Source organism: Micromesistius poutassou (genome assembly GCF_964030765.1).
Source record: "Micromesistius poutassou genome assembly, chromosome: 3".
Taxonomy (NCBI): Eukaryota; Metazoa; Chordata; class Actinopteri; order Gadiformes; family Gadidae; genus Micromesistius; species Micromesistius poutassou.
The window spans coordinates 9344003-9416091 of record NC_140273.1 but is presented as its reverse complement, the minus strand read 5'-3'; the positions used below and the strand labels follow the sequence as shown (position 1 = coordinate 9416091).

At 44.8% G+C, this 72089-nt stretch overlaps 2 protein-coding genes across 2 annotated transcripts; both read right to left on the bottom strand.

Annotated features, from left to right (window-relative positions):
• Positions 1-14163: 14163 nt before the first annotated feature.
• myh10 (myosin, heavy chain 10, non-muscle) lies at positions 14164-65240 on the bottom strand. Its single transcript, XM_084465273.1, has 45 exons — positions 65115-65240; positions 63426-63807; positions 59332-59488; positions 48919-48946; positions 47419-47521; positions 46776-46805; positions 46554-46568; positions 46001-46018; positions 43096-43188; positions 42292-42355; positions 41889-41987; positions 41074-41217; positions 40640-40735; positions 39350-39468; positions 38920-39072; positions 36875-37048; positions 36126-36299; positions 35336-35450; positions 32227-32420; positions 31670-31791; positions 31489-31558; positions 31064-31224; positions 30689-30797; positions 29821-29952; positions 29220-29426; positions 28652-28789; positions 28219-28342; positions 27208-27379; positions 24631-24843; positions 23600-23744; positions 22998-23204; positions 22508-22612; positions 22024-22176; positions 21398-21646; positions 20851-21063; positions 20301-20513; positions 20051-20212; positions 19645-19773; positions 19307-19395; positions 18921-19044; positions 18410-18499; positions 18009-18127; positions 17421-17529; positions 16743-16915; positions 14164-16293 (listed from the first exon to the last, which is right to left on the bottom strand). The coding sequence occupies exons 2-45, from the start codon at positions 63768-63770 to the stop codon at positions 16146-16148; spliced, it is 5997 nt and encodes a 1998-aa protein (XP_084321399.1). The 5' UTR covers positions 63771-63807; positions 65115-65240; the 3' UTR covers positions 14164-16145.
• A 3042-nt stretch (positions 65241-68282) lies between these two features.
• On the bottom strand, positions 68283-70913 carry LOC311340563 (TOG array regulator of axonemal microtubules protein 1-like; the record flags this gene model as incomplete). The annotated part of the gene is made up of 5 exons (XM_084465426.1): positions 68283-68509; positions 68728-68814; positions 68912-69131; positions 70393-70519; positions 70756-70913. 5 exons carry the CDS (start codon positions 70911-70913, stop codon positions 68283-68285), a joined length of 819 nt encoding a protein of 272 aa, XP_084321552.1.
• Positions 70914-72089: the final 1176 nt, after the last annotated feature.

Below are 72089 nucleotides of genomic sequence, written 5' to 3'. Positions count from 1 at the left end.
CCCGTCTGAAACAGTCGCGCGGCGCAGCGTTCCAAACGCAAAGTACTTCCAGACGCGACTCTTGTTATTCTTTTTATCGAGTCGAGACGGAGCCGTCGCACTCGCTGCAGCTGCCGTCTTCCATGTTCCCGTGTAGGTGTATATGCTGCCCACGTGACGTCCAGAGGAATTGCGTCCTCGGTACCTACGGTACCTACGGTACTAAGAAAAACGAGTACCGTCACGTTTTCTGAATTTTGGCATCGACTTGGTACCGAAGTATCGGTTCTCGTGACATCCCTAGGCCGTACCACAAACGGATTCTGCTTGTAACCTGCAGGAACATTTCAGAAGAAGAGTACAGAATATGTTACTCTCATTGCAGCACCTGTAGGATTTTCATTCATGTCACTCAAAACATATTTTGGATGTTGACAAATTCTGGTTCTGGATGTAGTTCACACCAGTGGCGGCTGGTGGTTTTTTAAGTGAGGAAGGAAGGACTGCGCGCTTGGTTGCCATTGGCCTGCTTGCACTGTTTGTGGCGTATGGTGGCATAAGAATGTGTGACTCAAATTGTTTCAGGGTGTTTTGGTGAACTACAAAATAGCAGGGAGGGATAATTATGTGAATAAAATTGATACAAAGCCACTAGTGGCAGCATTGTAATTTGAAAGCTGGTGGGCAGCATGTCTTGGACTACAAGGGCAGAAGGAAAGGATGCAAAGCCAATTAGTCAAATCAGGCCTACTCTTGATTTGTAAAACTAAATAAAAAAAATCTGCCCTCAATGACTGAAGCTATTGGTTGTAATTTGGTTCATCAAATGTTTATTTTCAGTTACAATTGTTGCACGAACATCCTTTCTACTAGGGCTGAACGATTAATTGCATTTGCGATAATATCACAATATGACAAAACGAGATTTTCTAACCGCAAAGGCTGCGATTTGATTGGTCACGTGACTTGCGAGTGAGCAGAGCGGAGCAAAGCAGTGCAGGCAGGGAGAGACGCTGCGGCGCTTTAACCTGCTGCACAATGGCCTCAGGCTCGTCAGAAGAGCGCACAGCTGAAAGTTTGGTACCAAAGAGGGGCGGCACATCAGTTGTGTGGAATTATTTTGGCTATAAAAAAAGACGATGCTGCGCAACTGTCCCGCATTTCGATCACAGCCTCGTCGGAATGAAAAAAAACCCACCTCAGCGCACCAAATCAGCCGGCCAAGACCTCGCTAAAGAGGTGGTCTCAGTTCGCTTGAGATGTGAAAGCGAACGCACCTTGGTCCGATCCAGTTCCAAAAAGCATACGCCTCTTTGGACGTAACAGGCACCCGCTCAGCCGCACGCATTATGGGAATTATTGTTTGATTAGCGGTAACAGCCAGGGACGTGCACAGGAGTTTTGAGGGGCAGGTGCCGAATTGTTGACGGGGGGGGGGGGGGGAATCGCGGACGAGCGCTATTGTTGACGTGGGGGTTGGATCGCGGACGAGCGCTGTTGCGGGCGCGATTGTTAACGGGGGGGGGGGGGGGGGGGTTGGATCGCGGACGAGCGCGATTGTTGAAGAACACTCAGAGGGCACTTTTTAATATCAGGCAAAAAGGGCTGGGGCTCAAGCACCCCTAGGGCCCTATGTATGCACGTGCCTGGTAACAGCACATTGTCGGACCGTCGGGTGAAAGAGTCGTGGCTCAACATGGAGCAAAGCGGAGACGGAATGTCTATTGGATATTTGGGCAGACGCCCACATAGAACGTATGCTGGCAAACACACATAAAAATGCCGATGCATTTAACACATTGAGCACCAGGATGAGGGAGAAGGAGTTCGAAAATAAATCTGATATTGTTTATTATGAAACAGATTTATTGCTTGTGTTCGTTGAAAAATACATGATATGAGGACCTTGAAAAAATAATCGCATATTAAATCGCAATCGCAATATTGAGGGGAAAAAAATCGCAATTAGATTATTTTCCAAAATCGTTCAGCCCTACTTTCTACAATATCACACAAAACGGTCAGAGTAACAAACTAGTAAAAGAACAACAATAACATTATTTAACAACTATTTACATGGGCTGTAAGCCTAACATTGTTTGAGGTAAATGTGGATGTTGGTCATGGTTGAGGGACTTAATTTGTATATCAAGTCAATCCTCCTTGAGGTTTGTGTTGCGAAGATATCAGTGACCTGGTCATACCAAACTGGATCTTTTGTTTAGTGATTTCAGCATTTTCTTTTCAATCAAAATAATGGACAAATTTGTTAACCTCTCCTGCCCCTGAACAGTCCACGTTGGAGATTTGACATTATTCATGAGCAAACAGGGCCAGCAATACAGTCGATTGTTAGTAATGCTACCAGTGAGCCATGAGTACTTAGCAAACCATGTAGCACTCACACTGTTAGCAGAGTTGTTTCAATTCCTACATAATTCAGCAGACCAGGGAGACGGAGAAGAAAGCGACCACACAGGTAAGTTGCGTTTGCCAATCCCAAGATTCAGGACACCTGGGTTTATTAAATACATCCGCTTCAACAAACAACAATAGTGACTTCCGGTGTCCTTCAAAATAAGAGCGCTACTCAATTAGAGAGCATAGACCAACACCCCCACTTGCTCTCAAATAGAAGAAATAGAATCTTTACAGTATTACAGATCTTCATGAAACATAAACATTTCTTTTCATGCTGCTAAACAGAATTTTTTTTTTTTTTTCCTTCATGTTGCCCTTTGCATACATTACATAAACATAAACATCCATAAACATATTACTCTCCAAACATAAAAGTCATAAACTTCTTTAACTGTTGGTGGTTTTGTCAGGATGTCTGCCACCATTTGCTCTGTTGGGCAATAGTCAAGCATGACTTTACCATTACTTACAGTTGACCTTACAAAATGATATTTTATGTCAACATGTTTGCATCTTTGCCTTTGTACAGGATTTTTAGCTAGGGCTATGGCACCTTGATTGTCCTCATAGACCCTTGGCTGCCTGTACTGAGAGTTGTCAATACCTTGTAGCAGTTGAAGCAAATACATACATTCTTGTATAGTTGCAGCTAACGCCATGTATTCCGCTTCACAAGTTGAAAGAGCTACAGTAGCTTGTCTTTTGGTTTTCCATGAAATCAAAGGACCAAATTGGCTCAAGCTGATACAATAACCTGTGGTACTACGTCTGTCAGTTTCATGTTCAGCCCAATTTGCATCACTGAATGCTTCCAACCCAAGTAACACACTGTCACTCCTTTTATAACACAACAATTTTTCCTTTGTGCCCTTTAAGTATCTGAGTACATGTTTCACAGTAACCCATTGCTGTACAGTTGGCTTAGAAAGGTACTGTGAAAGTTTACTTACTACATAGCTCAGATCTGGTCTGGTACATGTTGACAAGTAGATCAAGCTGCCCACAGCCTCTCTGTACTTTCTGACATCACTCATTACCTCTGCATTGTCAGTATAGTTAAGCTTTGGCTCACAAGGTGTTGCTCGTGTCTTACAATCTTGCATATCAAATCTGTCAAGTATTTTCTCCACATATCTTTTCTGTGACATTTTTACACAGTGATCACTTTGCTGAAAATCAATACCCAGAAAGTTGTTTAATTTACCCAAGTCTTTCATTTTAAACTTAGCAGTAAGCATTTCTTTGATATTCATCATCACATTATCATCACTGGCTGCAATAACCAGGTCATCAACCCATATCACAATGATCACTTTCTGATCTTCTGCTTCTTTGGTGTATACACAGTGATCAGCAGGATTCTGAGTAAAGAGATTGTCACTCAAGTAATCATGCAACATTTTGTTCCAGTTTCTACCTGATTGTTTTAAACCATACAGTGACTTTTCCAGTTTACACATCAACATTTCACCTTTGTCAGATGTTACTTCATAACCTTCTGGTTGTGTCATATATATCTCAAAATCTATTGGAGCATGTAGATAAGCGGTTTTGACATCCATCTGATGTAAAATCAGGTTCTCTTGTGCCGCTTTTTGCATTAACACTCGTACACTTGTCAGGTTAGCAGTGGGTGAAAAAGTCTCATCATAATCCACTCCCTGCTTCTGACTGTATCCTTTGGCTACATAACGTGCCTTGTATTTGGTGGACCCATCAGCATTGGTTTTGAGAGCATATACCCATCTACCCCCCACTACTTTCTTACCCTCTGGGAGTGTGGTCAAGGTAAATGTGTTGTTGTCATTAAGTGATTCCATCTCCTCATCCATTGCACTGGACCATTCTTTTGAGTTAGGTGAGGTCACAGCTTCACTAAATGAGAGGGGTACATTAGACACCAACCTGTAACAGTAATCTATGGTCATCTGTACCTGGTCATCACTTGCCTCAGTTACATTATCACCATAGTAATCTGGTCTCCTCCTCACTCTAGAGGGGTAACGCCCGGTCTCCTGTTTGATTGGTTGTACCTGGCTCTCCTGAGGCCCAATTGTAGGGACCAGCTTCTGCTCCTGTGTCTGTCCCGTTGGTAGGAGAGGGAGAGTTCGTCTGGCCCTATCAACCCGCCTCAGTACCTCAAAATCATCATCGGCAGGCATTTCTGTCTGTGTCTGGTGCTCTGCAACGGTTGGGGTCACACACTTCACTAGCCTGTGTTTTTGAACTTTACCACTGCTAGGATAGTATACTAAATAGGCTGGGCTATTCCTGTCATACCCAACAAAAATCCCCTTGTCACATCTCGGGTCAAGTTTTCGTTTGTCTTGTCTGTAGGCGTAACACACCGACCCAAACTTCTGCATCTTCGCCAGGTTTGGTTGCTTTCCTGTTAGCATGAAATAAGGTGTCTGCTTTGTGCGGTTGTTAAAGCACCTGTTTCTCACCATAAATGCAGTCTGCACGGCATAGGTCCACAGCTCTTTTGGTAAGTGGCTTTCTATTATCATGCATCTCGCCATGTCAAATAAAGTGCGCCAGTTACGCCCTGCGGTGCCGTTCTGATGTGGTGAGTATGGAGCAGACCTTTCATGTTTGATGCTATTTTTGCTGAGCAATGCCTGATAGTTTTTACCCATGAACTCTAAGGCATTGTCAGATCTAATTCGTTTAACCTTCCCATAATGGGATGTATCTGCAAGGAATTTCTCAGTAGCTTGTACAACATCACTCTTGTATTTTAGAAAATACACAAAAACAGCACTGGTATAATCATCAGTGAAAGATACAGCATACTTATGACCATTTATGGACTCTGGGTCTATTGGCCCTGCTAGATCTGTATGAATCAATTCTAAGGCTGATCTGGCTCTAGTATCTGGCTCCCTGTTCCTGGTTTGAACAAATTTACCTTCAGTACATACATCACAGTGCATCACAGATCTGTCAGTTTTCCCTTTGATTTTCATTCCTTCAACCACATTTGGTAATCTCAGAATATCATCATAATTGCAGTGGCCAAGGATTTCATGCCATGTTTTTATATCGTAACACACATTGCACTGGTCATCCACACAATCATCTACAGTGTTCAAGTAATAAAGTCTGTTGTACACATATATGTTAAAGTTTGTACCGTCTTTGCACTTGAGAAGGTTTTTACCTCTCCTGAAGATGACCGTGGCTCCTCCGGTGGTCGCAGCCTGCACGGAAAAGATGTCCTGTGGGTAGGTGGGAATGTACAACGCCTGTGTCAAGGTAGTTTTGTGGCGTTGCCCCCTGCTGTCAATCAGCACCACCTCCGCATCTCCCCTGCGGTCTGCAACCCCGCTGCATTTCGTCCCATCAGCCAGCTCCATGAAGTGAGTCTCTGGCCGGAATCCCTCGTCGAACCTCTTGAAACTCGTGATGTCCGTGATGATGTGAGAAGTCGCGCCTGTGTCGACCATCAGGCCCGTCTGCCTGACGTGGGGTCTTTGCTGGGCCTCCGAGTCGCAGTCACTCACCCCGAACGTGAACTCGTTGCTGCAATGCGCCTCCGACGCTCTCCTCACGTCGTCCCGCCGCTGCGGTCTCCTTCTGCAGTTTGTAAAACGATGTGAAGAACTTTGGCAGTGATTGCACCACTGCTTGTGGTGGCACATTCTGGCTACGTGCCCCCTCACACCGCATCTGTAACACACCACATCCGCGTTGCTCCCATTCCCCCGTCGGTCACCGGCACCTGCTGGAGCGCGCCTCACTGTCGGCCGCACTTGTGCCCGCATGACGTTGTCCTCCGAGGCCGTTGCCCCGCGCATCCTCTCGGTGTCCTCGAAACTCCTGAGCTTGGTTTTAAAGTCTGCAAAAGTCACTTGATCCTCTCTCTGTGAGATATGAATTGCGAATGGTCTGAATGTTTCTGGTAGTCCTTTTAAAACCATCGCCACTAACAGGCCATCACTCAGTGTCTCTCCAGCATTTCTCAAAGCTGTAATTGCAGTTGCTGCACGTATGACGTATTCTGTCACACTTTCTCCGCTGGCCTTCTGTAATGATGTCAGCTCAGTGTACAGGCAAATGATACGAGGCTTACCTTTGCCTGCATAATAGTCCCGCAAAATCTGCAGCGCCCGGCGGCCATCATCAGCCGCTTCCCGCATAACGAGGGACAAACTTTTGTCATCCAGGAACTGGATCAGCTCCGCATAAGCCTGGGCGTTTTTAGTCTCATCGTCTTTTTCCCCCTCATCGTGGAGGATAGTTTCTTTCAATCCCTGCAGCAACAGGTGTCCCAAGAATTTCGCCTCCCACAGTTCATATTTTTTCTCGTCGCCGTCGAAAACCAGCCGGGACCAGCTGCGGCTCGACTCAGCTCGCGTGGTCATGCTCGCACGCCAACACTCGCTCTCACACACATTGCCTCGCCACAATGTCTTTCGCTCTGCAGGCGGTCACCTCATAGACTGGGCCCATAACCTGTTAGCAGAGTTGTTTCAATTCCTACATAATTCAGCAGACCAGGGAGACGGAGAAGAAAGCGACCACACAGGTAAGTTGCGTTTGCCAATCCCAAGATTCAGGACACCTGGGTTTATTAAATACATCCGCTTCAACAAACAACAATAGTGACTTCCGGTGTCCTTCAAAATAAGAGCGCTACTCAATTAGAGAGCATAGACCAACACACACCATTGACTCTGCCATTGCTTTTGGTGATCTCGATTTTGGGAATTGGTCTACCTTTCACTTGCTTTGTGTCTTTTAGACTGAGCTGCACTGCAGCACGGGTTTGATCTCGTAACCGAGACAGCGTTGCCACATTGGGCACATTTTCCGCCCAATGATTATTTTTCCAATCTAACGTGGTTAAAAGTAGACCTGTAAATCTGACCAATCTGGCAACACTGAGCCTAGCCAGGGCTCCTGCTTATTGGTTCATAGCGCAGTGCGTATGAACCAACCACCGCGTAGTTGGCGCGATTCGATCCCTTAGCTAGTCCCACCCATATATATAGTGGGTGGGACCATAGATATATAGAACATAATATATGTTCTATATATCTATGGTCCCACCCACTCGGAGGAGGACTTTCCTCCTCTCGCCCATTGACTCCCATGTAACTCACCGGCCGCCAGTACTATGAAGGTATTATTGTAGCAAAAGTCTTGAGCATGTGTACACTAAAGTCACAAATGTGTAACAGTAAAGTTGAAGTCGTAAATATTTATGTTGCATGTGTACACTAAAGTCACAAATGTGTAACAGTAAATTTGAAGTCATAAATCTTTTTTCTACCATTGTAAACACAAAATAGGGGCTACGAGTTCACAAGTCCTTTGTTACAGGTGCACAAATCCTATCCTGTGCATCACAACTTCAAAGAGTCATGCACTTGACACTTTTGCTACAATCATTGCAGCGCAGTTGGAGCAAAACACATTTGCACACCCGTGTTTCATAATCTGAGAACGTGCACAACATTTGTGCATTCGTAAACCCAAATGTGAACTAATGCATCAGAAGTTGCACATCTGTGAAATATTTCCTCACAAATAAAATGATATAGATCACTATGTTCATTGAGCATTTTAATGAGCGAGCACAAGTCCATCGATACAACTGCTTGAATCTGCTGCTACGAGTCTCAGCTGTTTTTCCTGCGGGTACTGTTGCAACACGTCTAGGTGGTACATGTGTAGCAAAAGTGATTCGTATCCGTATGACACAGAGCGTCCGTGGGCGGGACAAAATTGCAGCATAAACCAATGAAAGTTGCCGGCAGGGGGTGCAGGGAGTGCAAATGAGCTCATTAAAATGAACATAGCGATCTATATCATTTTATTTGTGAGGAACGGTGAGGAACGGTTTACGAATGCACAAATGTGCACATTCTCAGATTATGAAACACGGGTGTGTGAATGTGTTTTGCACCAACTGCGCTGCAATGATTGTAGCAAAAGTGTGTGACTCTTTGAAGTTGTGATGCACAGGATAGGATTTGTGCACCTGTAACAAAGGACTTGTGAACTCGTAGCCCCTATTTTGTGTTTACAATGGTAGAAAAAAGATTTCCGACTTAAAATTTACTGTTTTAGTGTACACATGCAAAATAAATATTTCCGACTTAAAATTTACTGTTACACATTTGTGACTTTAGTGTACACATGCAACATAAATATTTCCGACTTAAAATTTACTGTTACACATTTGTGACTTTAGTGTACACATGCAACATAAATATTTCCGACTTCAACTTTACTGTTACACATTTGTGACTTTAGTGTACACATGCTCAAGACTTTTGCTCCCTTGCGTCTTTTAGTTGCGCATGAAATGTTTATTTTGAGTGAAAGACGTGCGTTTGGGAAGAAGAAAATAAAGTCTTGGTTAACCTTGGTTAAGCTGTAAACAATGTCTCAGAGTCATGGTTTACATGAATAACTGCAGTGAATATACAAAGAATAGACACAGAAACTGTGTGTGCGTGCGGTGGTGATGGTGGACCACAGGTGTTACAAAGTTGACTAAACCACTCAAAATTCAATGAAAGTGGTGATCAGCAATTGTATATGTTCAAATGCCTAGTGTGGAGGATATCATAAGGCCTTGAGACAATAAAATGTAAAACACAATATGTATGATTGATGAAAGTAGGAAATCGGTCAGATTTGACCCGAACACGACAGAAAGGTTAAGGTCTGAGAGCGCAAATAAATGCCTCAAACTAGTGCTGTCATTTTAAAATAACGTTACGTTTCTTTTATTACTGTTATTTTTTAAGGCAATTAATGTGGATACTCTATTTGGTTTCATTTACTTACTCAATACTTAACCTAAAATTACAGCCAGGGCATCAAAATGAACAAGAACATTTTTATGTGATTCCAAACATTTGAACAAGAGAGAAAGATGGCAAAAAGATACCTCAAAGAGCTTTTCAGAGAACTTCTCTTAAATGGCATGTGTAGCGGACGGAACCTACGTCCGCTTAGTAGGGGTAAATCACTCTTCCCTGAATGGCTGGAAATCAGAGGATCTAGGTCCCTAACCCCCAGGCCTATTAGTCTCGTGTCTACTCTGCCTGCTCAGTTAAAGTACAATAGCTTAGGCTTCAGAATTTAGACCTGTCACAGTGAAGACCTAAAGAATAGAATACCAGTAAGTAGCTGTGTGTGTGAGACTTACCTTGTATTCCCCCTAACTACTACACTTTAAGGACAGAGGGTGAGACGCCCCTACTTCAGAGAAGAAAAACTCCACAATAAAAGCAATAGTGTAAAAGTTGAAAAATGAGTGGTTATTTATTATACTCGTTTTCTTATGCTAAGTAAAATAGAAAAGTAAATGAAAAATATAAATAAACACACATATATATATATATATATATATATATAAAATGTAAAGCATAGAGGAATAGCTTCCCTATCAACCTGTAACCACCATATAATGTTCAAAACCTTACATCAACATCCACTTCACCAGAGTGGCTCAATAACACTTTCACGGTTTGGCTTAACAACACTATCACTATTACACAACAGTAACAAGTATGTCAATTGTAACTTCAGAAACGGTTTTGCACCATACACATAATAACACTCAATAACAATATGTCCACGTTACGTGTGTGCCGACCGTTCACCAATTAGACATGTCCATCACGAGTGCGTTGCTGTCCGTTGAGAATGGTAGCCATGTGTGGCAGCAGGGTAGCCTATTTACTCACCCACCGCACCGTGCATCAATGGCGGGAGAGGGAGAGAGCAGGAGCCACAGACACGTCCCGGTCTGTAGCAGTGAACTGGCTGGCTCTTCGTTCTTTGGCGTGACAAGCTTCCAACGTTGGCGACGGGCTAGTAATATAACTGAATAGTCAACACTTTGCACTACCTAGCGAGGACGGTCGCCTCGCACTAAGCGAACTATGCTTGTTAATAATACGACCCCGGATGAATCTTCAGCGCTGATGGCGTGGAGTCTTCCGCTCCTCCACACGCCACTCCAGCCGTAACTGTTCCGTAGCTCAGATTAAAACATGTCGCACACGCAATAACTAAGAGCTAAACTGTTATTCAACTGATCTATCATACCGAAATCTCCGTCAGCATGGGACCTCGCCGAGCGCCGCCATCTTCTTCGTTCTTCCTCTCCAACTCTCTCTAGTCCCGCTCTCTCCTCTCATTCGCCAGTGCACTGCATGCGAGTACCGATTGGCCGAGCCTATGGCGAAGTTCATGGGTGAAGCTATTTTGAGGGAAAGGTTGCAGGGGGCGCGATTACGGGCTGGCGGAATTGTTGACGGAGGGAGGGGGGCGCGATTACGTGCTGGCGGAATTGTTGACGGGGGGCGCCAATATACCATATTATGGAGCCAGTATCCTAGCCTGATGCATCAGCCGCTTACTTCATTACATTTCATATAGCGTCTGAACACGAGCCGTAGAGATTCGTTTGGTTCCGGGAGGCGGTTGCTTCCGTTTGCTTCGACTAATCGCTGCTGCTTGGCGGTGACGTATGCTATGCGTTTATTTATTTCCGTTTATTATGTCCTGGTCATCACTAACGCCAAGCTGGCCTGCTGTTACACCCAGTATCCCTGCCTCCTTAATCTGGTCTTCTATCAGGGCAAGCAGGGGGGACACAACGATGACAATAGGGTTAGCATTAGCGTTTGGCTTGCATAATGTCTTCGCCACTAACGGGGCCAGCTGGTAAATTAAACTTTTCCCAAACCCGGTAGGAAGAAGTCCAAAAACGTCTTTGCCCTCCAAAAAATTCGTCAAACATGCTTCTTGTTCTGGCTTTAAGTCTTCAATATCCGGAATAGTTTCAAGCACAGAGCGTATAGCTTCGCCGACATCCATCTCGTCAACTGTTATCGCCCGTCATCGCCACATCTGCTCGCTGATTGGTCCGTCCGCTCTGGCGGACGGAGCAAACCGAAACGCATTGCTAGTTCCCTGACTATATGGTTGAGGCAAATTAAATTTGCCGGAACCAGTAGGCGGCGCTAGCCTGGCTACCAGTATCCTGTCATAATTCAAACCTGAAAAAAAAAGTTTCAAAGGCTTGTAGGCCTAAGTGTGTTTGAAAACTCAACACCTTGTAAAAAAGGTTTTGCAACACTGAAAAAAGAGATTATAGCCTGAAAAAAAATGTCAAACATCTGCAAACATGATTTTGTGTTCTATTTTACCTTGTAAAATTTTACAAGGTAAAATTTATTTTACCTTGTATTTTACCTTGTAAAATCCCATTTACAAGGTTTCGAAACCGGGAAACAAAGTAATACACTGTTAGAACAGTGTCAGATTTGAAACTCTGCAAATGCGCTGGTGAAAATTTTTAAACTTTGAAAATGTGTTTGTGAAAAAATTTTAGCTTTGAAAATGTGTTGGTGAAAATGATGAAGAAGATAAAATAGAATACAAAATCATGTTTGCAGATGTTTGACATTTTTTTTCAGGCTATAATCTCCTTTTTCAGTGTTGCAAAACCTTTTTTACAAGGTGTTGAGTTTTCAAACACAGACTTACAAGCCTTTGAAACTTTTTTTTTCAGGTTTGAATTATGACAGGATACTGGCTCCATACCAATTCCCCACACAGTGATATGATCGATAATAGAAAACCGCTTCGCGGCTCGGATGATTTTTTTTTCCGCCAGCTGTTTACGGACGTGTCTGCCGGATTTGCTCATATGTAATAACACTTCAAGGGCCACTACAAAATATCTCGGGGGCCGGATCCGGCCCACCAATTGAAGAGACCTGTACTAGGGGGTTCCAGGGTTATATAAAAAATAATAATAATAATATTTTAAAAAAATGATATATAAAAATATATATATATAAAAAAAATATCCAAAAAAAAATTATATAAAAAAAACCTGCGAGCGCATCTTTGACCTGCGAGCGCATCTTTTTTTGGACCTGCGTGCGCAGGTAAAAAAATAAACATTTGTGCGCAGGTCAAATTTTTTAATATATATTTTTAATATATATTTTTATATATATATATATATTTTTTTAACTCCCCGGAGTATAACCCTGGATCCCCCTAGTGGGTCTGTGTTTTCCTTGGCTCACGCATCATTCTCACCTTTTTCACCCCAAACAGTTTGCATGCCTGATTTTAGGAAGTGGGTTCCGTTATTTTTATATATTGTGGCGACGCACAGAAACAATGAGACAGGAGCCCAGGGTTAAACGGTTAAACAACTCCCGTGCCCCATACACCGCACGACTCTGGTAGTTACCTTTATTTTGAACACTCACGATAACACAGAACACGGCACACCTGACCAACACAACTAACACTCTCACTCACGGTCATGAACACACTGACTCACACGGTAAGATAACACACACAATGAACAACCCCCCAACCACCAACCCCAATGTGATCCAGGGGGCGCCGAGAAGGTCCAAACCCCTACCAGAGGTGCACCCCCCAGCATCCCTTGCGCAGGACCCCCATAGGTGTCCATGGCAGTGGTCGCCACAATATATATGGCCTTGCTTTTTCTTTGCAGAAAAATAAAAAAATAAAAAAACACCAATGATGATTCATAATGTTTGTCAATCAGATGCTTAATAGTTTTCTGGGGAACAGTCAGCCTCCTATCAACTGTATCAATCATTAAAACAAAGTCCTCATCTTCAATCATTGGGACTGCTAATCCTGTGTGTACAATGCATTTTGCGCTGGCGTCCTCCTTGGTCTGTTGTTGTTCTGGGATGCATTGCTTTATTTGCACTCAGTGGCCCATCCTTGTCGGAGGCCTTCTGTACCTGTGAGGTAGAATGGATGGAGAGGGGTCTGATTTTTCTGTCTCTCATCCACTCCCGTCTCTCACTCAAACACGCACACACAGCTCCAAGTTGTCTCTATACTATATTTCTGCTCCTTTCTCCCATCATAAGAACATTACTGTATGTAACCGTGGCTATCTGTTGCGTGGCTTTCCCACTAAGATAGCTTTCTTTATAAAACATTAGTATTCATTTTTAGTTTCTCATGTCACAGAAACCACAGTGAATTCTGTGTTTCTGTGTCCCGCTGTGGTGTCGACAGCACAGAGATCCTAAATTGATTTTTATTTAGTTATCGTCTCGTTTTCGTCAGACTGTAGACCCCCCCCCCCCAATGTTTTCTCAATGGATCTCCACGAATCACGCCAATTTTGTTTAAAAAACGGCGAATTTCGCCGAAAGATGACTAGTTTGCATGCCTGTTAAATTCCATTTTCCAGATCTGTTTGAAAACGGAATGAAATGAGTTGACAATGCTGTCTTGATATCAGGCGATAGCTTCACTCAACCGATTCACAATGATTCTTGGTCCTTTTAAATCAATTCAGGGGCCCACATATTGATGTAGTCGCATCTGTGTTAATCCAACCGGTTATCGATTCGTATCAGTGAATCATTACATTCCTGCCCGGCCCTCATATGATCTACGGCAGGAGATCTTTTGATAAAACTAAAGTTATGAACAGTTGTAGATGTAAATTTATGAATTAAGTTCTAAACTAGGGTATGGTCTTCCTATAAGTTTCTCCTGAGCCAGTAGGGAATTGGATTCAGTCGAAGGCAGATGAAGTCATCACAACAAAGCATGTATGTTTTGACGATTAGTAAGAATCAGACAACCATCAACCACCAACAGCAACCATTTGGCCAATGAAATCCTTAATCAAATGACAACAAAACACTGGCTACAATGAATATGCTTTATTTTCCTTAAAAAACGCCATCTAGAAATACAGGAATACAAGAAATAATACAGGGTACGGGGTGCTGTCAAATATATTTGTAGTGAATTGTAAATCAAAGAAAAAAATTAAATCAAAACAAGAAGTTAACTACTTACTGGATGTTAAAGCTTGAAACCAACGCATGCAGGGTCCATTTCCCCAACGCAAGTAAAAACTCCCCCTGCCTCAGTGAGTTAACGGGGAGGAATATTTAGGTGTTAAGTGCCAACATAGAGAAAATGAACCCATCAGGCCCACAGTGGCGTTGATATAATACTGAGTTTTCTGAGAGCTCACCCTGCCCAGCATAGGTAGCACTGGCTATGATATGGCCGACCACTAACACGCAATAAAAACAGCAACAACAGGGTAGTAGTATACATAGTTTCAATAGTTAGTTGGTACATCCCGTTTGGGGACCGTGACGACCACAGGTCCCTTCCTCTGCTCGCTGATACCCTCGCTTAGTGTCTGAAGGCACTTCATGAGGCCACCTACCGTCATCCCAGTGTTGTTGCAGTGCCAATGCTCCAGAGACACCCCCCCGTCCCATTTCTCCCACAGGACACCAGGGAGAACACAATCAAATAATACTGATGTACTGATGCTTTTCACATTGTAGGACCACCACAGTAGCAACACCTTATGCCAACGTCCTTCCAAACCGGCTTCAAAGCTGCGTCCTCACTCGCTTTCTCAGAGTTCCCTATACAAAAGCTAGTTCCCTGAAGGAGATCCTTCGTGCAGGTCAACGGGAGTGTGTTCTGTGTGACCAGAGAACCCAAACGCTTGGGTATGGGATTAGTGTTGGAATTAGTGGTTGACACTCAAATCATGACAAGCACTTAAATGATGACGAGTCAAGTCCCTTTATGTTACAGTACTTAAGTTGTATCGGACATGTATCGGTTTGGCGTTGGACGCAGTGTGGAGGATCATGGGTGTTGTGATTCCACTGGATTCCAGTTGCCCAGAAAATGTGCAGTTTTCTTCTTTTATTTCTCCTTCCAGAAATTCTCTTTGCAGAGCGGGTGCCTCTCAGGCTGACCCCATTGGTGAAACAAGTTCAATTGATAAAACATTGGTAGAAAGCGTGTCACATCTGATTCCTACAACAACCCTGCACACTTTAGCCCTGAAGAGTTATATTGTCGTGAGATGAACTAAGAACACAAAATGACAAAACAAAAAACATGATTCACATTCTATTTTCACGTTTGTTTCCAGTTTTTTTTTGTATGCGTGTGCAGATGTTAAGTTTCCAGCTGTGTTGAGATGGATGAGATGAACACCTAGGACCAAGTCTGTACATCGGAAGTGGACTTGCACAGGCAGTGGGCTTCATAGTCCTCATGGTCCTCATGGTATCATTTGGGGGGGGGGCAGTGTTTGTGTGCTCGGGTCCAATGAGAGATTTCCTTTCATACTAGCTGATAAGTGCTTTTCTTGTAGTCCTGCGTTTCCAGACGGGAGTACGTACCTTCTGCGCACCCTCACAGACAAACACAACCTCTGCCTACATCACACCCACACACACAATCACACACACACACACACACACACATACATACATATATAAAAGCACTTTACCTAAAGATAAGTTGCGGTTCTGCTGATCACACCACTCCAAGTGTAAGGGGGCTGGGAGTGAGGAGCAGGCTATTCTAATGACGAGAAGCAGGGAGCAGGGCCCTCTGAGCCACAGAAAGTAGTTAGGAGTAGGTTAGAGTAAAACACCACAGAGAACATTAGAATAGAGTAAAGTAGAATAAGGCAGAACTGTCTGTTTCTCACCGGGGGGTCGTTGGGGAGGAGGGGTTGGGCAAGGGGGTCTCGCATGCTGCCCAGTGGGCCGGCGCTAGGCCTGCTCGAACCGCACACACGGTCCACACACACAATCAAGCTGCTTGTGTCCACAAAGTAACTGTCGCGTGTAGGCAACGGGGAACGGGGAACGGTGGGGGGGGGGGGGGCGTGGCTTGGAGTGGGCAGAGGCGGTGCCTTCTTACTCGACGTTGGAGGCCTGCGTGTCGTTGAGGTCGCTGGTGCGGCTGTCTGCGTCGTCGTCCGACAGGTCCACCGACGCCCCGTCCAGGTTCAGGTTACGCCGGCCGGACCGCCCAGAGGAGAAGCTGCTGACCGGACCACCACGCCTGGTACACAGACGCACACACACAGACGGACAGACGGACACACACACACACACACACACACACACACACACACACACACACAGAGGGGTGAGAGGTTGAGATGGGTTCAGCATGGGCCGATGTTTTGGGATGTTCCTCTAACCATCAGAATGAGATCCAATTATTAAAGAGGGGTAAAATGTGCCCTTTCTCAAAAGACTAGCGTTAGAATCTGAAAGGCAGATTCATCACCATTGAAACGGTGGAGGGCTTCTTCAGTGTCTAACAGACCCACCATCACAGAGGGGTCCCTCAAAGCACCCATTGCGGGGTCTGCCCCTTTTTATAAACCAGTGCACAGCTCGTGGAATTCTCTCCACTCGGTTAGTCTGCGAGTGACGTTTGGCCGACATCCAGTCTACCACAGAGCCCGCCCTGGTACAGAACAGCCCCAGACCCCCCGCCCTCACCTGAGGCGGTTCTTCAGGGAGTTGAGCTCGCGGGTCAGCCCCTCGCTGGCCTCGCTGGCGTCGTCCAGCTCCCGCTGCAGCTTCCTGCGCGAGGCGTTGGCCCGCGTGGCCTCCTCCTCCGCCTCCTCCAGCTGCCGCTTCAGCTGCTTCATGCGGGAGGTGGCCTTCTCCCCCTGGGGAGCGGGAGGAGAGGGAGAGGAGAGGAGGGTCCGCGGGGGGAGGGGGAGGTGGGACACAACGGAGTGAGTGAGGGACGCCGTGGCGTTTTGAAATGGGTTGTAGGAAAATGCATTTTGCATTTTTATGCTTTATTATAGAGTGAGATAGACAGGAAGGTATGGGATGAAGAGGACATGCAGCAAAGGACCACGGGCAGGAATCTAACCCGGGTCGCTGCGCTAAGGACTGAGCCTTAATGGTACGTGCTCTACCTAGTGAGCCACCGGGGAGTCCCGTGTCATTCAACTTTATGCCGATTTCAAGCATGAAGAAGTATGTTTATGTGTATAATTATATCAGAACCAACGTTTACCTAGAGATGACATATTCTCAGCTTTTGTTGGAATCCCTCTTTTAATGAACTACAAATGTCTCAATATGATAATATTGCCACTGAAAGGCCCTGGTGAGGACAACTCTGCAAGACCCTGATTGGCTGAAAGAGGTGGAGCCCCTTACCTGCTCCTTGTACTGGTCGGCATGACGACGCTCGTCCTCCACCTGCAGGGCCACCTCCTTCAGCTTCTTCTCTGTGCGGCGGACAATCTTATTGGCTGCGGCTCTCTCCCTGTGGGGGAGAGGTGGGAGTTGAGTGGCAGTGGCTAAACCTGCCATTAGTTGTGTCTGAAAAACCTTTGAAGAGGTCATCCGTACACTGAAGGTCATCCGATTATTTAAGAATAAACCAAATATTCTTATATGGCATTAAAAACTAGATGCTTAAAAAAACCTGCAGTTCAGCAATATCCATCTATCTAGTGCTTGCCTTCTTTCTTTGTGAAAACCACTCCTGATTCAATCAAATTGATTGCTAACTTACAACTTCTAGTTGCTTTGCCAAACGAAGCAACCCTCACTGCATGTCTCACTACTTCTCTGCAGTGAGACATGCAGTGGATGGTTGAAGAGTTTGAAGCAGCCACTGCAAGTCTCACTGCAAGTCTCACTGCATGTCTCACTGCATGTCTCACTGCATGTCTCACTGCATCTCTGCAGTGAGACGTGCAGTGGCTGGTTGAAGAGCCCCATCACCGGGTTTGGACATACTTGGCCTCCTGCTCCATCTGCTCCTCCAGCTGCAGGATCTTGGCTTCCAAGGTGGTGATGGAGGCCTTGAACTTGGACTTGATGGTTCCCTCCAGCTCCCCCAGCTTGGCCTTCAGCTCCTGCACACACACACACACACACACACACACACACACACACACAAATCAGCATAGAGACACACAGAGCAACGTTGCCCTAAGCACATGAATAGGTAGCTTATTTAGGTAGTGCTGAATCCAAGGAACGACATAAGACAAACACACACACACACACACACACACACACACACACACACACACACACACACACACACACACACACACACACACACAATCGACATGGAGTAGATTACACAGAGCAGCGTGAGTGAGTGTCTGAGGGCTGGTCTACCGGAGCGCTACCTTGTTCTGGCGCTCCATCTGCTGCCGGGCGTTCTCGCTCTTCTGGGAGGTGCTGCGCTCAGCGGTGAGCTCTGTGTTCAGGCCGTCCACCTGCAGGGAGCACAGAGGCAACACATGCGGCGTTAGGTGTGTGGCTCTGAGACGCATGTGGAATGTATAAATATGAGGAACCTATACATGTATACAGTATGTATCTGTTTATTATGAAGGTGTAAGGTCCTGCAGATATACATTTTTCGCCACCGTTACAGATTTAACGATGGAAAATAAATATGTATCTATGTGTATGATATATAGCCTATACATATTTATTTTGCTTTAAGCAGAAAAGGAAAATTATTAATAATAATCCCAGGAATTGACAAGGAACTATGTGTGAGGGGCTTAATGGTCGGCGTTGCATGAGCCCCTGTTTTGAAATGTTAGACGGTGGTACGGTGGTACTATACAGTCTGTCTGTCTGTCTGTCTGTGTGTCTGTGTGTCTGTTTGTCTGTCTAAGGTGTGTGTACCTGCAGGTTGCTCTTCCTGAAGCGGTCATTAAGCAGCTCTGTGTTGCCCTGCTCCTCCTCCAGCTCCTCCTCTAGCTGGGAGATACGGGCCTCCAGCCTCCTCTTCTCGTCCAGCAGTGAAGACCTGACAAACACACAGACACACAAACAGACACATACACACACAGACAAACACACACACACACACACACACACACACAAACAGACACATACACACACATTATGTTTCCAAACCTTTTCACATTAATATTCACATATCATCACATATATCACATAATTTTGCAAATATATTCAATTATGATATGGCTGGTTATTAACTGTTAACATGTGTGTTCTGCTAGTGCTAATGTTAATGTCAGCTTTTGGATGATGGAATGGACACTGACTTCCCAGAGGTGCTGTTGGAGATCTCATCAGCCAGTTCATCCCTCTCCTGTTCAGCATGACGACGGGCCCTCTCTGAGGACGCATGGTCCTGAGAGAGAGAGAGAGAGAGAGAGAGAGAGAGAGAGAGAGAGAGAGAGAGAGAGAGAGAGAGAGAGAGAGAGAGAGAGAGAGAGAGAGAGAGAGAGAGAGAGAGAGAGAGAGAGAGAGAGAGAGAGAGCGAGAGAGAGAGAGAGAGAGAGAGAGAGATAAAGACAGAGAGAACCACCCACACAGAAAAACGACAGAGACAACCCTCCAGGTACTAATGATGTGTAACGCAGCGTGTGCTGTGACCCACCTCCTGCAGCTGCAGGACCTCCGCCTCCAGGCTCTTGAGTTTCTTCTCGTTCTCCTTGGACTGGGCAAAGATCTCGTCCCTGGAGGCCCGGGCCTCCTCCAGCTCCCTCTGGTAGTCCTTCATCTGGGCCTGGAGGGACGGAGACCCCGGGAAGTCAACACACAACGACACGGCTGCACCGGGACTCATTTGTCTAAAGAAGTGAGCCGAGAGGTTGTTTGAGGAAGGGATGGTAAAGGTAGGGTTGTTTGAGGAAGGGAAGGTGGAGGTATGAGTGGTTGAGGTAGATGTGCTGGAGGTATGAGTGGTGGAGGTAGATGTGGTGTGTAGGTAGGGATGGCTGAGGGGCGATGGTATGGATGGTATGGTATGGGGGGCCCAGGCAGCACACGACACTCCTGTGTACCTGCAGTTTGCGGAGCTGTTTGATGGCTTCGTCACGGCCCTTGTTGGCACCCTCGATCTGTCCCTCCAGCTCGTTCAGGTCCAGCTCCAGCTTCTTCTTGGCTGCCACGGCCAGAGCTTTCTGCTTCCTCTCATCCTCCAGCTCAGCCTCCATCTCCCGCACCTTGGTGGGAGAGAGATGCTTTGTAGTGACCGGGAGTACAAACTTATCATTCTGCCTGTGGCTTATGAGAGCTGAGCCAGAAGCTCACCTGCTTGACCAGGGCCCTCTTCTTCTCCTCTCCCTGCTCGTCGCGGGCCAGCAGGTCGCGGTCGAACTGGGCCTTCATGGCCTGCATGTTGACCTCCAGGCGCAGCTTAGCGTCCTCGGTGGCCTGCAGCTCGTCCTCCAGCTCCTCCAGCTGCACCCGCATCTCCTCCACCTGCTGCTCCAGGGTACGCTTGGACTTCTCCAGCTCGTGGACCTGCAGTGCAGAGGGCACAGGGTCAGGGGGGAATAGCACGGCATGTTCAATCATCAACCAAAGGAGTCCCAGGTAGCAAGGGTAGGGTATGTGTGAAAATATCCAGCACTCACAATTGATGCAGAATGCACAACAAACATCCATTATTACTAAAATCCAACTCCACGGATCATATCTTGAGCTCCTACAGACACATCATCTGGTGGTATGGCAATGGGATCTTCACAAAATGTCCTGTGAAAAAAAACAGCCAACAACCAATTCCGCTCCCTACTGGTCAGAAATGGCTAAATACCGCTTTACAAAGGAAACCATGAAAAGGCAGGGCGCCCCTCACGTTTTTGCCGACGTCGTCCTTGGAGCTCATCAGGTCCTCCATCTCGGCCCGCAGCTGCTTGTTGAAGCGCTCCAGCTCCTCCTTGGCCTCCAGGGCCTCCTCCAGGGCCCGGGTCATGGACAGGCCCTTGGTCTCCTTCTCCCGGGCCTCCGCCTCGGCGCGGTCACGCTCCTCAGCGTAGCGCGCAGAGATGGTCTTCTCCTCCGCCAGCATCTAGCATCCACAGGAGAATATAATACGAGATAGTTTACATCAGTAACAAAGGATAATTAAGATAAGTCAAGATAGTAGATCTGTACTTTAATTTATCTCTGAGCGGAAATGAAGGCCTCAGCCGCTCATATCAAAAACACAACAGTAATAATGTAATGTCTTGGATAAAATCGCTGCTAAATTCCCTAAATGTAAAAGTAAATGTTAACTCCTTAGCGCAATGTTAACTCCTTAGTGCAAATATACACGTAGCACTCTTGATCCTGAGGGAAACTCACTTCTAAAACTTAGCTTAGTTTTTTTGCTTTATTGCACTGGTAGGTGTCATGTGTACCTGGTCAAACTTCTTCTGCTTCTTCTCCAGGTTGGAGACGATCTGCCGCAGGTGGTCCTGGTCCACCATGAGGTCGTCCAGCTCCTGCTGCAGCCTGGTCCTGGTCTTGTCCATCTTGTCCAGGGCCATGGTCTTCTCCTCCAGCCGCTGAACGGTGAGCTCGGCCTCCTTCTGGAGCTTCCTCTTGGCCTCCTCCAGACACTCCAGGTTGCCCAGGTCCTCATCAAGCTTCTTCTTGGCTTCACACAGCTGGTGGGAGGACAGAAGCAGGAGGGGCAGGGGAATGACAAATAGCAGGTTCAGTTTCAGTTCATATTCTTTAATACTTTATTCTTGATCATTATTTTGGCTCAAGATCAAGGAAGAAATCCATCAGAGCTCAGGATATTAAAATAATGAATTACGCTATCATGGTTTGGATTTCATCTGAAGATAAAAAAAACAAAAATATTAATGTTAGGATATATTTTGGTTTCTTCATCACATAAATATTGGACGAGATGAATTGAAACATGATCAAATTAAGATAATGGCCCCGGAATGTAACACTCCCCCACATGATCCCAGACGGCAGACTGGCCCACAGAGCGGGCTCCTCTGGGGACTCCCTGAGCAGGGCGGCCTACCTGGGCCTGCAGGCTCTGCAGCTGTTTCTCCAGGTTGCGACGGCCCTCCTCGTCCTCCTCCTGCTGCTCCAGCAGGGTGCTCTTCTCCTCCTCCAGCTGCCGCACCCGGGTGCCTGCGTTCAGCTTCTGCCGCGTCTCCTCCTGGAGCAGCTCCTGTGAGACCCCCGGCCGACGGGACCCAGGGGGGAGGAACGGCACAGCGACATCAGGGACCAGGCGTACAAACACGCTGATGGAACGAGTTGATGCGCTAAACAGTAAATAAAAGGCTATTTGGTTGTTTGAGTGGGGGGACTGAGAGCCGTTTATCTCATCGTTCCCCTACCAAAGTCAACCATTAAAGGCAACGGCTCGGTTTTGGTGTCCATCGGTGGCAGCTTACGCCAGGAGGAGCATGACAAGTGGGCAGAAAACCTGCCTGTCGACACGTGTTATTTGTTCATCAGTAGTCTCGCGAATGTGATGGTGATGGATCCAGTCTGACCTGTGTGTCCTGCAACTGGCTCTCCAGGCTACTGGTGTCCTTGGCCAGTTTGATGCCCTTCTTTTCTGCCTCTTCCAGCAAGGCAGACACATTGTCCAGTTCAAGCTTAGAGGGGAAAGACAGATAGGGACAAAATGAACCACCACCAGAGAAATGTATAGCAAAAAAATAGGATTCGATATGAAGACTGTGGATATATAGTGACCATAATGTGGAGATACTGAACATGATCATGGTGTTTCAAGGATTGACACAATCATCATATTACAATTGTTATCTTTCACTCATTCATCTTATCAGCCCATAAAATAATCTCAAAGGGCCTAAAGGGCATTTCGCTGAACATTGTATCAGATACTCTGTGTATGTGACCAATAAAATCTATTTTTACTTTTCTATTGAACCAACAGTTTGTAAATCAAAACAAATCAATAGCCCGGTGTGCATTGAGGCCACGCGTTGCACAGCAGCGCTGTAAATCCCTGGGTACCTGCAGCTTATGGGAGCGCTCCGACAGCTCTCCCTTGGCCCTCTCCCCCTCGGTGGCCCGGGCCGTGAACTCCTGGAGCTGGGCCTCCAGCTTCTTCCTCCTGTGCTCCGACTCGCTCTTGACCTGCTGCAGGCCCTTCACCTCGCTGCTCAGCTCCTTGTTCTCCGTCTCCAGCCCCTGCTTGCTCTTCTCCAGGTTGGCTTTGAACTGCAGGGAGGAGCACATGACACATCGTGTCAGGTTATGTGTTGGAAAAAATATAGATGACCCAACAGAAGGGGATTCTAGTCAAGGAACAGCTGGTAATGCTGATTTCTGTTTGTTGATTAATAGGTTTTTCCCACAATCTTCGCTGAGAAAACTTTTGCCTGGAGCGGATTCCTCTCCAGTTTCATTCAGACTATTTTAATCTCTAGCTACTACAAACAGACTTTTGTTCTGCAAAAGATGATCAATCAGGATAATCAATAGCAATCAATCCAGATCAGGAGCCAATCGCAGATCAAATGATCCACTATTAGATCTCCCTCAACAGGTTCTGGTCCCAGACCCGACCCCCCCAGGGCTGACAGCAGGCGACAGCAGCCAGTGAGGAGCCCCACCCTTTTGGCCTGCTCCAGCTGCTCAGACAGCTCCTCCAGCGCGGTGCCGTGCCTCTGCCTCATGTCCTGGACCTGGGCCTCGTGGTTCTTGGTCTCCTCGTCGATGGCCTTCTTCAGCTCCACCACTTCCTGCTCTCGCTTGGTCCTGGATGAACAGGCCACACGTGGAGGCGGAGCGGTGAGTGCACCAACATACTGGAGTCCCAAGTTACTCCGCTGCTGCACAGTCATAATAAACACACTTGGGCAGCAAGCGTGTTTATTATGCTGTCAGCTCCCAAAAGGAAAAGATGATGATGATGGGGGAATCCAGTAGACACTAGACAGTTGATCGTGTAACACATTACCCTTGAATGAAAACTAGCCTACAGTAACGCCTCTTACCCACTGTACACGTCCGTCGACGGATCTCATTGACTTTACATGGGACGCTCCCGAAATGCATTGTGGGTCCGTCCGTCAAATCCATCAAATCTTGCGTCCAAAAGTTGAGAAAAGTTTAACTTTTCAGGCAGCGACAGATCCGTCACCCAATCAGATTGCGTTATACGCAGATCGTGTTTTACCCCATGCGTCAGACACGCCTCTTCCGTCGACGGACGTGTACAGTGGGTAAGAGGCATAACACGCATCAATCAAGCAACTCTCTCTCCCCCCCCCCCCCCCGTCATCCGAAATGCCTCATCTCTGGCCACCTTCAAAACTCTCCTCTTCAAACTTGCCTACTGCCTGTGACCCGCCCCCTTTTGTTTGTCTGCACATCTCCTTGTATTATATTTTAATAAGTTCATTTGTTTTCTATGTTCCTGCCCACGTTGTAAAGCGTCCTTGAGTTTGAAAGGCACTATATAAATCAAATCTATTATTATTATTATTATTATTATTATTATTATTATTATTATTATTATTATTATTATTATTAAGCGAGCACATGATTATCTAGGAGCAATAAAGAACAGACACAGCCCAGTTCAGGACTTGGCTCTGATGTGTTTCTAGAGTGTGGGCTAGAGACGGAGCAGACCCAGTACCTGAGCTCCTGCTGGGCGGCGGTGGTGTCCAGCGTGTCCTCCAGCTCTGTCTTCAAAGCCTCCAGCTCCTCTCCCAGGTCCCTCTTCAGCTTCTCCGCCTTGCCCCGGGAGACCTTCTCTGACTCCAGGTCCTCCTGCAGCTCCCCCAGCGCAGCCTGGAGCTCGCGGACCTGCTTCAGAGCGTTGTTCTTCTGGCTGTTCTCCTCGTCGCTCCTGGTGGAGCAGACATGGATGTTGTTGTTGGGGGTTGCGTCACTTCTCTATTCAGTGCTCATGTGTGGAGAGAGAGAGAGACCTTTGACGTGTTAGCATGGGTTACCTCTCGACTACGAGTAACCCCCCAAACCTTCCCAAGACATCCCCAATATCCAACCTCCAAGAGCATATTTTCATGGATCAAGCAGTTTAGTTACATTGTTGGTTTTCCCATTGGCAGACTCTAGTGCCGTGAGTTGTAGATACAGTTAGAGCTACATCGTTTCCAGACGTCTGAGACTTTTTCACCATGTTGAGGGGCAGAAGTGGAACATAATTCAAATGATTGATACGAGAATGATTCCCTGGATGGATAGACTTTTTAGTTCAGATATTTTGAATGGAGGAATGGTGTAAATAGCTGCAGTATAAAGGGAAAAATAATCAACTATATAAAATAAGAATTTTACTTTACCCTTGCCATTTTTAAATGAGGCTAACTGTTTTATTCTGATTATCAGTTCAGAAATAATAAAAGCATATGATTCCTAGAATTATTAGACAATATTTAGTGGGATTTATAAAACACATATGGGATTATTCATGAGACTAAAAATATTGGCAAACCCTAGATTATCTTAATGTTCCAACATTGCACACAGGGTGGCAGTGTAGCAAGGTTAATGTAGTACATTTGAAACATACATTACGATTCAAATGTAATTTGAAATGTAATTTCAATGATTTGTTTGTAATTTCAATGATTCCCATATTGAATATGATGTTGAAGTGAGTTTTTCAAAACTGATCCACCTAATGACATACTTAAGTAAAGAGACTGTCGTCTCTATGAGCAGGGCAGTGCAGTGTGCGGGTCGGATTCCTTGCTCAGGGTTTCCCATTAGCTAACCAAGCCAAGCTGGCACATGACACACACTGTGCCTTGAGAATTTTAAAGAGACATCCTTTAGACAAAACACATTGTCACAATGTGTTAAACAGGCAGCCTTGATAATGGAGACTAGCAACTCAGACCCATAAAAATGGCCAGTTATTTGGACAGGGAATAGACATATCCTTGGAACAGAAGCCTAATTCCAGAAGGAGGCATTTTAGCAGTAATGGGAACTTGATTAGCATGCGACAGAGACTAAATAAGGGATTCTGGCGCGGACGGACATGGTTCTCCCGAGAGTCTGGCGACCTCTTTGTGAGGCAGCAGCTGTCTCTCCGGCTCCAAAACACACACTGACCTTGAGAGCGGAAAGCCTCAATTGCATCCGCTCTTGTTATCAGCCTAACTGGCAAAATAATGAAAAAGGACAGCTGAGGGGTCCACCAAGGGGAACTGGAATGAAGGGCAGAAGCTTCATGGAGCTGATAGCAGAGACGTTGGGCTCTCACTCTGCTCATTAGAAAACCGACGGACCTAAATGAGCCACGTGTGGCAGGTTCTCTGGTGAAAAGCCTTCCCAAGGAGGGGAGAGAAGAGAAGAGAGGAAAGCCTCCACAGCCCCTTCTCTAGACTGTGATCCATCATGGCCATTTCCTCTTTGTTGCCGTTAGGTCACTTCATTGCTCCTTTCCTGGAAAACACTATGGCGGGCCTTCTGGAGGGAGGACATCCATCACCATCACTTAGTCTGAATGCATGGCAGAGCCTGGGACCAAAGCTGTGGGGAAGCCTATCCTAGCTGTGTGTGTGTGTGTGTGTGTGTGTGTGTGTGTGTCTGTGTGTGATGCAGTAGACCAAACTTGCAGAATACTGAGCAGCTGTTAAACCAAACAGCTGCTGTGCTGCTGAATGTTTAACTAAAAGCCAACTCCGTTGGCCACATTATTAATCATTAAAGTACCTCACATGTCATTGTTGGTAACTGTGGTATAAGTGGAATAAATCCCTCTGGTGTGTTTTATGGTTCAGCCGAAGCTGGTAACATTAACGGGACAGCCGGATTGGTGTATTCCAGCTTATGTGATCTGCGGTGCTTCGAGCATATTGCTTTTGGGTTGTCAAGAAACATCTGGTTGATAGTTCAAGTATTCAACAATGCTTTGGTACACATAACTATGGCCTGTATGCCGTTGCTGTTATTTTAAGCTATCATTTTACAGCTTCTTTCTACACCTTCTCTTATTTTGTTTTCATTATGCATACTCCCCTCCTACCTTGTTATTTTCTATTCATTTAACATTTTTGTTTTATCTTCTCATAGTGTGTGGCATTGCATTATCAAGATAACTATTATGTATAGTTGGTTGATTATTAATAAAAACAGGGATTTCCTTCGGGGCATGTATAGTGCCGGTGTTTATCTATCCATCCATCCATCTATCTAAACGCGGTCGGGGTAGAGGGTCTCGTGTCACGGTCTGCCCCACCTGGCTAGAGACGCCTGCAGCTCCTCCTCCTTCTTGGCCAGCTGGATCTTCAGCTCCTCCACCTGGGCCTGCAGCTCAGCGATCTGCTCCTGGAGGTCCGTGGTCTCCGCGTCCAGCTTCCGCTTGGCCTTCTCCAGCTCCTGCCTGGTCTTCTCCTCCTTCTTCAGCCGCTCTGCGGGGAGACCCAGCATTTCACATGCAATGAACTACACAAAGGAACCCAACGGACCATACAACCAATCAGGCGAGTATAGATGAATGCATAGCGTAGCACTAGAGCTAGCGGGTCTCTTTAAGCAATACATGGGCTGATTGGTAATCTCTCTGTTTAACCCATAACACACGCAGGAAGCTCTTCAGCCTCTGACCTCCTTACACAACCCCTAACCCCCTCTCAAACTGTTCTGTACACGCGCCTTTGCATGTTGTTTGTTACAGGACTTCTAAATCCAGGAAGAATCTGAACCTGTGGGCCCCTACGTGACCGTCTTGTGACCTGCATTAAGGTTCCACACAGAGTAAAATATGGGAGCAGAGGTCCCAGTAAACCTGCACAGAGCCTGACACATTGAGCCAAACTACTGACTAATCCGATCGGTTGTTGGGCATCATTTAACCACTGTGGTGTTGCAAACACTGAACAATCAGGAACAGTTAACAGATAGGCTGGCTGCCCTATCAATGACCCTGTAGTGCGACTTTTGAGTCGCACTATTTCCTATTTTCCCTTTATATACGTGTGTATATATATAAATAAAGAGCAAATATTATATATATGTTACCATATTCTGATTCTATTTTTGCAGTCTCACAAACTGCATCTGAAATCTTTGAGAAAATTCATTATCTATAATATAAATGCATTGTATGCGCCATTCTTTGGCACTTTAGCTGTATGATATTTTCCTTCTCTGTCTTGCCCTCTTCCTCTCAATGTAGAATGACAGGACTGTGGCCCAGCTGCTAGCCTGAAAGGGTCACACGGTGTGGGGGGGGTCAAAGCAGCCTTACCCTCCAGGTCCACCATCATCATCTCCTGCTTGTTCTTCATCTTGCCAAGGTTCTTGGCCTTCTCCTCCTCCTCCGTCAGCTGGGAGGACATCTCACCCACCCTTTCCTCCAGCAGCTTCTTCTCCTGTTCACCACACATGAGAGGGGAATCAGACCACGCAACATTAAGATCTTTCAAAGCCTACGGCCTGCGTCTTTCTGTGTGATAAAGGCGTGGTTTCCATAGTAAAACATTGCTATTTGTTTTGAAGGTTCTGGGGAAAATAGTTACATGGAAGTAAGCCTTCACCTTCACCGTACATAAAATAGATGACAGATGGATGTTGCTCTTTCAACAGTCCATGAGCAGATGTTTGTGAACAAATGATCTGTCACCCGATTTCCTCTGTGTGCTGATTCTAAACAGGCCCGGTTTTGAAAGTCCTCCTCTCACCTTGAGAAACTTGGAGTTTGAGTCGTCCAGCGAAAGGAGGTCCTCCTCCATCTTCTTGATCTTGGCCTCTGCCGTGACCTTCTCCAGCTGGAGCTTCTGTCTGGCGGCCTCCTCCTCATCCAGCTGCTCCTCCAGGTCCTGAGGGGACAATGTCACACAAAACCTCAGGGACCCGCCTGGCATGCACTCTGATACTGGTCCTAAATTAGACCCCCCACACACCTACCTCAGACATCATCAGTAGCAAGTCTAGCTTAGACAGCTTACCTAATAAGCATAGCACACAAAGCATAGCGCGCGTGACAACAAAAGTGTTATTGGAAATCAAACCTAAATCTATCCATTTAGGCGGGAGTGTAAACAATTTCAGTCTGCTCCCATGTTAATCAATGAACCCTTGATTAACAAGGGTTTATTCTGCCTCGGCCTGACATTTGTGTATTCAGCTGATCAATATAAATGGCCTGAATGATGGGGTTAAAAGTGCCGCCTGCGCTCCACGCTTGAGTTCTGGCGTGCACCGGGCTTTAGTGGCGAGTGAGCCTGCAGCGCGAGGACAGGCGCAGACCTGGAGGTGACTCTGCATCTTCTTCTTCTCGTTCTGCATGCTCTGGTTGCGCTCCTCCTCCTCCTCCACCCGGGACTCCAGGTCGTGCAGGATCTCCTCCAGCTCCTGTTTCTTGGCGGCCAGGCGGGCCCTCATCTCCTCCGCCTCGGCAAACAGCTCTGTCTCCGCCTGCAGCTGCTCCGCCAGGATGTTCTTCTCCTCCACGATCTGTAGGAACCAGTGTAAGTTCAGATGTTCCCACGCACCCTCCAGGGTCCCCTCGCAAATACGATGTAAGGGAGAATGTTTTGTTGGCAGTCTTGATGATCATCAGACCCAATTAGTCAGTGAAATTCATGAATCCCACGCAGTATAAATAAAATCAGCCTGTTTTTGTGTCCAGACCCTCCTGCAGAAGCATCAGCGATGCTGAAACACTTTCTTTACAGCGGCATAGGATCTTGGAACCAATTCAAAGGGTCATGCATGTTTCTAGCTATTACAGACTGCGATTAGGGAAGGCCTGTGTGAACAACATTCAGCAGAAATGATCCAAGTGTTGTCATAAACACATACTCAAGGGGAATAAAGTGATGAACTGAACGGAGGCCCTAAGCCATACCTGCTGATGTTTCCTCTCCATGTCCACCAGCTCGTTCTCCACCTTCAGCTGCCTCTCCTTCACCTTGACCAGCTCTTCGTCTTTGGCCTGCATCTCCTCCTCCTGCCTGGTCACCTGCAGCAGGGGCTTCACCTGAAAGAGAACACCCGGTGTGAATGAGACCACTAGAGAACCCCCGGTGTGGATGAGACCACTAGAGAACCCCCAGTGTGGATGAGACCACTAGAGGACCCCCTGTGTGGATGAGACCACTAGAGAACCCTCGGTGTGGATGAGACCACTAGAGGACCCCCTGTGTGGATGAGACCACTAGAGGACCCCCTGTGTGGATGAGACCACTAGAGAACCCCCGGTGTGGATGAGACCACTAGAGAAACCCCGGTGTGAATGAGACCACTGGAGAACCCCCGGTGTGGATGAGACCACTGGAGAACCCCCGGTGTGGATGAGACCACTGGAGAACCCCCGGTGTGGATGAGACCACTGGAGAACACCATGTGTGGGACTGAGATGTGAGCTACGGCAAAACGCACAAGGCGAATATTGAGCAGGTGCAATTCAAGGTGTCATGGAGAATGATCCAAATCGAGTTTGTCCAATGAAATGGTTGGTTGAGCAGCAAATCTCACAGTGATTTTCTGCAGTGTTCATTTGCAAAACACCTCACACAGGTCAATACAAAAGGAAATGAAGGAAATGTTCCATAATGAGTCGAATGTGTGGATTCATTATTCCTTAGCGCACTAAGCCACTTGCAGCTCATTAACCCAGCTTTACCGGCTCTATTAACCTTACCATGAAATGTATTTGTTGCATTAGCTGTGTTTGGTCTAGAGGTTCAAGCATGTCTACGGGAAATTGGGGTCACCTTGGTGAACAGCCTCCACCACTGCCAGTGCCTAAGCTTCAAGTAGGCGGCGCAGTTCCTCTGGAGGACCTTCAGGGCACTCAGCTGCTGCTGCTTCTTGAAGAAGGCCCTGCAGAGAGAGGGAGAGCACACAGGACATCAGTGGTACTTTAGGCAAAAGGAAAGGATACCTGCCTTCACTTACATGACATTCAGGTGTCAATTTCACATTTTTACCAAGAAATTACAAATAATGAAACAAAACAAGTGACTCAAATATAAAGTGGGTAGGTTAAAGTCAGAGAGGTTTCTATTGGTGGATTATGAAAGAGGTCAGAAATTTAAAGTATATTTTCCTCTCTCGAAGCCCAAACAAGCACCAGGGCCGCCACTCACTTGCGGGCCAGGTATCCGCGGCACACGGACTGGAAGGAGATGATGATGTCTGTGATCTTGAGGTCCCGCTCCTCCTCCAGGTGGGCCAGGACCCCGGTCCTGAAGAAGATCTTACTCTGGCCGATCCGGAACAGATTGGGGTCCAGCTCCAGGGCTCGGATCTATAGAGAGTGTGTATGTGAAGAGTTTAAATTAGTGGATACGTTCAAATGATTTCCTTTAAATAGAAATGGTTGTCAATTTACAGTCAGCATTCAACTTAGTATAAAAATTCTAATTAATAATTCATGAGAAAGATCTAAATGAGCACTCCTTCAATTCATAAACACAGCTATAACAGCTATATTTAGTTTGCAGCTATAAACAACATAGGAATTCAAACCTCAACGGTAAAAAATGAACAAATCAACCAAACAGTACATTACCATTCTTTCACAGGCCTGTTTCCCATCCATAAATCCCTTAGGGATAGCGTTGGGAGTCAGGATCTCATATCTGTTAATGACAAACACAAACACCACCACAAAAACAAAACAAACCTTAAATACAACATTTAACGAGTAGCGGTCGTCACACGTGATACATCTGCAGTACGGCCTAGGTTACCTCTGCCTGAACTCCTGGAAGACGATGCGGTTGGGGAAGCCCTGTCTGCAAATCCGGATCCCCTCCAGAACCCCGTTACACCGGAGCTGGTCCAGGACCAGGTGGGGCTCCAGCTTACCAGCCTGGTGGGAGGGCAAGGGACACGGGCAGTCAGAGATGAATACTTTTATCATCTACATATAATACCTCAATTATTGCTATTCAATATCTTTTGCTTCCATATAGTTCCATAAAGTGTTCCATGTTGGGACATCGCTAGGGTCGAGCACCCTAGTGGAACAAATAGATGCTGCAGGTTACTCATCTGTAGTTTATGTATTTTTCCTTTAAATTCATTATTACTATAATATGTACACATGATACCCCAATAACCCAAGCATGGTATCTGAAAGATTGGGCAATGATCTGGTTCTGAAATACTGAGATTGGGAAGAAACCCTAGAGTGGTGAAAGCTAGGGAACCCCTGCCCTAGACTGTAATCCTCTGCTCAACACCCATGACGACAACCAGGTCAGAACCCCTCCCCGCCCCGCGGGGGTCCTAGCAGAGGGCTCACCCTTTTCTCGTGGTTGGGGATGATGCAGCGGACAAAGTTGGGGTTGGTGTTCCTCAGAGTGGCCATGAGCTTGGTCAGGGACTCCTTGTACAGCTGGCCCACCGTGCGGAACATGCCCTTCTTGGTCTTGTAGGTGGCACCGAACGCTGTGTCGCCCATGCCGGCCACCTGGTCCAGGCCCACGATGCGGTCCACTGGCGAGGGGAAAGAGGGAGGGAGAGGAGAACGAGGGAGACAGGAGTTATGGTCATCTTCCCTGGGTGCAGAGACTTACCCAATGAAAGATGGCAGATGGGACCGCATTGATACAGCGCTTTCTACCCACGGCGGTGTCGGCCATGCAAGATGACACACACACACACATTTTTTTCCGTTGGGAGCAGCCGGTAGGCCTCCTAGCACGGGGACACCTCAACGCTGTAGCTTAGGAGGGGGACACGGATCGAACCAGCAAACCCTGTGGTTGCCAGGGTGACCAGATGCGCCTCCAGAGCCAGCACCATCCCACTCATAGAGGGACACAGCAGCAGCAGATACGGCATGAGGTGGGAGATGATGCTGGACACGGGTGAGACGAACAGACACAATGATGGACGATGACATGTTTCCTAGTTAAGGGTCAATGGTAAAACACTGAGGACATTCGTGGACTGCTCTGCTGAAACCATCATTGCGCCAGGCATACAACTATTTTAACAGGTCAAGGTGTGAAAAAAACAAAAACTAAAAAATAACCCTAAATAACATAGCGTTCCAGTTAATCACAAGACAGTTGGGAATGTTTTCACATTTTCCCTCAATTACTCCAGAGACCCTCATGGGTTTCATCCAGACCCTCTGAGCTGATGTCTGAAGTGCCAAACGCAGCCAACGCAGAACACACACAGAGCAACATGTGGTTTCCATTCAGGGAATCTGTCCAAGCAGGAAATATGTGCAAGGGGGAAATAATGGTATCAATCTTTAAATCAGTCAAGTTTCATCATCTCACAGGCACTTGGACAGTGGACAGAGAAGAGAATGACAACATATGAGTGAGACACACATCCACACACACACACACACACACACACACACATACACACACACACTAAGGGACCTACACACACCATCTAGGGACATATTTAGAGCTCTGGTCTAAATATCTCTGGCTTAACTTGTAATACTAAATATGGCTGCCTGTGGAGATCAGCAATAAAACTCAAATCAACAAGATCAGCTAGAAAGTAATAGTATGGACCAATTTGAAAATAAAATAAACAAAATGGTAGATTTCCCACAGAATGCCACCAGGAACAGAAATCCAATTGGATCAATGTATCCATCTATATATCATACACTATATCCTATATATTCTATCCTATATCCTATACAAAAAATAAACAAGCGGGGTGAACATCCATCAAGTCATGACTTGTATACGCAATTTGATGTGCCAGAGCTTGTTTGGCCCAGCAGCCCTGGCAGTAGGTCACTGCTGCTGAGACGATGGTGCCATGCAGCCTGGAAGCTAATGGGAGCCACAGTAGCCAAGGCCGAAATAGAGCACTGGCTGAAGCATGGAGACACAGAGTCATTCAGACATGGGCAAACATCTGGAACACATCCCCTATAGCGCCTAGAGCCGCTATCGGGAGCTCAACACCCCTGCTGACCTGTAATGGGTTACATTAATGACAGCATATGAGCTGCATCTGTGTGTCTAGTGTAAAGAAGAAATCCATTTGTTGAGAGGGTGAAATGTACAGCACATGAAGTGTGTGAGTGTTGTACATTGTGCATGTACATGTTTTGTCTATCTGAACATCTGTGTGTTTCTGAATAAATCGGCATGTTTGGTTTGCCCAGGTCTGTCTGCAGCATGGCCCAAACATTCACCTTCGGACTCATCCAGACTAGTGACATTGTCATAGAAAGAGGCCCTTTGAAAGGTCTGAATCTCTACAACACAGAAACGGAGAGAGGGACAGAGAGAGAGTGAGAACTTTAAAAGGAACATTCAGCGTTCTCCTTCACCATCACTTTATGAAAGCCTGTCTCCCATAAGCTAGGGATGTTAAAAATATGTCGACTCAACGATGGATTCTTGACTCGTGCTCAAGTCGACTCAAAAAATAGAAATCACAATTTTTTAAATATATATATATAAATAGAAATCACACATTTTTAAAATATATATATATATTTTTTTTGTGATTTTGTGATATTATATGTAGAAACTTCTTAAATGTCCTGTTCAAAACACGAACGCGATCTGATCGCATTTCTCAAGCCAGATTACACCGTTCCATGTCGCCAAACTATGACTGTGTGGCTGGAGAAAATGTACAGCGAAGCAGCAGCCTCCCTCCGTGAGATCCTGTCCTTAGCGGAGAAAGTTGCCATCAACACCGATGCTTAGACAGCGTTGACTACAGAGTCATAGCCTACGTGACCGTGGCCTTTCACTTTTTTACTGACTGGGTTGTGCAGAGTGCGATCCTGTAGACCCGCTCAATGCCAGAGAGGCACAATGCGGAATACATGGCATGACAACGCGTCCAACAAATTAAATGGCTTCATATCTTAAACCATTTCCGTTGCAAAGAGGAGGCGCGCAGCATCAATATCGTATTAAAAAAATGAGTCGGCCAACGCCGACACGTTTTGCCTATTGTAAATTGACATGAGACATTGTAAACGTTCACAATCCTGCTCTATGCTCTGTGATATTTTGTTTATCATCATTTCTATTAACTTCATAAAAAAATGCATTATTGGTGTGCTCCTGAGCGCAACCTTTGAAATATGATGGGCGGGGCGCTGTCTTAAAGGAAAGCGCAGATCCTTTGAGCTCCGCAACTGCTGCAGCCACGGGGCCAAAAAAAAACAGAAAAAAAAATCTAGCAATTTGTCGACTCATGACTCTGACACGTCGACTCACAAAATACTGAGTCGTTAACATCCCTACCGTAAGTACAACAGTGTTAATAGGCTTTGGTCAGGGACTCTGGAACGTTAAACAGACAAAAACACACAGGCAACACTAGCCATCTCATTTGTCAAGACCTTTACGACTCAGTATGGGGTGGTGTGGATGCGGGGATGGGCCCGGGGGGGACGGGCTTACCGTCCTTCCACAGTTCCGTCACAAACTTGTCAGTGGATTGGTGCAGGAGCGTGGCCACGTTGTCGTTCAGAGGGTCCATGTTCTTCATCAGCCATTCGTCTGCCTTGTAGTCCACCTGCAGGTAAGGCCACAGTGGATAAATAGCGCATGGCTTTGAAGCAGTAATATCTGTAACTAATAGCGGTCAGCGTCATTGGATTCTCTGATATCAAAGAGGCAGTTTTCCAGAGTACATGGAGAGCTCTGGGAAATGATTGTTGACAGGAAATGCAAATCAGAGATGGAGACAGACAACATGACCTAGAATGCAGTGCAAAGATTTAGAACGTAATATGGACTTAAAACAGAACAATCATTTACCTATGTCTACTGACCTATCAAGAAAAATAATCTGATATATATGCAAACTACTGGAGGTCATTAAGGTAACATCTGGCTTTTTATACATGCCTGTGCACGAAGCAGAGGACACAGTGTTATGTAATAATTTCACTGTTGCATTTTCTTGGGAAGGGGAGTTTGAAATCCAAGCAGAAAAGCCCCAAACCTGGAGCACAAGCAATGCAATTTCCCTCCGAAAATCATTTAAACAAAAGTCTTCCCCAATCCACATTCAAGCAGACCACAATGTTGCTGTGAAGTAAATAACAAATAAATACAAAAGAAGACACTACCAAGCCCTACGTCTTGCTCCTAATGTTCCTTCATTGCAAGGTACAACATATCCTACCTACCATGCATATCAACCGTCTGTGCAACAACAACCACAACCACAGCAACAGAAGTGTACCTTGCCGGCATAGTGGATAATGCAGAAGTCGGCCTTGTCTTTGAGCTGGCGGGGCTTCTGGAACTTGGTGTGTGTGCCCTGCTCCTGGGTCAGCTTGTCCACGAAGCTCTTGTCCGTGGCCTTGGGGAACCAGCACTCCTCGTCCAGCAGGGCCAGCACCCCCGGGGGATTAGCCTGGGTCCACACCAGAGAAGAACAGTGGTCAGGGATCATTTAGAAACAGGCTACGCCGAGTAACTGCTGGCATGCCGGGAGTCTGCAGGGGGCGTCTGCTGTTAGGACGTGGGCACCGCTGCTAAATGTTATTGTTGTTATCATGTTATACAATGGAATATATATATATATATATATAGGGTTAGCTAACCTGATCTCCAAGCTTTACTCATAAATGTTAAAGCTCTTATGTTTTCACATAATCATATGCCATTAAAAACAAAACCCTGAAAAGGACAATCTTTGAAACTAGAACAAGAGTGAGCAAACTAAGTGGTAATCGGTCAGGAAACCTGGACGGGAGTTGCGTTATAGTCTTCTGAACAAAACAGGGACACCATATCGAATCTCTTTCTCCCTGTAAACAAACGGCTCTAGGGTGTGCTTGTTTTGGTCCGCACCCGAGTCACAAACGCAGCGTAAACACATCCTAAACTAACCAAACTCAGGGGGAAAATGCATCGGGGGTTCGGGAACAATCGCTACTGAACGACTAGGTGTGAAAGCAGGTCCCTTAGCCAGGGCACCACACTCACCGGCCTCTCAATGAGGTCGATGCAGGGCTGGAGGTCCAGGCCGAAGTCGATGAAGCTCCACTCAATGCCCTCCCGCTGGTACTCCTCCTGCTCCAGGACGAACATGGTGTGGTTGAAGAGCTGCTGCAGCTTCTCGTTGGTGTAGTTGATACACAGCTGCTCAAAAGAGTTCAGCTGGAGGAGGAGAAGAAGGGATGGTTATTATACTGATGTATTTTATATTTTGAATATTTGTGGTTGTATAATTTCTGAAAAGTTCCCGGACTTCGGGGGAGTGCAACCGCACAGCGATTGAATACAGAAAGAAGAGCCGCCTCGGGGCACGCAGTAGTGCACCGCCGGAGTCCGGGAGCTCTGCCGGTGTACGGCGACCGGGGCACAGGGTGCCCCGAGGCGGCTCTTCTCTCTGTAATGAATCGCCGTGCCCAAGCCGCGTAAATGTTGAAATAGTTGTAATGTCCGATCCAACCATTTCTTCCTAAACTCTTCTTTCTGACCATTTCTTCCTAAATTCTTCTTTCTTGGCCAAGAGATGCAACGTTGATTTGTTATACCCACAAATAGCACAAGCACGGACTCAATACTGTCTTCCCGTGGGCTGTCGCAAGCCAAGGTGGGCGAGGCCATGAATACTAATTCACCAACTGACATCAGTTAATAATAATAATAATAATACATTTTATTTAAATCGCTTTTCTAAATACTCAAAGACACTGTACAATACATGATAAAAGCAGTAAAAACAACATCAAATGGTAAAAAAAAAAAGAAAACACTAAAAACATATTAGACTAAGCTAAACATTAAAAGCAATTTTAAAAAGGTGAGTTTTTGTGAGAGATTTGAAATTTGAGAGGTCGGTGCAGTCGCGGATTTGTGTGGGGAGAGAGTTCCAGAGGGAGGGGGCAGCAACAGAGAAGGCTCTGTCGCCCCAGGTTCGGTGCTTGGTCCTAGGTGGTGGAGACAGGAGGTTTGCGTAAGATGAACGGAGGCTACGGGATGGGTTGTGGCGGTGGAGCAGGTCAGTGAGGTAGGAAGGGGCCTGGTTATGGAGGGCTTTGTGTGTGAGGAGGAGGATTTTGAATTGAATGCGTTGTGGGACCGGGAGCCAGTGGAGGTTCTGGAGGACGGGGGTAATGTGTTCACGGGTGCGGGTGTGGGTGAGCAGACGAGCAGCAGAGTTTTGAATGTACTGGAGTTTATTTAAGGTTTTGGATGGTGTGCCGTAAAGGATGCTGTTGCAGTAGTCGAGTCTGGAGGTGATGAAGGCATGGATGAGGGTTTCTGCAGCGGAGAAAGAGAGTGATGGGCGGAGTCGGGCAATGTTTTTGAGGTGGAAAAAGGCAGTTCTGGTGATTTGTTTTATGTGGTGTTCGAAGGAGAGGTTATGTTGGTGAGGCTTTTCTGATTCGATCGTTTATGCCTCTATTTTCTTTCATTTGCTAATACAGGCAATCGAGGTAACATTTTCACGTTCAGCATGCATATGCAACTCCGAGGGACCTATCGTATTTCAAAGGACCAAGTACTAAACGGTTTCTTGGGGAATGAGACCTTTAAGGATCCACTGGGGGAAAACACTTTTTTCTTAAATTGTGGCTAAAACAGCCAATTCTACCCAAAGCTATGACAAATGGTCAGGGAACAGGGGCCAAAGCTTGTTTGGAAGGGAATATAAAGAGGGAAGATGTTCAATGTGTCAACATGGAGAGACACTGCACACTCAGCTCAGCTTCTTAAATATGCAGCCAACACAAAACCAGTTGTCCATGAACCAACAGCAGACTAGAAGCAGGTCTGGAGAGTGTTTGATGGGAATCAACAAGAGGAGAACATAAGAGTACCCAGAGCAAGATCTGTGGAAAATGTTACGACTCTCCCAAATATATCCTCAAAAGAAAATAGTTCAGTCCCCCACAAGAACAAACACAGAACCATCTCCACCGCTTATTTGAATCTCTGGAACAAAACAGGCTTGTTGTGACTTTGTCCGCCCCCTAGTCCAATTCCACACACAAACGAGACACAACGCCTAATAGAGACACCTGGAAAATCTCGAAGCCGGCGATGTCCAGGATGCCAATGAAGGAGGCGCCCTGTCTCTTGGTCCGGTCCAGGGCCTTGTTGATGCGGTGCACCAGCCAGCGGAACAGCCGCTCATAGGTGGCCTTCGCCAGGGCCTCAACCGCAAAGTCTGCCTGGAGGACGGAGACACAGACACTTATCTTTAACTTGTTTTCGTCTGGTTTATCCTGTAAGGCACTTTGAGTTGCAACCCATGCAGAAATGTGCCTTATTAATTAATCACAGCAAGGAAACTAGCCAAAAATGTGCTTTCGTTTGTTTTCTGCAAAGTGAATTGGATTGGGCATAGACACCAGCTCCTGCAGTCCCAGGATGCTCCCTCCTACCAGACCACTCTTTTGTTTGGTGGAGGACAAGTCTATAGACCTGTAAGCACAGCACTAGACAGACCTGTTCCTTGGTCTGGGCCTTCTGCACATAGTCCCTTCCCACTTTGATCCTGGGGGAGAGAATGGCCCTGGTGAACTCCATCACGTTCAACCCCAGCAAGTGACACAGCTTCTGGGCCGCTGCGGGAGGAAGAGAAAGGGTTAATAACTATGTATGGGAGTGGATAAGATTGTGTTGATACCAATGCCATTATCGATTCTGCTTCTTGATTCTAAGTGCACGTGCGTGTGTGTTATTGCACATTTTGTGTGCAATAATATTTTGAAGTGAACAAATGGCTCTGACTCTTGACAGATCCCAGTAGAGCTCAGCCAAGCGGACCAAAGAGAAACAGAGTTAAGTCATGGGGTCTGCTGCCATGGTCTAGTTCACCACATCTGGGAACATCACTCTAGCGCGTCTGACATTTCAATACATTTTTAATGCCAGTTAAAATGTAATATGAAACCGAAGGCAGAGAGGAATGTTTGACCAAATTCACCATTGAGGCTATTACTGAAACCAGGTCAAAGGTTTGCATTCAGGGCTACAATTCACTATGGTATCCCTCAGCTCAAAGTTTCTTGTTCTGAAATAATCAGGATTGGACACTCGATATCACTATCTTCCAATGAGAAAATAATGGGAATACAGTTAGAAAGTTAGAAATAACACCATCAAATTCAACTTGAAAGGCTAACTCCCAGTGCAAAATGAAGGCCAAGCAGACATCCATGGTAACAGTGTATTTCGCTCCATGAATGTCTGGCTTACGTAATATTGAACAAACATTCAAATCAAAACTCTGAAACCACACGCATCTCAAATGAGCTAATCTCACCTATTAGCCAATGTCCCCCATTATAATTGCTTAACCGACTTGCCACACAAACACCAGTTTTATCGATGCTACTAATTTGAGCCAACCGTTAACAGCTGTTGTATGAGCAGCGTTTAGTGCTGGTGCTATGATCTGATCTAAGCCTTTGGCCCCAAGAACAGCTTTTCAACACCTGCAGCACTGGAGCACCTCCTGGCCCACCTCCCGCGGAGGCCAGAGCATTGCCACATGTGGAGCAGCTGAGAGGACGTGCTTTGCTTCTCTCTGGAGTCAATCTAAATCATAATGGTGCGATTTATCGTCCGGTTTAAGACCAGGGAGAGACGAGGGAATAAATCACACAACTCTCAGCTCTGCAGATGGGACTCATGTGAGGAAACAGCATTTACATTTGAATCCCCCCAGAGTGGTTGAGTGGGTGAGTGGGTGAATGGGTGGTTGAGTGGGTGAGTGAGTGAGTGTTCAGCTACCTGTGTTCTCGGGCATAGAAGCCTGGTCGGAGTTCCTCTCCTTTTTGAAGATGATGTTGCCAAACTGCAGCACTGAAGATACCACTTTCAACATTGCTGTCAACACAAGAGCATAAAGATAATATTGGTATGATTGATGAATGATGTGGTGTGGACAATGGTAAAAAAAAAACACAGCTAAAAGCATTTCATTGACCTCAGCAGAACTGAAGACCCAGGCGTGATTAATCACTGTATTATATTTATACACAACCTTTATGGGTTCATCCAAGATCATGAGTAAAATAGTCATGTCATTGGGGTTAGGTTCTCGAGACAGCCGTCATGTCCATCACAAATCACATGACTATTTGAATCCTCTGTGTTCAGAACAGGGCAGATGGCAGCAGAGCCGGTGTAATGGAGGTGATAATGAGGGGCGGTGGCGGTCGTACACAGTATCTCCTCGTGGGAGAAGCTCATGATGTTCATGGCGTCCATGGTCTCCTGGAAGTTGTCCTTGTCCTGCTGCCCAGGGATGGTGAGGTTGCCATTGGACAGGAAGCGGTAGCTGCTGAACCCATCCAGAAGCAGGTCCGCTGAGAGCAGAACATTACATCAACAACAACAACAACAAAACCACAGTTAGCCAAATTAGGGAAAACAAGCCGCTGGGATGTAGCTCTTCTTCTCTGTGGGGGGAGGAAGCTGTCCCCCTTCTAATGAATGTGCCAGAGAAGGGAAGTAGCAGCTCTACATGGCTCCAACTGACTCACACTGAAGAGGAGATTCAGTGAGGTAAGGAATGTTAGTTTGTGGAGAGTTATTATCCATAACTGTCACATATTATTTGTAGTGCTTGGTGAAATGCAAGACATTATCGTCAAAAAACAGAAACAAAAGCGAACAAATTATAATATTGACAGCGTGTCGGTGTGATATATAAAATGTATGTTTTGGTGGATTTGTTTTGTTTTATTTTTGCATTGTTATGCTTTATCATGAAGAGTTAGACAGGAAGGTATGGGAGAGAAAGGGGGGAGGACATGCAGCAAAGGACCATGGGTGGGATTCGAACCGGGGTCGCTGTAAGGCTCAGTAAGGAATGAGCCTTAATGGTCACTCTACCTGGTGAACCACTGGGTGAATTTGTTTCTTGGATGTTGAATATAAACTTAGTTTGTAAAGAGTAAGGCCTATTTCAACGGTCGAAGGGATGTAATGACGGTACCATGTTCTCTGGGCCCAAGACACAGGCCCTCCTACTCACACTTGAGGTGCTCCCCAGCCCCGGCCAGGAGCTGGTAGAAGACGTGGAAGGTGCGCTCGTCTTTGGCTTGACGGATGGCCCGGGACTTCTCCAGTAGGTCTGAGAGGGTGTTTACTCAGGAAGACCACTCCAGCGTCTTCAGACAAAACAAACTGGATAGTAACAGCATAATGACTGAATGACGTGTCCGTCCACGGTATATTATCTACCCGTCTACATAATCAAGTGAGACCACCTGTAAGAACGTTATCCGATTCCTGGCTCTTTTCTTCAGACAGCCTCAACATTTCAGCATCTAACCTCCTTTGGATAAAGTAGGTTTATCCAAAGGTTTATCCATTAACTTAACTTGGATTACGATATACTGCATAAGGTCTCAGGTAAACCACTTCGGCAAGGATACAAGTTTCGATGTTGGCACCAACAATGTATCCGGTTACATCAAAGTTGATTCGGATGAATTTTCCCTGAGGAGAAGCAGAGAGTGGAGGGTCAAGGTGCGAAGGGCATGAGTCAAGCCATTGAGAAACAGGCAGCCATTTTCCCACCACAGTTCCCTTGTCTTAAAGTAGGGGTGGAAGAAATGTAGATTTGAAGGTCAGTCCCCGTTTTCAATTACTTTTGATACTATACTAAAGATTCTTAAAACTACAACAATTAAAATTAAAACTAAATAAAGCTTACACATAGTAATACACTCAAAAGCGAGTACTACTATAGTGCTCACCTATAGTTAATAAATCCAAAACTATAGTAAAACCTTCCGTGAGCCTGTGTTAATTCAGTGTACTGACTGCGTGTTAATCTGGTTCTGCCTCATGGACTTTGGAAGTGGCTCCTGTTTGGGTTTACTCTCTGATATCAAAGGCCTCATTAATGACCAGCCTACACCTCTCAATTGCTTGCAGGCAAAACAGGATAATAAAATTCCTTTCCTCAAACTGTATCCCAACTTAGCTCCAATAGACGGCTTCCACCACGCTCTAAGATGCCAAACACGCCGGCTTAATTTCATTCAGGTGTCGGATTATTTGATAATAAGATCAACAGGAGCGGCACTTTGAAGGGGTTCACCCCCAAACCCCACTGGATCCCTCCCTCTCCTTTGCCTTGGCAGTAGACACCACAGGGCTGACGGTAAAAAAAAAACAATCCCTGTTTTCCCCTACGGTTTTATTAAATAGACATTCACCCTCTTAGTACTTACGAAACGTGACGAGTTGTCGTTTTTAACAGTCTTGGCATTCCCAAAGGATTCCAGAATTGGATTTGCTTGTAAAAGTTGACGTTCCAATTCTCCCTGCAAATGAATAGAAAATCTGGTTACCACAAAGCAATGCTTCCACCCATTTTCAATGACTAAAAACAACAAACGGGCACTTATCGCCACAATAAAATAAAACAAATAACAAAATATCCATCAGGCACGTTGAAGCTAAATACTGTATATGACCATTGCATACAGGAAATATAGCAGCCTTTGAAAAATGTTTTGTTTGGTACAGCAGGATGCTGTTCATATCCTATTATGAGTACAATAATATCACCCAGGGCCAGAGAGGTCAGCCGTGGCTAAAACATATTGGCAGAATCCTGCCATGCTCGTTTAACAAAGCAGACGCCGTGGGAGATGTTGATATTGAGACAGAGAGAGGGGAAAATGTGCCAGACTAATGCACTTCAATCTGTAAGTGGAAGGCCGTTAGCAAAAGTTCCACCATTTTTCCTGCAGTTCCTTTTTACGGTTGAATCAAATCTGTTGAATGAGGGAGAAAGGTCAGCGGGATGAATAAAGAAGGAAGAGGTTCAGCATCCGCTTTCTCCTTGTTATTTGTGGCATGTGACAAGTTTGGATACACACCACCTAACCCTTAATTGAATCCATATCAATAATAATGTATTTAATTTATTAAATTGATACATATTATCATTCTTTGTGCAGCCGTTTTATTTCAAGTTTTCACCATGTGCGTAAAATTCCAGAATTCCAGAAAATTGAATTCACTGACTAAATGAGGCAGCCGGGCCGTATCCACAATCCAGCCTGCTGAGAGATAAACGAGGAGCAAGGGGGCCAGACACACTCTGACCAGAAGAAAATTAATCTCCCTTCATGGCAGAGGACACCTTAAGAGAGAGGTAATGGACAACGAGCTCTGTCCACACACACATTGTCTAACGAGACAGCTTCACGAGGCAGAGAAAAACCATGTATATAAAAAATAAACCTTCATTAGCCCTAGACGTTGGGAAAGGTGGCCCATTAAGTGTCTGCTCCAACCACCTTTTGTGTTGATGGTGTTAATGTTGTTAATGATTAAGGAATCCAGAATGGCTGATGAGCAAAAAACAACTCTTCTGCAACAATGTCTATTTCTGGGCCAAGAAAAATACGTTCCCCTTTAGGAATATGAAAAAATAAAGAAAAGAGCTGCATTCTTGTTTAGTTTGAGGAGGCCGCATTCCACCAGAGGAAGCTGTGGGTTGAGTTGGAGAGCATCCCGCTCTGCAGAGGACTGGAGACGTGCACTGTGATGCTTGGCCAGAGAGGGTGCCTTTAACCAAGTTTTGAAGCAATTGGAATGAAGCCGGACTGAACTAATTAAGCCCACCCCAGCAGCCGCAAGTAAACATGGAGTGGAGTCCATACAGGACCAGCAACTCATCCCTAAATCCTGTGTTTCAATGCAAACAGGACTGCGGTGCAGCTTGGACATTATCATTAGCTTTGGGCAAGTAATACCCATTACCCAACAGTAGCCAAGGGCTAAGAGGATTAAAAAAAACACTGGCAGCACACTGGGAGGAGGCCAATTTAGAGATATTAGAAGTTGACCCACATTCTTGCAGTGCAAGTGTGTCTGGAAGCCTCCAGACACACTTCAGATACCTAATCGGTGTTGAGCTGTGAAAACAATGGAGGAACGTGGAAGCTCCCAGGCCCGCTGAACCCATTCCGGGTTGTGGAAACAGCCAGGTCTCCGAGCAGAGTGCAGGTTATTTGGCGGCCTGTGCGGTAGTACATCGGGTAATGAACCAAACGGGATCAGTCCAAACCATACTATTAAATCATCCAAACGACTGGCAGGACAACAACTGCTGTGTGATCCCTTAACCTCCATACCCACCACCCCCACTAGAACCAGCACAGCATTTTGAAGCTTTCGGTCCACCCACAGGAGACAAATAACTCTCCTTGGGAAAGACAGCCCATGCAGATCTGTGTTCGGAACATGGGACCAAACTGCAGGTTGAAAACCCATCTTGAGTAGGGAGCAGGGAGAGCCAATACACAATGCAGAGCAAAGCACAAGTTGTGTGAGATGAGGCTTCACCCTTTTGAAACTACAGTTTTGTTCCGTGGTTAGGACACTCGTGAACCAATGAACATGCTAAATAGTGACCAATATGTCGGTGTAACATGATACAAACGCCAGCAGCTCAGTTTACCAACGCATACAATCCAGGCCAGGATTACATTAGAATAATAGATGATTCCCCTCCAAAATACTTTTTGATGGAGAGACAGCCTTGAGGAGCTGGGAAGGCCTGCTCTTGATTTAGCACTCTTTCCACTAGCCTCCCATGCAAATGCAGAGGTTTTGGCTCTGGTCCTGCTGGCCCTCGGAGCAACGGATTGAGGCCATCCAAAGGATGGTAGAATGATCCAAAGGATGGTAGGATGAGGTACCTCTAAGTAACTTTGCTCCAGCCAAGCCTCTAGGGGAACTGGATGCAGGGGAGATGTGAGGGGCCAAGGGTTGTGCACTCAGTGGAGTGGAACACGTAATGGACGCTGTTATGGTGGATCATTGAGTTATGACCTGCACCTACTGAGGTGGAGCACTCGTTTGTAGAACAAGTTGTCAAAGCATTGAGTACCATGAGAATACAATTCCTTACATTGCAACAAAATGTGAAACACTAAAGAGGCTGAACAACCACCATTTTGTCAAAACTGACAGGGTTGACAGTTAACCTTGAAATAACAGCGTTGTTTGTACAGCCTTGTGGAATATGTATCTGACAGAGTGGAACAAGCACCACTTAGGTTACTAGATATTTTAGCAACAGAAAAGTAGTGAGAGGTGCAAGAACTACATACTACTCACATAAAACAGGGGTCCACTCTGTATCCAATGTGTAGATTCAATAGTTATCATGGAAATAAATACATTGTGTTAATGTCATGGGCACTGGGAAAACATTACAAAATGCATACACTGGAAAATGAATGACAACAAAAAGTTGCAAAAATTATTACAGGACATGTAAAAAAGTCTTGATATAAAAATAAAAGAAGATGAAGATGCTACTGTAAAAAATGGCAAGCAATTTCAAGGATCTGTATCACTGTCTCCAGTACACTTCCAACTATGTATACCTTAGCACAGCTAAGGTATTCATAAGAGAAAATGTAAGATAAATGGTTTGCAGCTAAACTTTTCTGTTTGACATGCTTTTATACTTTCACCACAATTATTTTTCATCTTCAAGAGATAGCAATGGGAATAAATGTGCTTGATAATGCTTCATGAGTAATTAGTCACAATATGACATGCACATTTACAGTATGAATTATTTGTCTTAAATGCAAAAAAATGAATACAAATATTCAAAATGTATGCTATGAAATGCCCATGCCTAGTCCTTAAATTGACTTACAACTGGATTTTGTTCCTAACGGAGAGAGGAATAGATAAAGGTAATGCTGAATGAGCTGTTGCCAGCGCTGTTTACGGTCACCATTCAATAGGTTACTAATGGAATCATGTCAAAATAAAGTACACTCTAGGTTACAGCATTAGGGAAATCCACTTTGTGTGAGGGGACATGGTTAGCCTAGCATACACATCAATGGGTATAAAAGAAAGTGCAAAGACTTGCCTGTTGTTTCACTGGTTTAGGGGACTCTGGCTGTTCAATACAAATAAACAAATGTCACTGCACAATTTCAACATTGCCACACATTATTTTGTATCAAAACATTCAGCCATACAACAGCCATAATTTAATTTAACGACAACCCAACTCCATCTCCAATAGTTTCCATCTCAGCCGACTTGCCCATTGATAATGATCGTTACCCCAATTCCAATGTTCAACTAATGAGGCACGCTTAGGCTTAACCCCTTTTCAACCATAAATAACACTGGATTAGGATGGCCTAGGTCCTGGATGGGGTAGCAGCCTTTAATCACAAATCATTACCTGAGGTGCTAGTCAAGCAATTTATTTACACAATATAAACTAGAGCTTTGTTCAACTATGCTTCGTAATACATGCCTCCCATCTCAAAATGAAGGAGAGGTGTAACGCACACCAAAAATGAGGTGCTGGCTGGTCTCCAAATGACCTTTAACAATGGAAGCTCAATAAAGTCTCGACGATTCATGGTTTTATTTCAGGTGGAGGTTGCTAATCTAAGTGTTAAACATATTCCGGGGAACGATACTCTAATCTAATCTAATCTAATCTGGGAATATCATTCATGTGCGATCAGAGCATTATAAGAGGATTCCATACTCACAGGAACATTGTGGTCCTTCCTCCCTTTGTGTGAGGAGGCCACGTGTGCCAGGTACTGGATGACCTTTTTGGTGTTCTCCGTCTTGCCAGCGCCCGACTCACCTCTAAGAATCACAAGGTCATCCGCGGGGGAAAGAGTTAACAGACTCAGACATAGATCCCTTTACTGTTTATGTAGATGTGTCATTTATTTCTCCTTTTAAAAGGCAGTGTCAGACACATTTGGATATAGGGCTAAACTTGACAGGCTCAATGCTTCGTCACAATGAAAATAACAAATATGAGGTTGACAAAATGTTTGTGCCAATGACATATAATCAAGGACATTGCATTCTCACCTGACCTCATTCTCCGTCTAAAACATCCTACTACTATGATAACAGTATTGGAAAAGACAGGGTCAAACTATGATTTTGTCTTCCCTGAGTTATGCGACCAAGGGGAGCATTCCTGAGGTTTTACAGTGGGTGCACATTTCCCATGTCCAGTAAGCACCAAAACAGTAACTCTGCACAGCTGAGATTCTGTGAGTATAATAAGGCCAGACTTCAACACTCAGGACGGCAAGAGAGGCATCCGAGTGTGTCTCAGAGTCCGCTAGTGACAGAGAGCATTCATTGAGGGCCGTCTGTGTGAATGTCCCCCTTGTTGGCCCTGGGCTTCGAGCCGTTTCAACCCCATGCAGCTAAACTGCAGAGGGGATGAATCGTCATTCAGAGTCTGTTAGAGGCCTTGCAGATGTGGCTGTGTAGATATAAGCCAACACTTGCCACTGTACATGTACACCGGCCTCCCCACTTTTGTTTGTCTGTTGAAACGTATTGTGTGTATATGAGCCTGTGTGTGTAGCTAATACAACTGAAGGCGTCCAGATAAAAAATTGAACTGCAGTTGTGAAAGCCTAGGGAAGGAATACTAGGCTATCCAGAAAAATAATAACAAAAGATAATCAACGGCCCAGAATACACACAACACTAGCTGTGGAGGTCTGTCGGTTGCTCAACACAATCTTCTGACATTTTATTAGACATTCCTGTCATCTCTAGGTACTTGGCATGGACCATCTACAGGGACCTTCCAACCAAAAAAAGACTGACATTTCCCAGACCAGCTTTTGTCTCAAGTAGTGCAGGACCAGTTTTCATCACCGAGGCATTCTCTGCTCAGAATGTACGAGAAGGGCCAGGGACAATTATTACTTCTAGAAAGACTCCCGGTAATTGGTGCAAAATACTGTATTTTTAAAATTTGTGTTTCTGTTCCCAAGGAAGCCCAGAGAGTGCATGTACGCATGCATGATGACCAAGATTGAACCGTGAACATTATTTCCAACCGGATTACCAGAGGGTAAGAAGCATGTTTACATGCAGTGAACATTCTTCTAAACCTCTGGTTACTGGGAATATCCAAAAGCATTTATTCATCAGTAATTATACAAATATATTACAGGCATCTTATATTTTGAACATCATGTATTGGAAGTTGAACTTGGATGACTCACGTGCAAAGAATCGATTGGTCCTCTCGATCTGTGAGGCGAAAATTAAGGGAAGGGGGCGAGAAAGAGAGAGAGAGAGAGAGAGAGAGAGAGAGAGAGAGAGAGAGAGAGAAAAATGTTTTGTGTGAGTAAAACTGTAGAAAAATTAATTCTTGACATTTTCAATGCAGAACAGTTATAATATATATTTCTAATGGTAAGACAAAATACAAAAAGGCAGAAATGAAATTGAAAAGATTCAAAAGATTTGAAGCCTGGGCCTGTGGACTCGAATGCCAAAGCCAAGTGAACCATGCATGTGGTGTGGGCCTGATAGTACAATCATTATCATACAGGCTAATCCCACTGCTTTTTCACATTTTCTGGCATCATAAGCTTCTAAGCATCCTTTGACATTAAGACAACTTCTAGAGACACCTCAACATCAAATAGAGTAATAGGAAAAAACTACATCATAGCTTAACATCTGGAGCGGTTGAGATATGGCTATAGGCAGGACCTCAAATACCAGGCTGGTGGTTTGCTCAGCCCCTCCAAGTGTCAAAGACATGTTTTATGTATAATAAGCTAAATATGACTGCAGGCTCTATTCAGACACCATAGACACTGAGAGGAAAGGCAGGGGGAAAAGGATCTGGCGACCGTCTTGGAAATCAACAACCAAAAACTGTCCACTGTGGTGACAGCTTTGCCAGGTGTGTTTGCAGGCGACGGACCAATAACTGGAAAGCCATCCTTCCTCTCTCCCTGGTTACTGGCCTTTGCCAGACTAAATGTCAAAGGAAATGAGGCATGAATGATGTTGAAACAAGACCAAACCGTAAGCTTCATTTCACCTCTCCAACTTTTCCATTACACAATGTTGTGATGATGATTGCTGAACCTATCTGAATCATATTACATTTTCCGTCAGCCCTGAGGTCCATCTGCAGGTGTGAGCCAATTCATTAATGTTAGTAAACCTTTTTCTGTCAAATAAGGGGGCTCCAAATGGGATATGATTCTGGTTGTCAAGACAACCGTATCGTGCTGGCTGTGATTTGACTACTTTGAAAAATTGGAATTGGATTAAGGCATAAGGCAGCAGAAAAGGATGATGTGGTGTTTGACAATGTTTTTTGGTACAGCTGTAGTGACTTGTGTTTCAGAAAGAGCTGATGAAACGACATCAGACTAAAGTAAGGCTTTCCAATGGACTGCTCTTCTTATCTGTGCATCCATTATCTTAGATAAAACATTAAGGGGTTAGGATACAGACTCCAAACTCAATGGATGTTTCTACTCATCATTGTTTATGCCAGTTTGGTTGCCGAATTTTAATCAGCATACTTCTGGACCTGTGCCCATGTCTGTTGCAGATCCTTTAACAGATCCAACAGTGCTGTATGGTATGTTGTGTCACAAAACACACAAATTCCTTCGGCGCCCTAGGCACACAACCCGAGACTATTCTGGAGAACAGAGAGGATATTCACTTATTCAGATATCCCATCAAGTAATACAATATGTTGGTTTCTCAAAAATGTTTGAATAGAATTAGCCAGAAATGTGCAGTACATATCCGTATGGTATTTGGAATGTGGAAGACCAAATTGAGTTTTAGCCAAAGGAGCAAGAAAATGTGTTCCCATGAATAAAGGTTGAATTAAAATCAATATTCAAAAAGTACTGTCCAGGGCTTCGCAAGGACCCCTTAGTTATTTTGTTTGAATGTTTATTGGTGTAGTATGGCAGCTCTGAGTCAGACAGGCCATAGTGAAATAGGCATCATGATGGGGACAACAAAGGAAACCGTCATTATGAATGACAGTTATCAAACAGCTACCCTCGCTGCCTTGGGCCTCCTGTCGAGGGCATGGCAGGCAAATGAGCTCCAGGGAGCAACGATATTCTTCAGGCTCCCTTTAATGGTAAGAATATTAAATAACACGCAGGTTGGAAATGGGAAAAGTTCCCATTAGCAAATTGAATGAGGTAAATGGAAATCTGCAGAACTAGCAATATACAGAATGAATTCCCATTAACTCTAGTTAAATTAACTCAACAGATTGAAGTGGGTGTTGAGTGAAGGTGATTAATGATCAAGGTGTCGATACCATTGGACCGGAAAAGGACAAGTAATTGGCCGAAGGAGATTTCCCTGGTGGCGTTATGGTCATGTGAACAGTTTAAATGAAAATAAAAAGTTTTATTCAGTGTAGAAATCACACATTATGGTTCCATGAGTTCACCTTTTTTTTTACATTGACTCACGGTTACGGTGAGCAGATGACTAATAACATTTCCCATCACCTGTTCTTGACTCACTGTCTGTGTCCATCATTTTTTTAGGGATCTTGAGGGATCCTAAACCTAATGATTTCGCAGAGTTCTAGTCACCCACCCCCTATTTTGTAGTTGTAGTAAGAATTAAATTGTGTGAGACAAATAAAAAATTATCCAGATGAAGCAAAGGAATTGTTCAAAAATAGAGCCATATCCAATTTACACAGCTTGGGTTGGCATAGCACAATATAAATGAAGTACCACAAAAACCACAGAAACCAAAACCAAAACAAGAGCCCACTAAGCCACAAAAACTCTGCTGAAGGGAAAAGTCAGGTGAAAAAGTGCTGAGCGTGTTCCTGTTGAGCTAGCATAGGAGGGGCAGAAGAGCAGAGTGATGTGACCCAAGACAAGGCAGACCTCCCTTGGCTAAGCATGTAGAGTAAGAGGTGGAGGATGGGAAAATGATGAGGGTAGTATGGCCTCTAGGGGTGTGAATCAGTTGGTATCTCACGACTAAATTTGATTCCTGGGGTCATGATTCGATTCAAAATCAAATCTCGATTCAAGTAGATTCCCAATTCAAATTCAATACTTTATTTAGTACATAGGGATGCAAATTTCAGGATTCACTCCAGTCCACTGTGTGCTAAGGATGTTGTGAATCTATTAAGAATCATGATTTTTACTCACACACACACACGCACACACTAAGCTTGCGCACATGCGCACACACACACACACACACACACACACACACACACACACACACACACACACACACACACACACACACACACACACACACACACACACACACACACACACACACACACACACACAGGTTGAAATGATCCATGTATCTTAAGGCACTGACAACAGGCGAGTGTGTTTGTGTGTCCTCCACAAACCAACACACTGTTTGTTTCTCACCATCAGATAAATAAACAGCACCAGTGTCCGTTTATCTCTGCTGCTGCAGAAGCAGATGCAGGGGAGGGGGGGGGGGGCTGCTTAAGCTACAGCCACAATTCAACCATCCCACTTCCATTCATACAAACTGCTGCCTCCAACAACTGGTGGCGAGGAAAACTATCCAAACAGGACTGGTTATTTCTGTAACACACTTCACAGATTGTGATGCCCCTTTTTTTTCTGGGTTTCGCGTGATTGATGATTCTCCATTTTCACATGACTCCATTGTGTACAAGAAGATAACTTTGACCCGAGGACATTTGCTGTGTTCTATTAAAAAGTGTTATGTGAGGAAAAAAAATATTTATTTTTATTATTTTATTATAATTTTTTCTAACTTCAAATCGTCAGTAACAAATGAGTACCTTGTCTCAGCTCAAGATGGCTGAGACATCTTGAGCTGATCTTGAGACAAGATCTTCATAGCTTACCAAAAGATGGCCTCATTTCAACTTGCTAAGAGAAAGGCTGTTATCATATTATATTTTGGGTTTTTCAAAACCCAAAAACCAGATGTTGAACTTGCCGGACAATTTGCAGCTTTGACGGCGGCAAAGTGTCACTGCATGTAACGTTTCTTCACGCAAGAGTGACGGAAGAAGGCCTGGACACGGCCAGCTGATCCGAGGCCTTGACAGTGAACTCATTGTAAGACAGCAGCCCACTGGGCCTGGGACAGCCTCCGCCCTTGATGGCTAATACCCGCATTAAGGAGTGACAGTGGAGTGCTCACGCTCACCTCATAAAAGTAGACCCACACACTGTTGCCCTACCAGGGGCCTCGGAGTAGAAAGACCTTTATGCAAACCTTTGTGATGTCAATGGAGCTCCACAAAATCGGATAAATGTGGATGAAATACGGACCAAAGAGTATAATTATTCTGTCTTTTTAACAGCACGAGACAACAGTGCCATATTGGGAATAGTATGCTTAGAGAATCTAACAATTAAGTCATTAACACATCAAGTACTCTAGTCCCAGTACAGAAAGTACTTGAAAGCAATGTTCCCTCAAGTAAAATGGGGTAACAGTGGCTTTTCATCACAATAATCAGCATTATCATCATCAGGATCCTCCCCTGATGTACCAGGTGTATCTGCAGCAGTGCTGTCAACATTTCAGTGTGGCCTTTTCTCATGATGTTCCATGCTGCCCGGCTGTTGGCAAGCGTTTGTGGGCATTGTTCAGTTCAGGGAAACTCCCAACCGACCATGAGACAGAGTGGACAGGGACTACTGGACAGTGTGGGTAGATTGCTTCCTTTTTAACAAACAGACGATCTACCGACCCTACCCCCACACACTGGATTAATACACCCGACTCATTCCAAGCATTCCAGCCAAACTCCCCAGTACTGCCAGCAACTAACACTGTGATGCAGTGACAGTTGCTGAAGCTGGCACTATTTGGAAAAGGGCACCTGAAATGAGAATGCATTGTGACAACCTAGGAAAATCTAAATAGTGAATGGACTGCAGTTCTGTGCAATATTGCCTAACATACACCAATTCATGCACATATTCACACACCGACGACGGTGTCAACCATGCAATGCTCGTTGTGAGAAGTGAGGGTGAATGTGTCTTCTTCAGGGACACCTTGACACTTTAGGAGGAGCCGGGATTGAACTAGCAACCTTCCGGTAACCAGCAAACCCGCTCTACCTCCTGAGCCACATGCCGCCCATCGATATCAATTAAAAACTATTCTACTGGAGGAACATAAATATTAACAAAATGCTAGACCATCAGAACCATGGCTATGAACTTAAATTAAAATAAATCAAGCAAACAACTACTACTATTAAGAGACTGAGACTCTAGACTCTAAGTATTATGTGAAATATCCCAGACATAAGATTTGACTAAGAGCTCCAATGCTCCAATAGGATTTGGAGCCTAGTTCATTGAAGGAAGAAGGAATGTGGTCATCAACATAGATTTGACGATTATATGATTATAATCCAGAAAGGACAGAAATTGGAGGCATCACGGATGAAGGAGGCTTGATGACCTGAAACATGACGTTCAGACGACTCAAAAATGTCCATTTCCATAATAACTGGCAGTTATAGTCCTCAAGGCTCATAAAAGAAGAAAACAGTCCTATTTTTAAAGTGGTATAAACTAATAACCATCTGCAAACATTACTACATCTAACAAGAGCCATTCTCTGTGGTCTTGAGTGTCTTTCACTTGGGTTTCAGAAGCCAGCCAGTCTGTCCATTTAAAATTCTTTATACTAAAATCTGAATACAGCTATGACACTGGCAAGACTTGCAGTTGGTAATTCAACCAGACGCTAGCAAAGGGGGAAAAACACATCAGATTCATATCTTGACCATCTCTTTCCTGGATCAGTCAAAATATTTCTCCATATCCTTAGGAAAATAGTTAGGGAGGATTAATCATACAGCAGACGCCAGGAATTTGGATGTTCACTCATTAATCATCACGTTAACGCCAAATCTAACACAAAATCAATGCAGACCGCTGGAGGACTAGTCAAATAGTGGAGAAATTGATAATGTGGGGAAAGAGAGATATGTGTGACGTTGAGTGGGGGAAATAGGAAAACAATCTCATGTGAAGCCGATAAAAAGTAGTTTTGCATACGGGCAAAATTAACATGCTACAGAATTCCACCACCAACCTTTATATTGATGTAAAGCTCTGTCCTGGACTCAAGAACTGTTTACCTAACTTTTCCATCAGCAATGGGGAATAGGGAAGTAAAGGGTCAACAGACCAGGTTTATGAAAAAGTATTATCATAGACTCAAGGAACCCCCAGAGGCTTATGCAAACAGCTCAGAGAGGCTAGCCAGCTCAGGCTGGAAAACATTCCATGCTAAACGACAATAGTGAAAAGGTATTCTTACAGTAAACCACATCTGTTTAGTCAGGTCACACTCAAGTGTCAAGCAGCACTCAAAGTAAAAAAGACCACCCTAACTTGGCCAACAGCACCTGCAATATCAGTTCAGCAATCATATTAACATATCTCTGTTTATATTCAGATCCTAGGCTTAAGATGAAGGAAACATCTTATTGTAGGAATCAGACAAGCAAAAACACAAATGTCTGAAATGAGTGCAATCAATTTCCTTGTGAATTTGCATTTGGTAGTGCATTTGGTGTGCATTTCAGTCACTCTCACGCATATGTCACCTACAGCACCAACAGCTAACCCCTCTAGTGTACGCTCAAGAAGTACAGTTGATTAAAGAGGAAGTGACACACTTACTGACAAGAATGTGCAAGCATTCAAATACATAAATTGTGATGATGGAAGAGTGGATTCTTCTGCGTACAAGTGATTTACACACCTAGAGGGTGTGACAAGTAGTGACTATCAACCAATAACTTTTTGTCTCCATTCCCACTAATACTCTGGGCAGTTAGGGTGCAAAACAGTCAACAGACAGACATACTTACACAGAATTATTATGAACAGCCATTTGAAACATATAATGAACAATGCATTTCACTTCTTTTTACTTTTAACTTAAAAGCCATCTTGTTTCCTAGGAAAAAAATACTTCTTCACCACTTTCTTTTTGCATTTATAAAAGATACACATACTATATTATAGTTATTTTATAAAAACAATATTTACAACAGGGTTGGAACCCCTATTACATACAGTATATCATGGTAGTAAAGCATCAGAGAATGCAAGCAAACATACTATGCCAGTATTTTTGGATGGCCACGTGCCTTGTGCTGCATGTGGATTAGGTCCAACATTAGCTTCATGATCTACCAGTGCAATCGTCTCCAGCAAGGATACTGCATTTGTTTTTGTTCATTCAAGGAAAGACTGTGGGAGTAGGTGGGACCGGTCTGAATCTCAAGAGTCAACCACACCTCATCTAGTATGCAATTTATCTCCACTACACACATCTTCTTGATGTACTCAGTCAACATGTGTGCTGTATTTCTTTAAAGAAAGCATTCACAGTCTTGTTGTCCGCACTGAAAAACACACCAGATAAAGAGTTGTTTTGTTCTGCACTGATGGAGTGGGCCCGTGTGACACATCTAACAGCACTTTGTGTAAAAAGCTTATTGAGCCAAATTCTGATCCAGATGTTCTAATCAAGGAAAGACTACTATTCTCAAAAAAAGTGGGGCTGGGGTACTTTCTATTTTTAAACAAAAACAAGCTCCCCACTATTTGAGGACTTCACCAAGAAACAACCCCAACGTCATCAAATCACTTGGTATCCGTCAATATGATCATACCTTTCATTAGAGACTTGGTTTTATTCAGAGCCATCCGTAAGGCTGTCTATAAGCCCCACGTCAGACCCTTCACTCCACTGGACGTGTTGTTGGTGGAGCAGTGAGGGAAGCTACGGTAGAGAGTATATGGACCACTAATCAAAGGCAGATGTCAGGTCAGGTCTGGCCGTGTGCTAACACAACCAGTCTTTGTACGCAGAGCCCGCTCATTACCCAGACTCAGATAGAGAACGCAATATCTATCCAATCTTGTCCATTGTGCAAACAAATAGTACGAAACTGCAGAAAAAGTGGTTCAAGCCAACGAAAGCATCCCAAGAGAAACAAAAACAGGCAGCATTTGAGCAGTTCTCCTTTCGTTTTCCTCATTAAGCCCCAGGAATGTGATGTGACATTATGTTGTAACCAGCAGTAAATCTGACAAAAAAAATTACAAGTATTATAGTATATGGTTTTCTCCACACACGACAAGCAATGCATATTGAAAAGTAGGTAGTAAAGTACTGCAGTGTAACGAGTTAATAAGCAATGGCCAATGCTAAAAACACAGATCCTCACACTGTGATGGTCTCCACCGAGCAGAGGTCCTTAACCTTAATTTCCAGTACAGGGACTGAAATAAAAGCTGACTGGCCATAAGCTTTGACGCTGATGAACGAGATACATGGGACACAGACGCAGAGAACGCTGTGCTGCGGGCAGCAGAACGCCCGCAGCACAGCGCCTCTATTGATTGAACTGAAGCCGCTACACTCCCCATGGAAGATGTGCGAGGCCCGCAAGGGGCCCTCATCTGTTTTAGTGACGCTGGTCAGTTTTTTTCCCTGTGCGCACAGCTAAGCTAGCCAGGCTAGCGCCGCCTACTGGTTCCGGCAAATTTAATTTGCCTCAACCATATAGTCAGGGAACTAGCAATGCGTTTCGGTTTGCTCCGTCCGCCAGAGCGGACGGACCAATCAGCGAGCAGATGTGGCGATGACGGGCGATGACGTCGAACTGAAGCGCCCAAACTGAAATACCGGTGTAGTTCCCAAGCTGCGGTAAACAGTTGACGAGATGGATGCCGGCTTCCGGCGCATAGCATACGTCACCGCCAAGCAGCAGCGATTAGTCGAAGCAAACGGAAGCAACCGCCTCCCGGAAGCAAACGAATCTCTACGGCTCGTGTTCAGACGCTATATGAAATGTAATGAAGTAAGCGGCTGATGCATCAGGCTACAGCTAAGCGGCCATCAAATAGGAAACTGGGTGAAAAAAGAAGAACAACGTGGTGTGAAAATTATTCAAATAAACAGCTCATTGTACCAGAGGCAATGGAATGCAGCAGAGCAAACTCCATGGTGTTTTAAAATTGCACTTAAGAATAGATCAATCAAATCATGGTGTATCCATGATCCTGTACTAGTTTGATATTTTAACGACAAGGTGATAACTGGTTTAATGAATTAATGATTCATTAATTCAGTTCCAGTTAATAAAGCCTACACTTCCAAACCCTGCGCAACCGACTTGAAATCCCTGCAAAAAAAACAGGGCTAACACGCTAAGTGTAAATCACTGACACTGCCACTTGCTGGCCTTCCAGACATGCTCCAAGCAGAGGAAAGCCAGTGTTCGTCTACACAGCTGGATACTCACTGAAGTGAACCAGGTTAGTTGGAGGATACCCTACTGCTCACCAGCTGCTGAGCAGCAGCTGGTGAACACTAATCTGCAACCTACAGATCTCCTTTAACCTCCTTCTCCACTGCCATAATGGCAGTTGTAGTGCATCACAAAGCAGAGGAAACAGACAGAAAGAGTGAGCTGTCCCCCATGCGCCCTCGGAGGTGTATGCAGAACGCTCCATACAACTACTCAATCCAAACATCACAATGCACAAATACAGTGATTGGTGGAAATATAACTTGGGCATTTGTTGAATGTGCAAAACAATGCTTTGAAAAAAAAAGGATCTACCTATCCTTCAACACCAAGTGAACCGGGCCCGAGTGGACTGTCCAGTTGGTTCCACCCCCTTTCGCCTTGCCTCAGCGAGAACACAAAGAGCTTATTGTCCAGAACAATGCAGGTCAGCCTCTCTGTCCTTACTGGCCTCATCCCAGTACGTCACAACGCTCAGGGCTCTTGAAAGCATCCCAACAACAACACCAGAATCTCTCAACGCAGCCCTCAACCAGTGTGGGCCAACTTGGCTGCAATTGATTAATACACAATAAGATGTAGCAATGTGCACTCAATCATTTCATAGTGTGTTTACAATTAAACACAAAAGGCTCCTTTGTTTCGACATTAAACAGGATTTATAAAAGACAGAAAGATATAAAGAAAGGCTGATATATTGAATATATAAAAGATAAATACTGCACTTGCGATTAGTTACTTTGGATGCAAGCACTACTAGGCAAGGGATATTAAACTTTGGCTGCCGTTATAAGTTTTATATACAATGCTATTAACACATCTCAAGCAAAAGAAGGAAAAGGGACAAGAAAAGACAAAAACTATTTCCTGAAGTATAGATCATTTTAATTATTATAGTTAATAAATATTTATCGTCACAAAGTCATTTGTTTGTAGAAATCTTAAAAAGAAAAAAGATCTATTGGGCGAGAATCAAGCATGGAGCGAACAAATCAATTTTGAATGTTCCCTCTGAACCCAACTAAAACCGATGCTTGTTATTACTACACTATTGATGACCATCCGAGTCAGCATGTTGGAGCTGATGTAGTTGGGTCATAAAACAAGGACGCGAGTGCCCATGAGACTCTAACTCAATGAAATTGATTAAAGTTGTGATGCATCACTTGTCTGAAGTCCTTCTACCACAGGAGTGATGGATGAGGCAGCAAAGATTCCCTTACCATGTCAACAAACTAATGATTTTTTTTTGTTTTTGTTTTTTTCCGCTAAAACACAACCTTACCTTGCAGCATGCATCTGTATGCAGACTCGGAGATGGCGTAGATGTGGGGGGGCATCTCGTGCCTCTTCTTGCCCCTGTACATCTCGATGATGTTCTCTGAATAGATGGGCAGGTTCTTGTAGGGGTTGATGACCACACAGAAGAGACCAGAGTATGTCTGTGGAGTGAGACAAGAGCAAACTCATTGCAACTCTTACGAGAAAAGGTCATACATGAGGATGTATAGGTAGATATATTATGAATACATTGGAACAAGGAAAACATTAACCCAAATAATGCAACTGGGTTACATTAGAAAGAAAGTGATAACACTTTTATAGGTTAATAAGCACAGTGATAATAACCGATAAAATCTTTAGTTTTCGCATAAAACTGGTTTCTGTGGAATGTCTCTCGTGTTTCTCGTTGGTTTCAGGGTTAAAGTGGAGTTGGCAGCACAATACAGCATTCAAAACTAAAATATGGAAATAATCATAAGCTTGGCTCTGATGTAAGACTCTACATCCCGTTATGTTGTCACCATATGGCCAGTTTGTTGTGTAGTCTCCACTGTGTTTCCACTGCGATGGAAACAGTGCATAAAGCGCATCCACACAGAAAGCACCAGTATAAAACAGAACACAATAAAGAGAGGACATATGTATGTCAGTTACATTAACAGCCAAAACATTTCTCAGATTGGGTAAACCGCAACCTGAGCTTGAGGTCAAGAAGCGTGTACTCAATTCCAGTTTGAGTATTTCTTGCATTCTTATTTTTGAATATGAAAATATAGTTAACACACATTTATCTTATTAAAAAAATGATCTGACAGCCATCCCCTGGATGAGCAAATGGTTTTCTTAGGAAAATGTCTGTTAACTGCAAAAAATGGTAATTGAGTCTTCATTTGTGCGTGTAACTATTTAAGGGGGTGGAGCTGTGGATGCCTAACCCCTAACTGATGTTTAAAACCTGGCAGAGTAAAGCGCTCCTGCAAGGAAATAGTCAAAATTAACTACGTTCAAAATTTTACATTTTCCAACTGAATCCTCCAGTTATAACAACTTAATATTAGGGGGAATGTGATCAATTATCTATTATTCTTGCTACAATTTAGAAATTGTCTAGGATTTTTGTGAACAATTCAACCATTCATCACCATTTCATAAAAGTGGCAACAACAACAATGGCATCAATTTCAGTCAATCAGAAGTGATGGGGAAGTACCTAAAATGTGAGTATAATGCTTGTTACCAAGGCAACAATCCTTTTATATTCCATAGTAAAAAATTTTTTTTATGAAATACGCTGAACCACATATTCACAGCAGACTTATACCATTCCATAAATAGTATCTTTGTCTGTGTGAATATCAAATCTACACGCAGGTCAACCTTTTATCAAAGCCTCTTAAAGCCGCTTGCAAGGGAATTGCCTCCCCGACTAGCGCAAGACCTCTGAAGGGGGGAACTGGCTCAAATGGATAAAAGTGTAATTATTCTAAGAAAGGACTTCCACTGGCCAGGCAGCTCAGCATTGTGGTGGAGGCCTGGGCATGGGCGTGGCCCCGAGCGTGCCACTCTCCCCAGCCTACACACCACAGGGCCTGCTGGACTTGAGGAGGAGCATTGGCCTCAGACTGGAGGGCTGACCCGGGAGGCAGCTGATGTGGGTCACTATGAGAAATATTTTCTCCTTATAGACTCTATAAACTTTGTGTCCATCTTTCCTTTTTCCGTGGGATGGCAGACTTGATATATTGATTGATTGAAATTCTTTATTGACACATGTACAAAGGTAAGCATGCAAATGTCCATCAGGTCAAAAGGATAACACAAAAAAACCCATGGGCTTATTTCAATTGTGGTCCCAATTCTTCACTTCTCTGGACCAGTTTCTGAACCTACCGAGTACTGACACAATCCTTTTCCAAGAGTATGAAATATGAATAATGTACTGATAGAAAATATAGTGATGACAATATTGAACCAAGACAGAGAGAAGAAATCCCAGAAACAAAGTTAAATCTTGTACTCATGCAAACGAGTCGACTTGGCTGACTAATATCATGTTATTAGTTATTGGTAATGCTTTGTTACAATACATTAATTCAGCAAAGTAAACTCAAATTAAATTTAGGTTTCATTGGATCAAGTAGTATCCATATCAGTTTGAGTAGGAGGTATGTTACACCAGTTTTCTAAATAGGCTACTTCTTTTACCCACTGTTAAAGCGATAGCATGCTTACCACCGCCTAGAAGATAAAGTCCATCAAGTTCACCAGCTGTCCGACTGACACTGACTGACTACAGGCATGTAACCCTACCCCTTAAACTCAGTTTGCTCCATGAAACACAGAGGGAGAGCTGGGACTCTGAAGTATGGACATGACAGTACATTACACAGCCTAAGCTGGATGTTTAATCAAACAGAGACAAAACACAGACAAGTTCAAGACTCTCTCATAGTAGTGTGGGAATATATGTAGGAGGGATAAGGGATGAGGAACTAAATCAAGATTGTGGGAGTACAAAGTAAAGTTGCGCTTTGTTTCCTCTTTCAATTTCAACCGGACGCTACATCTCAGAGATAGTTGACAGAGCTTTGAAGGACAGGGAGTAGAGGAGCCGGTGGTGGAGGATGGAGAGCGGTTGGGGAACAAAAATGCTATTACAGGGGTTTATAACAAAGAAAATAAAGAAAACTTAATTCATATAAAGCACCATTGGCATTCTAGCCTCTCAACACACTTAACAATTAATAATCATTCTCCCATTACTTATTTATACAACTTAATCACAGCGTTAGGCATCTAAAGTGAATATCTGCTCAAGGGCATCTTATGTCACTGGTTTTTCAACAGTGGTTCATAAAATTGTAAGATGTTGAAGCAGACAGCTGTTGCTTATCAGTGCAGACAAAGGCCTTAGTGAGGGCCGTTTGACCGTAGAGTGACTCGGCAAAAGCCTCCTTGTGCTGATATACAAAGCACAGGACTCTAAATTTCAAGTGAATTTTCTTCTTAAGTAATGTTTCTTGCTTTAAAAGAAAAAGGGTTAAAAAATGTCTTTGTCTGGATTTGTAGGATTTGGAAAAGAACATCCCAAAGTTATCACTTATAACTACAAAATCTTGCAGTATATCAGTCCACTTTGTTAAGGCTTATGTGTTCTTATTCTGGTTAAACTATGACGATGTAGTTTAAGTAGGATGGAGATCAGATATTGACTTTTAGGTCAAATTGACAAAAAAACAACGAAATGTTACTGTGTCTGCCAATGACCAACTCTGTTAAATGTTTGATAGACAACTCTATTAAAAAGGATCAAAGTGCTATCCCACGGGACTTCATGTCTCAAGAATCGCATAGAAAGAAACATTTGAGATTGTCTAAAACATGTCACTGAACTATAAATATCTGCCATTAAAAGATTAGATGTCCAATGTATGGCTAGCATCCAGACCTTGACATAGAAAAATCAATGTCCTAATTAGTGATCCTGGAACTCAGCATTTCTGCCAGAGAGACCTGCTTTGGAATGATTAACCTTTGTAAAGGAGTATAAGATGTAAATAGTTTGTTGATGTCGGTCTAGCAAATAAACAGACAACCATGCCTACCCTGACACAGTTTGAGCTAACGAAATCCAAACATTTAAAAAGTTCACTCAAAAGTATCCCCTTTCCTTTTTATATACAGAAGAAATCTACCTTGAGTAATTATCTGACATTGCTGCTGCGGTCTCTAAGCAAGAACCCCTCAACCACTTGCCTCCAGGCCCAGTCTCAGGTGGCCCACAAGCCCCCTATCAAGGTTATTTCAGGAATGCACATAGCTAAGTGGGTCACATTGAGAGGGTCTGGTTATCTAGGACATAATGGCAGAATCATATAGAGATATTTTGAGAGGAATATCCTTATCTGAGGAATTAATGTTCGCGATTGACCAGAAGTGTGTGAGCACCAGTGACGCAGTGTTACAGCCAGCTTGACAGAGTTCTTGCTCAACAACACATTAGCAAAGAGAAGATGAAAATCAACCCAGTCAATCCCCAAGCTGATACATTACCTCCTCTGCCAGAGTATGAAAACAACAGAAACATAAACTCACGTAGATGAGTCCAGAGTAGTAGCGGTCCTTCAGGTTGTGGAGCACCGAGGCTTCGTTGAGGCATGTGAGCTCTGCCATGTCCTCCACCTTGCTGAACTTGGGCGGGTTCATCTTCTGGATGTCGTCCTTGTTCACCACCGCCTTCTTCCCGTTCTCCGCCAGCTCCACCACCACCTCATCCCCGCGCTCTTCTCGGATACCGGCGGCCTCAAACCCATGGCGCTCTGAGGGGATCCACACCAGCTTCTTGGCGGTCCAGTCGGCCTGTGTGGCCGGGTTGTAGACCACGGCGCGGTCCACAAATAGGTACCGCTCCGGGTCTTCCTGTCCACTGCGTTGTGACATCACTGCTGCCGGCCGGGAGCACAACTCAGTTGGCTTCCTGTTGAGAAATGTGTGTGTGAGTGAGTGTGAGCATGGTACAGGATTGGGTTTGTTTGACTTATTCTTGTATATAATACAGTGACTAATCTTCCCCTAAAACCCTATAGTCAGACATTGTGATCAACACTTGTAGGTCACAGCATGACATCAGGGGTAGTAGCAGCTTAGTAGTTGTTTGCCAGTAGTAAGAGCCTAGTAGACGGAGTAGAAAATATTTTGAGACAAAAATGATAAGGTGGGATCTAGCTAGGACCATCCTTAGCATCTCGCCTACTAATACAGCAATGCCATGTATTTCATAACATCAATACCAAGGTCACATTTCGAATACTGTTAATCACTAGAAACTGATGAACTCAATAATCAGATTTTTTTCTACTGGATTTGATAATTGTGATGTTTTTCCAATCAGTGTGTGCAGTAATGGGACTTATCTCCTCTGTGACTTGTCTCCTCTATAATTATGTCCTTTGCTTACAAATACGCGGTAATGGTTAGCCCCGAAACTGGGTCAGGTCACGGGATGGGGGGATCAGGCTTGCTGCTACTAGTACTAAGCGCTGCCTTGTCGCTGCATCCCAAGTCCAATAATAACCTTGGTGTCAAATATTGATACTGCGCAATTTTCTCCCGACTGTGCTGAAAGTATGCACAGTATCCCATGGAGCGGCTATTTTGACAAAGTGGACAGAGCTGTTTACAATACTGCAAATAGCTACTGTATGATTAGTCGACTGATAACCAGGGCCAGGCCAAACAACTGCAATGGCTATGTTAGCTAGCCTACTTTAGCTCAAAAGTTGCGTGCATCGCCCCCTTGATATCCCGAAAGCTCATCTTAACGGATAACAGAGCTACGAGGGGTTGAATGCACGCAATTACTAACCACACGTCACAGGGAATTCATGCTGGTGCTTGATCCTGGTGTGACTGTACCGGACATAATAAATACAATGCAGCTCGTAATTGTGAGTTTGGAGATGAATAAGTGGGCAGCCTCCTCTCCCACAACGATCATGGGTGTGGGTGGCTGACATTATGTCAGAGAGGATGCATATGCAAGCAAACAACGAGTTTCACATTTTCAAACGCATCGATATTAAAAACACAAAGCGACCACTTACGTAGTAATTACAATATATGTGGTGGCGACGTCCCTCGCATTAGCTGTGAGAAGCGGGCTAACGTTAGCCAAGCCTGTGGTCCATCATTGAGAAGTCACGGCACAATAAACCGTTAGCTCGCAGACCGCTCCATCCAGTTCAAACTACGAATTTCAGACTCGTGAATGCGTAAACTACTTACCTGGTGCAGTTAGGAAAGGAAACACGAATAATGATGTATCGGTGTCCACTACAAATATCTCCAATGTCTTCCAAAATAGTATATTATTTAGCCCGCTCTATCATGAGTGGTACTCCACCATCCGACACCCTCAGTCTCAACCAAACTCAGATCATGCAGGGAGGGATGCGGCGAGGTGCTTTCGTTGAGGCACGCCCACATCCTAGGGCAGCAAGATCATTGGCTTTCACCTAACGATAGTTACATGGGATTGGTCATGATATGCTCCATCCAAATATTTATCCGCTTGCTCCTCAAGGCGTTGACATCCACCTGCAACTGTGTGGCGCTTCTGGCTCAAAGTAGACAGTTATATTCTTTAATTTCTTAATAATGGAAGTATTATTTTATTTGAATTCACAAAACGCATCGGAGAGTCTTTCCCTTACTGCTTTCACAGTAGCGCTTCTCCTAATTCTATTGAAAATAATTGCAAATATATGAGTAGGCCTAATAATTAATTGAAATCAGAGTCTGTCATAGTAGTAATGTTCTCTTAGCTTAGAAACAGCCTAGATAGATAACACAATACACGGGAATATAATTACCAGCAAATATTTACAGTTGTCTTTGTTCTGCTGTGGTTTCATATAAAGGGTGGAACATGTGGTCATATAAGGCCTCAAAGGACTAAATAAGAATGGTGGAGTGGCAATCAAATACAATGTTAAAATACTGCCCTCTACTGTAAAACATCAACATTGCCCATACGATGCATGGTTGAACTCCTGCATCGTTTATTTCAAGAATCATGCTGTGTCGGGTGTGTATTATTGTTTCCCGTGTTTCTTCGTTCGACTCTGTTTGCCACAAAATAGTTATTATTCTACATATGTTCATGTCTGTTGTCTCGTGTCTTGGCATGAGTTGGTTTCCTTTCATTATCAGTTTTATAATAAAATCACAAGATATCCCTAAAAACCGCTAAAAAGTTAGAGAATCTCAAGATACGATTTAGAAAATAGACAAAATAGTATAGGCCTACATTTATGCAAAAATATGACAACACGTACTAAATTACACATCTCTCTAACAAATTATCTCCCATTAATAAAATATCAGTAATGGCTTTCTATTAACGTAACCAGCTTTCTGTCTACTATTTAACTCGATGATCAACACCAACATGCGTGTGTGTGTGGAAATGTAGTACCAATCAGAACATTGCACATATCACATCATTGTCACATCTATAGATCTATAGATCAGTTATCGGCACCTCCTCATATCTCCCCATTTTAAAGATTATAATAATGTATAATACAAAGCTAACCTTACTTGGCAATATAATAGCACAGTGAAATTACTTTTTACATTATTTTTTATTCACAATTAAGGGAAAAATAAAAAATAAACAAGGCCTTTGACGCTCTCTGAATAGTTCATGGTCAACTAATAAGTTAAGCCTTCTCACTGGTTTAACAGAGCGACCAGAACGGGTCATTGCTCCAGTTGTAGCTGGCCTTGGTCCGTCCTGGGCTCAGGTGTGAAACTAATCTGCTCCTCTGGTGAGTTCTGCTGGTTGAGAAGGAGTTTCAAGCTTCCTTATTTTGAGCTCTCTTGAAGATAATATTAATAATATTGGTTCTCATGCATTTCAAGAAAACCATTAAATAATCATTAAGCATTAAGCTTATTTTTACATTGGTTTTCCGTTAATAAGGTGACTATACTAGATCTGTTCATGTCTATTATCTTGTGTGTTGGCATGAGTTGGTTTCTCGGAATTGTCAGATTTATAATAAAATCCCAAATAATAACCTAAAAATGTTTAGCCACTTAATTCAGACGATTTTGAGACACTTGGAAAATCTCAAGATAAGCTGGATGACCTCTATTAACATATGTTCATTTGTCTGTGTTGTTTCATGTTCTCAATCAAAGCAAAACTAAGAACTGTCGTGTTTTTAGGCTTTATTGTTTAAATGCATTAAAAAATAAAGTGTTAAACACTAGTGTCACATGTGTCTCAGGGAATCCAGTGTTTTATTTGAGGATCGTGCCAATCCAGAATGTGAAGACAGGTATCCTTTCCTGGAGTAGAGCAGTCGAGCATCCTCCTGAGGCCTGGCTATTATATGAGTTCAGAACCCCTTATCAATCTAAACCTTACAGCAATGCCAAAATGAAAAATCACCCGACTTACATACATAGATATTGCTATATCATAACTTTTACTACCCGATTGATTTTACTTACAAAAGTACATAAAAATACATTCTTCCCACAATTCCCCCCTTGCTCATCCCTTATGGGATGAGCATTAATAACACCGTCAGAGTAGGTAACTGCCCCAGAGCAGATATAAGACTCCACAGATGCCTTTATTTGCCCTGGATCAGCCCCCTACTCCAACCATTCACTTACACATCAATCTCATTGTTACCTGACTCCATAACAAATCTCATCAACTTCTCCAATTCCTCTAGGTTAGCCTGTCGCTAAACCCCTTGGACTTCTGTGCACTCTACCTGTCCAGTCTATCTGTGTCGGTAGCTGCGGTGGTTAATCTCCCGTCCTCATCCCTCTGATGGATTTCAGCCAATTGAGCCCTTACTTTCCCTAACCAGCATGATGCAGGGCTGCCCCGTTCAGTCCGTGGCCTGGAGGACGTCTCGCTGAGATATTAAGGGTCCAGAGTCGAGGAGCTTGTGAGAAGTAAGACACTTTCCTTATTTTCTATTTTCTTTTCTTTATACTTTAACAGTATAAAAAAGTGCAGGCTCTGCAGAACATTTCTTTATTTCAAGTAAAAGTCGTCATTCCCGTCATTACGTCTGTAACAGGGTTCAAGGAGTGGGCGGAGACAGGTTTGGCGTTTTCTTAGCCGGTTCGCTTTATAAAGCGAACAACAAATGAAACATAAGATGAAGACAAATAAACAATCCGGTCCGCGACTACGGTGGCCAGGCTCTCTGCCGTTTGGCCCGTCGCTCTGTCCGCACTGAGCCTCTCTCGCTCTCGGCCTTCCCTACTGAAAGGCAGAGCAGACACATAAATACACACTTCCTGATTGGGTCTGATTGCGGACACCTGTCGGCAATCAGACCCAATCGCCCCAGCAGACCTGGTGCTCCATACTCCCCCTACAGGCCAGACGCCGCCCCCCTCCACAACGTCATTTTTTATTCAGGACATGGTTGTCAGCAACTTGTTGAGGTCCCTGCCGACGTTCCGGGGCTGGGAGGCAGCACTTTCGCGCAGGCCGGGCCCCATCTGATCACGTAGGGCTCGGCACAGGCATGTGGACGCCCGGCGCATGCTGCCGCTGGACGGGCCCAGCAGGCACCACAGCAGGGGCAGCGCCTTCTGCGCCACCAGCTGGGGGCAGCAGGGGTACAACTCCGTCACCAGCTCTGGGGGGGGCAGGGGGGGGAGGAGACGGAGGGAAAGGGGGAGGAGAGGTGACAGAGGAAGAGAAGGAGGAGGAAACCAAGGAAGAGACAGAGGAGATGTAGGCGGCAAAGCGGAGTGTAACAGATGCCTCTTCATTGGCCACACAATGGTATATGTATGTTTGGTGCTGTGCATTGCAAAATAAAAAAGAAAAGGAACATTTTAGCCATTAACAAACCTGCAACCTTCTCGATCAGATCTACCTTTGCTTGGCCGCTAAGAAGCCGTGCCTTGAAGCAGAACGGCTGCATGAGGAGGCTGCTGTCTGGAGAGGGGAAGGGAAGAACACATGAGTAACAACATGGACAACGCCGTGGTCAGACTGGACCATGTTCCGGACAGCTCCCCACCGGGACCCTCACCGAGGTTCAGCACCAGCTCGCAGAGGGCCCCTGTGGCGGCCGAGTACATGGTGCGGTTCTTGGAATTCAGGTGGTTGTCCACGATGGCGGGCACCAGGTGGTTGAGCACCCCGGACATGTCGTCCTTCAGCAGGCGCACCATCTTCTGCAGGGCCTCCAGGGCGTACAGGTTCACCTTATGGTTGGACTCCTGCAGGCGGTCTCTAAAGACGTCAAACACCTGGGGGAGCGGGGAGAAACGGGGAACAGATTACCAAAGAGGGGACAGTAGATAGTCTCACCAGGAAAGGGCATAAGGGCGAGTGTGAAGTAGTGGGCGTTCACGAGCGGTGGGGGTGTTTTACGGACCGGGAACTTAGTTTGTTTAGATCCCGCTAGTTGGATACATTGCATTCTTTCGTAGTGGTGACTTCTCTACTGCAAGGGAAGCTCGGCTTCACCTAAAATGCGCACATGGCTAATTTGCATACGCGCACAGGACTGTCGGAATGGGAGCACGTCGGACTGGCAGCATGTAACCATAACAACGGCTAACGTGTAACGGTAACGGTGGTCCCGTTAAAATAATGTCAATGAATCAGCTCAAGCCTAACATTATCTACAATCGTTGTTCTGGAACCAAAGATAATACCGTTGGCATCTACAACTTGTAGGCCTATTCTGTGCTGTGTCCTGATTGGCTGAAGAGAAATAGCCACATCGTTGGGTTCTAAAACTGGACCTGGCGATTTGTCATGTTCAATCTTCGGCGACTCCTTGCAACGGCATCATCACCGTAGCATCAGCCGCCTTGCGACGACTTGCGACGACCAGTTCACACTGCTGCAACTTTTCCACTGCGACGTTCCAAAACAGTCTCGTTGCAAGTCGTTGCGTTGCGAATCTTTGGTCTGAACTGGGCTTTAGAGAGAGCATGGCCACTTCCAACATATATAGGCATGTCCCTCACAGGCTCAAACGCATAACCTGTTATGTGAAAATCACTATTTTCCGCCATTGGTAGTAGAAGACGTTCGCGTGTCTGCAGCTTCTGCCTACAGAACTTCTAATGACCCTGCTCCTACCATGCCAGTGACGTCACCGAAAATGGCGGCGTTCTAATACTAATAAACACATTTTTTGTGTGTCATTTTTTATAATGGTCATAACTAACAAGTTATCAATGTTGATTATTTCAGTTCAGTTCATCTTTAAAGTTTGCTTGAAGTTGAGAAAACAAATAAATGCATAAGAGACATTCTTAACAAATCACGTGTGTTCTGGAACACGACCCAGAGAGAGGAGCTGACCTAATAGCATAAGTAATAGCAACAACGTTCACAAGACCCGTCACCAAGCGGTAGGGTGGGGCGAGAGGGTGGGGACTGGGGCATCTCACCCAGACCCTGACAACAACAACAACAACAACAACAACAACAACAACGTTCACAAGACACGTCACCAAGCGGTACAGTGGGGCGAGAGGGCGGGGCCTTCCGTACCTTGGTCTTGAGACCGCTGACCGTCTTGCGGGCGGTGGAAAGGTCCTTTGTGGTGATGTGCTTCTCCAGGAGGCAGTCAAAGTCCCGGTGGGAGGACAGGAACAGCAACATCCGGCGGCCAAAGGACCTGAAGGGGGAGGAGTGAGAGCGGCATGTCCTTTGTCCTCTCCTTCTATAGTGTCTCTGATGTCACCGAGCCGTTCGACAGACGCCAAAGCCTTCACCGAACACAGGAAGTCACAGAGGGCTCTACGTGCCTGGGTTCCTGGGAGGAGTCCAGGGCCAGCTTGACCACGGCCGGGATTCTGTCCGTCACGTCCTTCCCTCCGGACAGCAGGCGGGCTGTGTGTACAGCACCCTGACCTCAAACCCCCGACCAGCAAGGCGTTGATGCAGCGCTCCAGCGTGCAGTGCCGCACCATGTGGCCCAGCGTCGCGTCCACTTCCTGCCGCATGAAGGCGCTGCTCTCGGCCGCCTTGTGCAGCCGCACGCTGGCCGTGGCCTCCACCTCCTGGTCCATGGCCTATGGCGAGTGAACAGTGCCAGGATTACCAGGAGAAGGATAACATTGTGTGAACGTGTGGAGATACGTACGCCGCCGCCGTGGGGAGAGGATACGCACGCCGTCGCCATAATATATATATATATATATATATATATATATATATGACAGTCAATTACCTTAACCACAACATTGTCTGGACCATGACCAAAAATAAATAAATAAATAAATAAATATATATATATTTACTTATTTATTTTTGGTCATGGTCCAGACAATGTTGTGGTTAAGGTAATTGACTGTCACGCGAGAGACTGGGGTTCGATTCCCAGTCTATATTTTTTGTTTTCTTTTTTATTATTATTAATATTTTCTGGTATTAATATGTCCAAATACTTGTTGATGAATAAGTTGATGACTTTTTTTAAAAAACCGTTAGTTTTTGTGTGTCAAAAAGACCAAAACTCTTAAGTTTTAGTTCAGGCGTTCTCACGGCGACGTAGGTTAGCAGGCGTCTTAGTGGCGACGAACTTCTTCAGATGTCCGTGAGCAGACGTACATTCTGTCTGAATTTCCGTATGTACGTCGCCGTGACACCGCCGCCGGTGGACGGAACTTCCATGCAGTCGCCGTGGCGTCGCTGCTGGTCTCTCGTCTGCAGTCCCAATCAGTCCCATACAAAATTTCACACGTTCTGACGGCGGCGTAGGGTTAGACTGCTCCTTCGCCTCTTCCTGGTTATCCTTAGGTTTGGCACTGTTCACTCGCCATACCTCTTCCTGGTTATCCTTAGGTTTGGCATTGTTCACTCGCCATACATGGCCCACTGCAGGTGGCAGTACAGGACGCCCAGCGTGCACACCGCCACGCGGGACACGCCCGAACGCAGGTTCTACACCTGAGAACCAGACACAGACAGACACACACTTGGTAAACACCACTCTCACTCTGTAAAGGGCCTTGAGTGTCTTGAAAAGCGCTATATGAATGCAATGCATGCGTTACATTATAGTACGTTTCACACTCCTCGCTTCATTCAAGGCTGTGTTTTGCTAACTTTGTTCATGTCAAATCAACCACTTGTTCTATAGTGGAGAATTGATCGGGGTGGTTTTACACACAGCAAGGTATATAGCCTATAGGGGCTGTAGACAGGATTGAGTTTGTTTTACACTCGCAGACAGTGACGGACCG

Coding starts and splice junctions, on each gene's coding strand:
- myh10 (XM_084465273.1), bottom strand. CDS start 63,770: ATGTCACAACGCAGTGGACAGGAAGACCCGGAGCGGTACCTATTTGTG. Junction 19,396..19,644: donor AGGTCCTGCAGCTGCAGGAG/GTGGGTCACAGC, acceptor TCTCTCTCTCAG/GACCATGCGTCCTCAGAGAG. Junction 16,916..17,420: donor CCGACCAGTACAAGGAGCAG/GTAAGGGGCTCC, acceptor CCCGCTCCCCAG/GGGGAGAAGGCCACCTCCCG.